This window comes from Trematomus bernacchii, unplaced genomic scaffold, assembly GCF_902827165.1.
Source record: "Trematomus bernacchii unplaced genomic scaffold, fTreBer1.1, whole genome shotgun sequence".
Taxonomy (NCBI): Eukaryota; Metazoa; Chordata; class Actinopteri; order Perciformes; family Nototheniidae; genus Trematomus; species Trematomus bernacchii.
The window spans coordinates 109,843-179,393 of NW_022987671.1; the positions used below are offsets into that span (position 1 = coordinate 109,843).

The 69,551-nt window shown below is 40.5% G+C and overlaps 1 protein-coding gene across 1 annotated transcript; it reads right to left on the reverse strand.

Moving 5' to 3' along the window:
• Positions 1–34,782: 34,782 nt before the first annotated feature.
• Positions 34,783–36,567, reverse strand: LOC117487472 (tripartite motif-containing protein 16-like). Its single transcript, XM_034136094.1, has one exon. It carries the CDS (start codon positions 36,512–36,514, stop codon positions 34,847–34,849), a length of 1,668 nt encoding a protein of 555 aa, XP_033991985.1. The 5' UTR covers positions 36,515–36,567; the 3' UTR covers positions 34,783–34,846.
• Between the last annotated feature and the right edge of the window lie 32,984 nt (positions 36,568–69,551).

Here is a 69,551-nt window from a genome sequence, read left to right on the forward strand (position 1 = left end):
ATTCTAGTTAATGTGTTCTTTCATAGTTTTAATGTCTTCAGTATAAATCTACAAAGTAGAACCAATTTAAAGTGGACCTATCATGCTATATTTGAATAATATAGTGTAGGACCATACCTATATAAGGCATATTTATACTTTTTTTTTTTCAAAATACCAAACAGATCATGCATTTTAGCCATGCCTCATTTTGCTCAATTTGACATGTTTTAGCTCTGTTTTTGCAAGGGCAGATTCTGTGAGAACAGCACCATCTACAGGCCTGGCATATGTACTACAGCGTCTCCAGCGCTTTCGAACGGCAATGCCGTGGCTGTCTCCTCCTGATTGGTGGAGTTGGCCCAATAGCCGTGGCGCCACTGTCCTGACGTCAGGACAGTGTTCAAATCTGGATCAGTTTTTATCAGATCTGTTGCAGCCCCTTTTTTAGAGATTTGGGTATGGAGGAAAATAGAGAGGGTTGTGTTTTCTGACACTTGGTGAGTTCCTTATATACTTATATTCATGTATAAAAGACGTACAAAAGTGCATTTTGCATGATAGGTCCCCTTTAAATAAATAAAAAACTTCGAATGAGAATATGTGTCCAAACTTTTGACTGCGTCTAATACTAGTGTATATCTCTCTCAAAATATATATTCTGTGTATATATATATAATATACAGAATATATTATAAATACATGTTGGCAATAATTGATTGATGAGATTTTACATTAATTTATATTAACGTTTTAATTACTTAATGACCTTTGTACTAGTTCCCCTATTCTTTATCAAGTAACATTTTAGATGCGTTTAATTTATTATTGAACATATTTATTCATTGATTTCTTTATGAAATATTCTCGCGCAATTTGAATTAATCCAAAGTGTTTGTTTTTATTTGCTTTTACACATTTAAAAAGAAAAGGTGAATAAAGAAGCACATTAAAACTAAAGTATCAAATTATGTCACATTTAACCAACTAGTGCCTACCAGTGGCGAACCCTTAGGGCCTTCAAGGTATTCAGAGAATACCCTGGAACACTCAGATAAAACAAACAAAAAATCGATTTAATTATATAAATAAAATGTAATAAAATGTATATAAAAATAATAAATGAGAATCGTATCTGTGTTGTTGATCTGTAATATTACAGCGTTACGTTGATTTGTTTATCCTTCTCGGACCATGCACTACGCATCAGTGGTGTTGTGTTAGAAAAGAAAGCAACCAATCAGATCTTGTTCTGGGTCTCTGGGTAGAATATCCTTCAACCAAGGTATTCTATATCCTTGATAGAATGCCCTGGCCGCTGCACTGAATGAGAGCGTACATTTGGACTGACAGTTTGATTAACCAATCATATATTGATTTGTAGCAAATGGGCGTATTCTTTCAGAGTTTCCCTCGGTTCCAGGGTACTCTAGAACAGGGGTAGGGATGCATATCGTTGACTTTTTTACGATACCGATACCGATACCGATACCACTGAACGATACCGATACTCAACCGATACATATCGTGATACTTTCATGTTGCATAAGGGAAACATTTTATCATCCCGCAATTACTCCCATGAAGCGCTTTATTATATAGTTAACATGTCAAATGAATATTAAATTCAATTGTGGGACTTGGATCTTTTAGTACTGAACAAACAATGAAAAACACATTATCTATGAAGAAAACTGATTCTGCAATATCATTTATAACAACCATCAGGCGGGAATAGTACATCTTGTCAATGGAAAAATAAAATAGCACCAGTGTAATTAATATTCAACCTGAGATTTGACTGACCAGAGAACACATAAAGGATCATGAGATCTCGGCATTGCACATAAAACAAATAGCATCCTTAAAATCAACATTTGCCTGATGAAAGAAAACAAATCCCATCACAGTTCAGTTTTGTGCATTCATCTTCAAGAAGATGAGCATATCTGCTCTCTCTGGATCCAAACGGGCCCTTTCGCAGCGTAGGATATCACCTGCTAAACTGAACACTCTCTCGCTTGGCACGCTGCTTCCCTGAACACAAAGGTACTTGGTTGCCATACGAGACAGCATTGGTTGGAGATTGGATGTGTTGCCACCTTTCCCAGAAATAAACTTCTTGCAGTGGTTACAGACCCCACCATTCAGACTGGCAGTGGTTACAGACCCCACCATTCAGACTGGCAGTCATATGCAGCCACACTTTAGATTTTCAAAAGTGACTTGGTTGCGGAGTTTCACTGCGAAATTGACATCGTAATTCCGACGGTTTGGGCACAAGTTTAAGGATATTATGCCTCACTTTTATAAAAATAAAAAATAAAAAAAAAATAAAAAATAAAAAAAAAAAAAAAAAAGTATCGAAAACCGGATCTGATTTCGGTACGGTATACCGTAGCCACCAGTAACCGGTATTTCGGTAATACCGGGAACCGGTATGCATCCCTAAACAGGGGTTCCCAAACTTTTCAGCCCGCGACCCCCAAAATAACTGTGCCAGAGACTGGCTACCCCCCGCCACGTGAATTATCAACGGGGGGGGGGGGGGGTTTGTTAGTGAATTGTCAACAGGGGGGAGACATTCTACAGATGGCCAGTCCGCCCCTGAAAAAGGTCTATGCACACGTTATTATTAATAATAGTAATACAAATAACAGTGTTTCCCATACATCGACATACAAACCCCACAGATCCTCAACTCCGGTGTGTCTCACTCATTAAGGCGAGACACGGCAGGCAAAAACATCGTTTTTCATGCACTGGTCAATTTTGATATGTTGTGCTATTTTGATTCCATAACATGTTTTCTTTCAGGTTTTTGGAAGGAAAATGTACAAAATACACATTTAGGTGTTTATTTTACTATAGTTTGTCTATTTGCGTCTGTAGATTTCTCCTAAATTCACCAAGAGTTAGCTTTCTAATGTAACAAAGTACCACGACCGCTGTTTGGACCATGTAATCAGAGGTATCGTTCGAAAGCTCCGTCTCTCCTGCACAATCTCATCGGATCCAAATATGGTCATTTCCTTTGTATCAGCAACCAATCGTGAAAGTACAAAGGGGTCTTAAACCAAAACACTAAATCTCATTGGCTGGTGTCAATTTATGACAACGTGATTCGTTCAGATGCGTCACGTGGTGTGCTAAAACACTTCTTGGTTTAGCTTTCCACTGGAAATTTAAATCTCAAAGTGGCAAAAGAACAGCGATAAAAACGTTCACAGAGAAGACGACAACAATTGTCACTTGCACGAAGCAATGTTAGACAAAAAACAAATGATCCCGAACACGAAATACCTTCACGGAGTGCGTCGAGGCGCAAGCTGTCATCCAAAGAACAGCAGGGTTTAGGTAGCGCCACACAGCAATCTTTAAATGTCGTTTTCTCAAAATGAGTTTTTTTTCCTCTTCTGAGTGAGAAACAGTGGCGTAACTATCGACGGTGCAGCCGGTGCCCAGAGCCGGACAGGGGCCCATGCAAAAACATAAAATAAAATATTTTTTTAATATTCTTTTTTAAATATTTTCTTTTGGGGCCCCAATGGCATTGACCGGTTCACGCAGTCTTCAAAGTAACCAAGCAACCTAAATTAATTTGTAATTTGTCTGTCCAATGACCTTGCTCCCTTTCATGTCATGTGATACCTTGCGTGACGAGCGAACCGTTTAATCAACCTGTACTGTACTGTAGCTAGCAGCAGCAAGTTCGGTAGCATTATAAAAAATGTAATAGCTTGCATTTATAATGTACAGCAAACCAAAGCACAAGAGCAGCGCTCAAAAGAGAAAGGACAAGAGAGAATAAGGAGATGTAACAGCTAAATTGACAAAATTAGACCGTTTTTTTTGTCATACATCGTCCTCGAAATCGAGCGCTAACGTTAGCAATGTTGATGTGCAGCAGCAGCCGGAGGCTATCGATAGCTCACCTGCCTCACCACCATCATTGCCATCTAGCTCCACAAGTGAAGCTGTATCCGTGGCCGTGGCTGTGCAACCTTCTTCTCCAGCCAGCCCCAAAACAATATTTGCACCGGGGCCAATCACAACCTTGTTACGCCACTGGTGAGAAATGTCCACTTCAGTAGCACTTACTTAGACCAAACCTTCCAGTTATATTCCTATCAATATTCTGAAGGTTTTTACAGAAGGGTTTGTTCATATATCATTCATAGCCTGAATTATATAACATTTTATACCTAAAAAAATGGCTGTTGACAGTATTTTCTGATTTATGGAGTGATAAAAAGAGATATCCAAAATCCCTTCTGTAAAAACTTTAGATTCGAATATACAAAATGAAACAAGAATTTCGAACGTGACTTTATCCAATGTTCAGAATTGTGTTCCTGTAAGTATTAAAATATGGAGGGTGTGTGTGTCTACAGAAGGTCCAGTTGTGATAGACACGGTTCACCACTGGTGCCTACATGTATGGGTAATATTTAAATCAGTAAATGAAATGGCATATTATTCAATGTAGCCTATGTATTTTTATAAATATATTTATTTTGGTAAGTTTGCTCTTCCGTAATACATTTTAATTATTATAATAAAGTACATGTGTCTAATAATACTTACATACTTTTACTTAAATAAGAATATGAATGCAGTACTTTAACTTGTAATGGAGTATTTTCAGTGTGGTGTTTGTACTTTTACTTCAGGATCTACTACCTGCAGCAAGTGCTGATAAAGGGTCTAAAGTGTTATTAATGTGATAATAAAGTGCTACTGAAGAGTGTAAAGTGTTAATTAAGGGTAAAGGGAACAGACCTGCTCTGTGTATCCGAAGCTGAGGCTGTAAAACAGCGTCCAGTAGTTTCTGGAGTCTCTTGTTCTCCTCTTTGGAAAGAGACAGCTCCTCCTCGTACTCTGCTATCGTTTTTTCAAACAGAGCAAATATCTCTTCAACAGTGAGTCGCTGCTTCTTCAACGACAGCAGCATTTGGACTTTACTCATGTTTACTAGATCACCTTTTCCTGCAAACTCCGTTAAACACACCGTTTCTCTCTCAATCAAACTCTCAATCTGACTAGTGTTGCTAACGTGTTTCCAGCTAGCATGCTAAGCTAGCTCCTATAGTCCGAGGTAAACGCTCCAGAAAAAAGAGCACACAGTCCATTCGGAGGTTTATCCAAACACACAGATGATGGATCAGTAGTGCTGGAGCTCACACACACTTTCTCAGGAACACAGAGAGAGAGAACCGTAGCGACGAGACGCCACCTCGATACAGGTTCTTCTTCTTCTTCTTCTTCTTCTCTCGGTTTTTGGCGGATTGCAAACAACTTTAAGGTGCATACCGCCACCTACTGTACAATAGTGTGTATCACCATATCATCCTATTACCACTTGTGGAATTATACCTCTGTATTTACGTTGTTTTTAATTCTTCCAATCAATCCTGTTTCACTCAAATACTTAAGAATGGCCTTCCTGGTATCTCCTCCCTTTCTGATCTTCCTCCCACCTTTTCTGTCATATTTCCATACCCTTCTTCTTAATTATTGCTTTTCCTTCTCCTTTTCCAAGTCAAACTGGTATTGCTATTTCCTTTTGTAACGCCTCTTTTGCTAACTTATCAGCATGCTCATTCCCTTGAACCCCCTCATGTGCAGGCACCCAGCATAACTGCACATCTATTACCCTCCTCTGAAGTCTCAGTAAGCAGTGGTTAAGTTCCAGTGGCGGCCGGTCCATAGGGGCGCTAGGGGCGCCGCCCCACCTCTTCCCATATTGAAAAAAAAAAATAATAATAATAATTAAAATTAAAATTAAAAAAAAAAAATATGTTTAAAAAAATATATATGTTTTTATTTTTATTTTTAATGAACAAGGTAAATATTATATAATTGGTATCAGTAAAATGTATAATCTACAATAAAATCTCGTTTAAAATTGTGTTACGATGTCTAAAGTTACTGATAAGTCACATGTTTCCTGCCTGGCCTTGCCCATGCACCTTCTCTCGTCTGGGCGCTAAGAGAGGAGCCTTCAACCAGTGCAGCAGCAGCCACCAGCAGCTGACTGTTGCTATCTGTAACGTGTAAACTATGCCGCGAAAATATAATTTCAGCCAATCAGCGTCGTCAAAGATGACGGTCACCGGGCGCCAATGTCAGCGCCCAGTGCAGTCTGTGAGTAGTTTGGACAGTGACTCGTATCCGGTTGACGCAGTAGTTGATGAGGATGGCTTCGTGTGCAGGTGGAATCTCCGGACCTCGGTCCCCGGCTAATTCTGTTCAAGAGCTAATCTCCAATCCTTTCGAAAGGAGAAGTTTGGCAGATAAATTGTTGCTTAAAGACCTTGCAGCGGACCAACCCGATTTGAATATATCGCAGCAATCTCGTGAAAAAGACAACATTTATACACGAGGCTTCACAAGTAGCTGGTACACAAGAAAGGCTTGGCTAGCTGGATGCAAACAGGTAAATGCTGTCTTTTGTTTCCCATGCTTGGATATCACTTTATATGTAGAGAGGAGGTTTCCCATGGTTGTTAGAAGTTTATTAATAAGTGGGCATTTATCACAGAAGTGATTGTTCTGTCTCCACGTTTGTTGCATTGTCTGTGATGTATTTTCCAACGGTTATAGCTCCTGTTCTGTCCCAGCAACACTACACGGTTTGCAGCTCCACCACATTTTTGGTTTATCTTCGGTGTCGCTTAAAATCTGCTTCCCATCGGACTAAAACCTCCACGTAATCTGAAGACAGATACTTGAAGTTATTTAAACCTTTTGCAAACTTTATGTTCTTTCTTGCTCTAGCCTTGCCAGTTACATTGTACATAACACATATATTATCATTATGCTAAGTGGTTGTTCGTGTTAGACGATGTAGCTTTTTCATTTCTGAGTTATTGCTATATGTAAATAAGCCTGTTTGTAAATAATCCTCAGAGAAACAAAGAAAAAACACAATTTATGACATTTTGTGCTGTGGTTATTTTTTTTTTAAATTGCATTTATTCACAGTTCAGTTTGAAATGCTGTAGTGACTTGTATTGAACCACTTAAATATTTATAATTAATGCTACTGAAAAGATGCTATTAATTTTATATCTCACATGCAGTTCACTGTAAAGCTACTTGGTGGAGGTGTTGGTTCATAAAACATGAACAGTTTTAAGAAAGAAAAAAACAGACCAGTTCTGAGAACACAAATTCCTGGTAAAGTAGTAGATGTTCAGGTTGATAAATAATATTTTCCACACTGAAGATTATGGAGGTATTGATCAGTCTTCTCATATTTTTAAGCCTCGATTTCTCCTTTCCCCCCCCCCTCTAACATCACCAGAAGTCATCATTTAAGGGGTCATTTCTCGAAAAAAGTTTCCGGGGGAAAACCCCCCGGACCCCCCGGGTAGGTCACTTACGGTACGTCAAGAGCCCCACCAAAAAAAAAGACCACCGGCCGCCACTGTTAAGTTCAATGATTAAATCTTCTCTAACTGTTATTGTCGACTGTATACTTTCCAAAGCAGATAGTGAGTCTGTGCATATCACCACCCTATCAGGTCCGACCTCTTCAAATCATTGTAGCCCAATAATTGCTGCGAGTATTTCTGCTGTATAAACGCATTCTTGCTTCTTAGATCCATCTGTGTAAATGTGTAGGTAATTGTAATACTTTTCGTTCAGATACATACTCGTTTTGATACATACTTCGCTTTTTTCCTGTCTATGATACTCACATCTATATTAGCTTCTGGGAAAAGCCATGGGGGAACACTGCTAAATGGGCTTGCTTTGGCAAACTTTATGGTCTCCACTCCATATGCCCTCGTTCTCTCCTGACTTGTCCAGCCAAACCCACGCCCCTGGAACTTTGTATATTCCCAGCAATCCTGTAGTATTCTGTTTGTGATATTTTCCTCTCCATTTCCTTGTCGCCTGACCCAGTATGACTGAGCAAGTTTCTCTCTTCTGATCTCCAGAGGTGTCTCTCCTGCTTCTATCAGAACCAGGGGCGCCGTAAGGGGGTGAAAAGTTAGGACGATTCTAAGGGCCCGTGACTGACAGGGGCCCAAACATTTTTAGAACATTAAGAAAAAAAATTGTAAGTAAACAATGTGATATCTTTTCATGGGGCCCAAAATCCCTGGCGGCGCCCCTGATCAGAACTGCATTAATAGGGGGTGATTTTATTGCTCCAATACACAACCGCAATGCTTTATATTGTAGTCTATCCATTTTTTTTAAAGTGATGTTTTTGCTGCTGCTCCATACACTATACAACCATAGGCTATTGTGGACCTCATAATTGATCTGTATATGTCTATTAATGCTTGTTTGTCTGCACCCCAGTTGCATCCAGCTGCAGCTCGTAGTAGATTTAATACTTTTTAGCATTTTGTTTCCACTTGATTAATATGCATTTTCCATGTATATTTGCTATCAAACCACAATCCTAGGTATTTGAACTCATTCACCTTTGTCATTGGACGATCATATAGTGTTAGCTGTTGGCCATCAATCTTGCGTTTATTTGTAAATATCATGTAGCAGGACTTGCTTTCTGACATTTTGAATCCCCAGTTATTTGACCACCTCTCCACTTTTTTAATCGCTCTACCTATATTCTCCATTACGTATGGGGCATGTCTTCCCCTCATCCAAATAGCCCCATCATCTGCGTATAGAGCCGATTGGATGCATGTGTCTAAGCATGTCAATATGTCATTAATCATGATGTTATAATATTGGACTGACTGCACTCCCTTGGGGAATACCATTTTCTATTTCAAAATAATTGGAAATATCTTCTCCAACCTTTACTCTAAATGTCCTGTCTGTTAAAAAGGCCCTTACCCAATTGTACATTCTCCCTCCAATACCCATTCTACTCAATTTGATCAGTAATCCATCCCTCCACATAGAGTCATACGCCTTTTCAATGTCAAAGTACACTATTGCCCTTATCTCTTTCATTTTCAGTGTTTTTTCCACATCATTACTCACTCTTACAAACGCATCTATTGTGGACCGCCCTTTACGAAATCCGCTCTGAAAACTACTCAGCAGGAGAGCGAAGGCTTCCTGGATTGCCTCATTTAATGACAGGCCCTGGCTGCTGATAGGCCGGCTGAGAGTGAGGGGATCCAATCACCATCAAGTGATCAGCTGATTACCTGCAGTGAGAAAAAGGGGGAGAAGAGAAAAGAGCAGGAGGAGGGAAACACAACACAACCAGCAAAGCCCGTCTGGCACGTACCAGAGTTCATCAGCTGTTAAAGGTGGAGCAACTTCTACTGGGTATCTCAACCTATAATTATACATCATTGTTTAGTCATATTTTCTTATAGCTAATAATCGGAATTTGTAACTAGTACCTACTTTTGTCAAATAATTGTAGTGAAGTAAAAAGTACAATGCTGGTTTCTAAATTGTAGTGGAGTTGAAGTATAAAGTAGCATATCATGGAAATACTCAAGTAAAGTACAAGTACCACAATATTGTACAATACTTGAGTAAATGTACTTCACTACATTACACCAATGCATGGTAGTAAAGAGCAGTAATGAAGTAATTCACGAGTAGAGTTAATGATTATACTGGGCCAGAATCAGACTAACAGCGGAGCCACAATGAGGAGTAAATGCTGCTTTGATTTACTAAACCTTTAGAGGACTTGGAGAATAAGAGGGTAACAAACAACTAAACTGAACTCAGATCCAAAGTGACGGACAGCCAGAGACGCTTCACTTTCACATTAAAGAACAAAGACTTCACTTTTGTCTTCCTGTTATCCTCAAGTTTACTTTACACCTTTGATCCTTGGGGGTCATTTTGACTACCGAACGAACTAGTGGCAGAGGAATAATTATATATTAAAAGACAGCAGCATCATAAGAGGGCAACCATGTGACAGAGTGTGTCACTTTGCTGAAGGATAGTTGGGACCAGCTATCCAGGCCAGACTCTAAAGACTTTTCAAGGTGTACAAATGCTGCTGCTGGAGTACTAACTGGAAGTAGTGCTGATATCATGTCTACCATCCTCTTAAAATACTCTGTCCAACAATATCAGTCTCAGGAAGAATGTTTTTTTAACGCTTATTAAAAGAAAAACATGCATTCTTGTACTCAGGAGGGGACATTGACAGAGGATTACTGGAAAAGTACACAGTAAGTACTTCATAGTACTTGTGGGGGTAGTTTCACTAGAGTCCAACAGGATCAATCTCACGAAGAACCAATGCCAACAAAAAATAATTCCCTCATCAAATTTAGCAAAAGTGGCTTGATTTTGTTCTCAGCAGGGGACTTTGACAGAGGATTTCTCAAAAAAGACACAGTAAAAGTACTTCAATGTATTGTTAGTAGTAGGCTAACTAATACAAAGTCAAACAGTATCAAGAACTAATGGTAAAATTGTATTTGTATCACTCATCAAAGACAGCAGAAAACATGCATTATGTACTATGGAGGGGACTCTGACAGAGGATTACTCACAAAGTAGCCGTTTTCGTTGTGATCGCTAAATTCACCTTGTTTCCCCTTGTTTATAATATCACCGTTCCAAGCAAACGAGGGCTTTTGTTTTGAAATCACTTCCGCGAGTTTCGCCCCGCCCCTCGCTCCAATGACCATTAGACCATTTAGTAAGGTAAAAAATAAAAAACAAAAAGGCCTCTCAGACGCACTTCCGCTTACTTGTGTAATAAAGAAAAACAAATGGACCGTAGATACACGGATTAGGGCGACACCATCTGGTCACAACTTTAAATATTTTACCATGTTTATGTGCAAATGAATAACTCTCACTGGTTCAGAACCTTTTTCCTTAAAGTGGACCTATCATGCTATATTTGAACAATATATTGTAGGGCCATACCTATATAAAACATGTCTGTTTAGTTTTTTTTTGAAAATACCAAACAGATCATGCATTTTAGCCATACCTCATTTCGCTCTATTTGCTCTTTCCAGCCCTGTTTTTGCAGGGGGCTGATTCTGTGACGTAGCTTTAATGCAAATGAGCTGCAGCTGACCACGCCCCCCTGCAGGAGAGGGGAGCGTGCTTTGAGATCAGCTGCTGGGCTCTCAGAAGAGGGGGAGAAAAAGAGATCTCCATCCTCCGTGTTTTATTCTTATATGATTATATAGAGTCATTATTCATTTGTTTTAAAGCTCAATAAATAACAAAGAAGACCTTTGACCGGCACTTTTCAAATTGTGTCCGTAAGATTGAAACTTTAACGGACATGTTGACCGGCGGAAAAAAATCTAACTGAAACTCTGCCGCACGATCCCCTCGTTCCTTGGAAGAGGCTGAGACGTGGGTGTTTGTCATCTGCTGGTGGACTACTGGAGAGAATTACAGTGCTTGCCTCGACGGGGAGGGATTGCATTGAATTAAAGCAGCGGGAGCAAACGCTTGCCTCGGGGAGGGAGAAAAAGAGCCACAGCGGAGAATAAACAGAAGGGCAACCATGGCAAACATGCGCGGGAAGTCTTCTTCGCTGCTTTTGTGGCAGACTACAGCGCCACTTACAGGCCTGGCATATGTACTACAGCTTCTCCAGCGCTTTTGAGTGGCAATGGCCGGCCGTGGCCCAACCCCACATTCCCCTGATAGGTGGAGAGTTGGCCATATAGGCGGAGCTCCTCCGTCCTGACGTCAGAGGAATTTCAAATCTGTATCAGTCTGTATTTTTATCAAATCCGCTGCAGCCCCATTTTTAGAGATTTGGGTATGGAGGAAAAGAGAGGGTTGTGTTTTCTGACACTTGGTGAGTTCCCTGACACACCGGGGACACATATTCATGTATAAAAGACGTACAAAAGTGCATTTTGCATGATAGGTCCCCTTTAAGTGAGTCTCTTTTATTTTCTGACTTTATGGGTATTTCACTTTATATTAAATACATAACAATAAGAGTGCAGAACATCTAATACACTTCACTATGAATCCAGAACAATACAACTGCAGCAGTATGGACAAAGCGAGATGTTTGCATGCATTTTGAGCAGATTTTGGCAGAATCCATCAGAGTGGATCGTGCTGTTCATCCTATGTAATCTAAATGTAAAGAAACAATTCTAAATATTTAAGATAAAGCTGTGAAACAATCTCAATAATTGGTAGCAAAAATGTAAGGTTTTTTTAATTTACATAAAAGGATACATGTTGAGATAGGAAATTCTAATATCTTAAGAGAAGAGTTTGAATATTAAAAGATACAAACTCTTTTGGCTCCTTCCTGTCTTTCTACTGGGTCTTTCTTGGCTTTGTACTGGCTATCTTCTAGCTCTATTCAGGTTTTTTTCTAGCTCTATCCCTGATAATTTTCAGAACCTGAAGGCTCTATACGGACTATGTTCTGGTTCTTTTCGGGATCCATCCACTATCTCTTGTCTCTGTCCAGTGAATTACACTTGTGTTACTGGAGCAGGTAAAGCATACAACAGATACTTTCAGCATTATCGGAGCACGAAGTGGAAGCTTGGATGAAACACAGCGGACTTCTAAACAATGAACACCCGCAACTTGGAAGAAATAAAGTTGGGTTTTATGCGTTCTGATATTGCAATGCAAACCCATGATGTAATGACAGTAATTAAGAATAATTTAGTCATTGAATGCTCATTTCAGTAGATTTAATCAAACAAAACATAAACATATTGGACATGGCCTCAAGACTGTAACCTCTTCACATTCTGTTGAAATAGACAATTACTAGCCATATTTGTATTTAACCTTTATTTAACCAGATAAAAGCATTGAGATAAAATCTAATGTTCAATGCTGACCTGGCCAAGAAGGCAGCAACGTTACACATAACACATAATACAAACATATAAAATACAGAGAACATAACTAAGAAAACAAAAGACGAAAAAGCAGTCACTACATTGTGCACATTAGGACAGTAAGAAAGGTACAATACTTATTACTGCAAGAGCAGCTGGTGATAAGGACTTCAGACAACTTCAACTTAAAACATGCTATTGAGACAAGTGCCCTTATATCTTACACATTGCCGTTTTGAATCATTAATATGTCGATGACAGTTGAACTGGATGATGTAACATTTATGCCATCTGCTGGAAAGAAGACGTATCGCTCTGTTGGCGTTGTTTAGGCAACAAAAACAGAGTGAAGCTCTCATTTAATAAACAAACTTTGAGTACAGACACCGTCCTGCAGAGAGCACAAAACCCAACAGCACGTTTTTGGTCTAGCATCACTTTACAACACGTTTGCATTAAGACACTAAGACTAGCTGGTCCCTTGTAAAGGTGAGTCCACCTTAAATGAGCAGTGGGTGATCAGCAGGTGAAAGGCAGGACACGGGAACTTGGTCCTGAGGAGATGTAACGATTATTAAACAAGAAATAGTCGAGTCAAGGGGTCAAAGAAATGAACATTTGTGATTATTCGCGAATCGGTAGCAGGTGGGTGAAATCAGGCTTAGGGAGTAACGTATTACATGTAACGGCATTAGGTCATCAGGATACAAAATAGACAAATGTATTCTCTTACAATTACAGAAGCAGCTGACGACCAACACACTTGTGTCTTTTGAAACGATTATGCCATTTAAATATTTTGTCACAAACATTGCAGCTCTATCTTTCCTCTCCTGTGTGGACTCTCATGTGTGTCTTTAAATGATCACTCCGTGAAAACATTTTTTTACAGACTGAGCAGCTGTGTGGTTTCTCTACTGTGTGGACTCTCATGTGTCTCTTTAAACTTCCACTCTGTGCAAAATATTTGGTACAAACTGAGCAGCGAAAGGGTTTCTCTCCTGTGTGGACTCTCATGTGTTCCTTTAAACTTCCACTCTGCACAAAATATTTGGTACAAACTGAGCAGCTAAAGGGTTTCTCTCCTGTGTGGATTTTCATGTGTTCCTTTAAACTTCCACTATGTGAAAAAGCTTTCTTACAGACTGTACAGCAGAATGGTTTCTCTCCTGTGTGGACTCTCATGTGTTCCTTTAAACTTCCACTCTGCACAAAAGATTTGGTACAAACTGAGCAGCTAAATGGTTTCTCTCCTGTGTGGATTCTCATGTGTGTCTTTAAATTTCCACTCTGTGAAAAAGCTTTTTTACAGACTGAGCAGCTGAATGGTTTATTTTCAGCACTACGTTGTGGATCACTAACAGATTCATGTCTATTTTTCAGTGAGTTTGAGCCTGATGCAGGTTCTCTGGTCTCTTTCCAATCAGCACTGTCTTCAGTGTCAGGTTCAGAAGAGTCTCCAGTGTCAGGTTCAGAAGAGTCTCCAGTGTCGTCCTCAGTCTTTGGTTGTAAACTGCTCTCTGGATCTGAGTTCTTGGCTGGTTCTGGTCCTCGACAGTCATCTCCATCGGCTTCTGTTTCCATGTGTTCAGTTTGTCTTTGATGAGGCTGTGAGGACTGAGGTTTCTCTTTATCATCTTCACTATTCACAGGGTCAGTAGTGAAAGTGGACTTGGAGATATCAGCCTCCTCCAGCTCCTGAAGCTGCTCTCCCTCCTGACTGATCCTGAGTTCCTCCTGTTCCTGCTTAATGTGTGGGGGGGGCACTGGGTCCTCCTGGTCCAGACTGGTGCTCCACTCCTGCTGGTCAGGGAGAAGCTCTTCTTTAACCACCACCAGCAGCTGGACATCTGCAGGAAACAGGAAACATACAGTCAGAACAAACTGTTAAGTGTTAGCATTTACAAATCTAATCACCATTACAATGGGAGACATTTTGCAGCCCTAATTAATGCCTTTGTTTTTATATTTTCACATTATCTTTCTTAGTCCCACCTATTGTGTATTTGTGTTGGTTCAATTCACCTTATGTAGCCCAGCCCCTTTCCACTTCCAGTTAAAAATTAAAAAGGGTTTTTTCTTCTGGCGTAGCACTAGCTGCAATGTAAACAAGGAATTGTATTTGGGATCGTTCACAGATACACTACAGTATAGAATTAAAATACTCTGTTACAAATTAAAATCCTGCATTCAAACCTTATTTAAGTAAAAGTATGCAAGTATTAACAGAACATTTGATGGCACCTTCTTATGTAAAAGTAATGATGGTGCAGTAAAATGTTCCCTGTCAGTGTTTAATTTATGATGTTTCTTGATTATTTCGTATGTTGCATTTTACTGCTGTACATGTTCCAAGTTGCGCTTGTATAAATGATTATAGATGAGGGAACCTGCTAAATATTAAAATGTGTGTGTTTTTTATATACAGTACCAGTCAAAAGTTTGGACACCTTCTCATTCAATGGTTTTTGTTTATTTTAATTTGTTTCTACTTTGTAGATTAATACTGAAGACATCAAAACTATGAAAGAACACATATGGAATTATCTAGTTAACAAAAAAGTGTTAGAAAATCAAGAATATGATTTTTATTTTAGATTCTTCAGAGTAGCCCCCTTTTGCCTTGATGACAGCTTTGCACACTCTTGGCTTCTCTTATACCCCTTTCACACCGGCGCTTTTCCAGCTCCTGCTGGGAGCTAGAGCCTGAAAAGCGCCGGTTTTTCCTGTTCACACCGCAGCGGCGGCGCGTCATAGCTCCGGAATGCGATTCACTTCCAGCTCCAAAAAATTGTCGGTCCAGAGGCAAGAGCTTCGGAGCTATGACGCGGCGTCGCTTACGTCTCTTACGTCGAGGCGTGCAGGAAACCTTACTTTGACCATCCGTTCGCTGTTATTGATCATTGTGGAGATACATGGGCTATACAGGTTGTCATGTCCGACTATCAGAAGTAGAATCATAATGAAAAATACGCCGGTAAAATGTGCCTATAGAAAACGGCTTAGCAAGTAGTCAGTTTAGCTTCGGTTGCTATGCTAACATCACCCATGTTATACCAGAGAAACTTTCATAACAGCGTTGTGATACCAAACAGCGTCAATTCAGACTGACACACATTCACTTAAGGGGAACTGGGGATATGTATCAGCTGCTTGTGTGACAGTCAGACAGTGAATACTTTAGAGCCGTGTGAGCTAACCCGGAGCTAACGGGACAATAAACTCCCGTGGAAGTGCAGCCACTGCAGCGGTCGGTAAATGCCGCTGAAACACATTAATAAACAATGAACCACGGCACTCTGGAGAAAAGTATAAGGTTGGAGAAGTCGTTATTTAATTTAATCTGGCTTCGTATGATTAAAAGCAACACGACCCGATGCAGTCCCCGGCCCGTTGTTGTTGTGGGAGAAAATCAGCGACGTAAACTGTGACGTCATGACGCAGCAGCGGCAGCTCTGGGCAGTGTGAACAGAGCGGGAGCTGAAAAGGGAAACGGGAGCTGAACCAGAAAAGCTCTCGCGAGGAGCTAGAAAGTGAAAAGCGCCGGTGTGAAAGCCGCATCAGTCAGCTTCATGAGGTAGACACCTGGAATGGTTTTCAATTAACCTCTTAAGCCCCGAGCCTGTTTTTCAGGTCTCAGGCTCGAAAATGACATTCCCAAAACAAATGACCATATCTTCCCTTCTAAAAGGGTTAAATTAATAATCTTTGTTCTCAAAGTAATGATAAACCTGTAAGTTGGATGTAGAAAAGTCAGAATCAATATAGATGTTTTTTATTTTAAAGAAAATTCAGATTGAACATAGTAAAAAACTGTAAATTATAGTGTCCGTCCAAAGATTCTTTTTTACTTCTAGTGAAAACTACCCTTGGATGATGGGTTAGTAGACTAAAAGCTTTAGGAATCCAAAGTACAACATATAATAAGTACCCTGTATCAAAATTGATGCAAAAGTGCAATTTGACCTTTTTAGAGAGATTTAGCAAAAAAAACCCACTTCTGGGGTCATTTGGGTGGATTTGACCTATCTCTGGACACCCCTTGGTCGATTTTGATGAATTAAATCTCTTTATAACCGCTAGAGCCAATGGAATCGAGGGAAAGTTCTATACACACCAACACGTTAACAAATAAGGAGTGAGAGTGACGCGTGGCCAAAACCGGAAGCTGCATACACTCTGGTGGCTAACTTTTTCTCTCCGATTTTTACATAAAAATGGAATTATGGATTATAAATAATTTTTTCAAAGCGATAGATACATTATTAACCTATGGATCAACCGATTCAGCCACATTTGTTCTCGTTTTAATGCCATTGAACACGTCTTTTGATCAGATTGACAGCTACGGTGAGACGATCTCCCGTAAAAGCTCCGTAAAGGTACGTGTTGTGATGTCTGTGTTTGCTTCCCCTGTCGCGAGTTCGGATCGCTCAGTGATGATACTATACCTATATAATCTGTGGAGTCTCAGCTTTAATCGGATATATTGTATGTGCAGCTACGATAAGTAATAAGGGTATCTTTATCTTGAGTTCTGTGCTAAAGTGCGTTAGCATTTTTTCGCTTAGTGCTAATTCAGAGGCTTGGTATTACCCTTGTGTTTTGTTTTGGTAAAAATGGTTCATATCTTCAGTTAGCTGAGATTCTTCCCGTTAATCTGGTGCTACACATTAATAGTTTCATAAATGTTAAGAAGCCCTTAGACACAGTCTCAACAAAAAAGCGGTGGGGGGGGGGGGGGGGGGGGGGGGGGTCCACTGGGGGGACCGTCGTCCTTAACCTGTTACGCACCGCCCCCCCGGTATCGGGCGGATAAACGCGTCATTTGCAGGAAACAACCTCTAAGGAATCTTAATATTTAATAAACTATGAATGTTTTATATCCATGTAACGGGGAGAAACTCAGCTAACTGATCTTTTTAATTTTTCTTTTAAAAAAAACCCCACAATGCTAACACTCAGTCTCTGAATTAGCCACGAGCGAAAAAATGTAACCTATCACTGCACCTAAACTCACTCATAACTCCCTTATTACTTATCCTAGATGCACAGCCAACCCATCGATTAGCACTCAGTGATAATTATTTGCGACGCTATAAACGAAAACGTACATCAAAACATGTGGCGCTAGGTAGCTACAAACGCTAACATGGCTTACCTTGGTCAAAACTGGTCTTCAATGGCATTAAAACGATAAAAAAACGATGCTGCAGTTAATCCATAGGTTAATCCAATGTGTCTGTGTCCTCTTTGAAATGATTTCTGATAATCCATAACCAATAAAACTGCTTTTTCGTTTCCAGATGTCAGAGCGAGAGATCGCTTCACTCTGGTGCAAACCTGCATGCACGAAGCCCCCACCGTTTGTTTTCACAACGAGTGTGTGTGGGGGCATCCCCCTTCGATTCTATTGGCTCTAACGGTCAGAAAGAGGTGTCAACCATCAAAATCGACCAAGGGGGGCCAGAGATATGAAAAAAAAAACATTTTCACCCAAATCACCTCAGAGGTGTAGTGGTTTTGGCTAAACCTCTCTAAAAAGGTCAAATGTCACTTGTTTTGCATCAATCTTGATACAGGGTACTTATTATATGTTGTACTTTGGATTCCTAAAGCTTTTAGTCTACTAACCCATCATCCAAGGGTAGTTTTCACTATAAGTAAAAAAGAATGTTTGGACGGACACTATAATTTAGTTTTTTACTATGTAAAATCAGAATTTTCTTTAAAATAAAAAACATCTATATTGATTATGACTGCTCTACATCCAACTCACAGGTTTATCATTACTTTGAGAAAAAAGATTATTAATTTAACCCTTTTAGAAGGGAAGATATGGTCATTTGTTCTGGGAATGGCATTTTCGAGCCTGAGACCTGAAAAACAGGCTCAGAGCTTAACAGGTTAAGAGGTTAACACGTGTGCCTTGTCAAGAGTCAATGTGTGGAATTACTTGCCTTCTTAATGTGTTTGAGACCATCAGTTGTGTTGTGCAGAGGTGGAGTTAGTTCCCAGTGGAAAGCCCTATTTGACTGCTGTTGTAATCCATATTATAGCAAGAATGACTCAACCCAGTAAAGAGAAACGACCGACCGTCCATCATCACGTTAAGAAATGAAGGCCAGTTGATCCTCTGCACAGAATAGAGTTACCAGCCTCAGAAACCGCAAATGAAAGCACCTCAGATTAGAGCCCACATAAATGATCACAGAGCTCAAGGAGCAGACAATCTTAAAGGTCCCATGACATGGCCATTTCTACTGATCATAATTCCATTGTTGAGGTCTACTAGAATAGATTTACATTGTTCAATGTTCCAAAATCACATTGGTGTTCTCATACAGCATCTCTGTATAGTATGTGTATTCACTCTCTGTCCTACACGCCTTGTTGGAGCTTCACATTGAACATGTGCTATTTTATTAAATAAACTAAACACCTATGTTATTTATCCAATGTATGTGCATGTTTCAGTGTCCACTGCTTTGCGTATTCACATTCTCCCTAGCTCTGTTTCTGAAGGGCGGGGCTCTGCTCCGCTCCCACCCCCCCACACACACACGAATGCACACACTCACAATCAGAGACAAGAGCGGAGGAAAGGAGGAGAACAACAAAGTGTAAAAAAACTCAAACAAATCTGCATTATTGTCCCGAGCTCTGCTGTCTGCCCGTTTGTGTCCCCCCCAGTTTCAAATTCGTTTATTATTATTTTTTAACCTCAAGCCGTTATCGTCACGGAGAAGGACACACACAGCCTGCCCAGGTGGACGCGCGCGAACGCGACAACGAACGTAGCGTGCGCATTCTAAAAATAGCTCACAGATGGTGAGCAAGTACCGCGGTTTTGAACTACAGTATTGAATTTGACAGAAAACAACAATGAAACGCCAGCAGAAGAATAGTCTAATGAGTTGGGTGAAAAAAAAGAAAGGAGATGTGAGTTGGTTTATTCAGTAAATTAGCTCAGGATAATTGGATGTTCTGTCTACACCTGTTGATGTGAGGCTAATGCAGGATTTGCTAGCTTGATGCTACCGGCATTTAGCGGCAGTGACTCAACAAATTGCCTCTTAAAATGTATCGTCAGCAATGTATGACAAGCAGACTGCTTGTTTAATGTTAGACTCACACCAATAGCTCAATATGATCATAACATGATTGCTTTCATATCAGAGATCAGATGAGGTGGAGCTGCCTCCAGCAATAGAGGATGAGGCAGAGAGAAGCAGCACAGGGTTGCAGCAGGTATGTTATATGCTGTAGTCAGGTGATTTAAATGTATCAATGAAAGGAAGAAGTGTAGGCTACATGATAAGAAGGGAATACAGTTTGAATAAAAGTAATACAGTACAGTGTAACACTGTACTTTATTACTTTTTAATGTACAAATACTTTGTTTCTGTACGATAACAATAACAATAATCCACAGCTCCTCTCTGCTCCAGAGGATAAAAAAAAAATTCAAAATTGTTTTTCCGGGCACACCCCCGTTGGGGGGGGTACCCGAGCAGCACCCTGCCAAGGCAGTAAACCTAGGGGAAACACTGGACGGGTAATAACAGAAAAAGCATGACATGGGACCTTTAACATGCACTGTTCAGAGGAGACAGCGTGAATTAGGTCTTCATGGTCCAATTGCTGCAAAGATCCACTACTGAGGATGAACAACAAGAAGAAGTGAATTGTTTGGGCCAAGAAACACAAGGATTGGATATTAGACCAGTGGAAATCTGTACTTTGGTCTGATCGGTCCAAATTAGAGATTTTTGGTTCCAACCTCCGTGTCTTTGTGAGACGCAGAGAAGGTGAGCGGATGGTTTCCCACTGTGAAGCATGGTGGAGGAGGTGAGATTGTGGTGTGGGGGGGGGGGCTTTGCTGGTGTCACTGTTGGTGATTTATTCAGAATTCAAGGCATTCTGCAGTAGCCAGCAAAATATAAATCATATTCTGGATTTTTTAACACTTTTTTGTTTACTAGATAATTCCATATGTGTTCTTTTATAGTTTTGATGTCTTCAGTATAAATCTACAAAGTAGAACCAATTTAAATAAATAAAAAACTTCAAATGAGAAGATGTGTCCAAACTTTTGACTGTGTCTAATACTAGTGTATATCGCTCTCAAAATATATATTCTGTATGTATATGTATATGTATATATATATATATATATATATATATATATATATATATATATATATATATATATACAGAATATATTATAAATACATGTTGGCAATAATTGATTGATGAGATTTTACATTAATTTATATTAATGTTTTAATTACTTAATGACCTTTGAACTAGTTCCCCTATTCTTTATCAAGTAACATTTTAGATGTGTTTAATTTATTATTGAACATATTTATTCATTGATTTCTTTATGAATTATTCTCACGCAATTTGAATTAATCCAAAGTGTTTGTTTTTATTTGCTTTTACACATTTAAAAAGAAAAGGTGAATAAAGAAGCACATCAGTATCAATGTATGTCACATTTAACCAACTAGTGCCTACATGTATGGGTAATATTTAAATCAGTAAATTAAATGGCATAGTATTCAATGTATGTATTTTTATAAATATATGTATTTTGGTAGGTTTGCGCTTCCGTAATACATTTGAATTATTATAATAAAGTACATGTGTCTAATAATACTTACATACTTTTACTTAAAGGTAGGGTAGGTAAGTTTGAGAAACCGGCACGAGATACACTTTTTGTTATATTCCATGGAATGCTCTTAACATCCCGATAGCAATGAATATCTTAAGTGCTTTGACAAAAAATCCATAACAATTTTTTATCTGTGGAAGCCGTAGTACTGTAAAAAGCATGACCAATCATTTTAGCCGGCCCGGCTAAAATAACTGGATGGCCTACCTGCCTGTCAGCCTTCCATCTGTGCACAAACTTATCTTGTGCCCTCATTGGTCATGTGCACGTTCGTGTGTGTTGGAGCCCATCTTCAGCACCAACCACATCGTGAAGTTTGCAGACGACACTACTGTGGTGGGTCTCATCAGCAACAACGATGAGACTAACTACAGGAAGGAAGTGAACCAGCTGGCCCTGTGGTGCCAAAACAACAACCTCTTCCTCAACCTGGAGAAAACAAAGGAGATAGTTGTTGACTTCAGGAGAACCCACCGTCGACCCCCTCTCCCCCTGACCATCAACGGCGCTGCTGTGACGCAGGTGACCAGCACCAAATTCCTTGGTGTGACCATCACTGATGACCTCTCCTGGAAAAACAACACCACCGCACTAGCGAGGAAAGCCCAGCAGCGCCTGTACTTCATCCGGAAGCTCAAGCGAGCCGGAGCATCACCCCCCATCATGCTGTCCTTCTACCGAGGCGCCACCGAGAGCATCCTCAGCAGCTGTATCACGCTGTGGTTCGGAAGCTGCACCGCCTCCAACCGCAAGAGCCTGCAGCGCATAGTGAACTCTGCCCAGAGGATCATCGGTGCCTCACTCCCATTACTAGAGGACATATACAACACCCGCCTCACCCGCAAAGCACTCAGCATTGTGGGTGACTCCACCCACCCCTCCAACAGCATCTTCAGCCTCCTGCCTTCAGGAAGAAGGTTCCTCAGCCTCAGCTCGCGCACCTCCAGGCTGGGCAACAGCTTCCTCCACCAGGCGGTCAGGATGCTGAACTCTCTCCCCTCCCTCCCTCCCTCCCTCCCTCCCTCTCTCTCTCTCTCTCCCCCTCTCTGACATCTCTCCCCTGAACTCTCCACCCTGCCTCCGACCTTTCTCCCCTGCCCCAAATGGTCCTGGACTCTAACCCCCAAACTCACTTTTCTGCCCATCTCCGCTGCTACTGCACTGAAACTGTACTTTGAACACTTAAATTATATTATTAACATTTTAAACTGTATACCCCGGTTATCTAGGCCCTTTGTTTTGTTTAATGTATACCATGTTTATCTAGGCCCTTTTTGTTTTTTGTTTGATGTATATATGTCACACTGTAGGACTGCGGGAAACGATATTTCGATATTTCTGGATGTACAACATGTAGAATTCTTGACAATAAAGCTGACTTTGACTTTGACTTTGAGGAGGGGCTCTGTAAGGAAGTGGCAGATTTTTTCCGGCTGTGTATTTTCAAATTCCAGCGCACTCGAGCTGGTTTCTCCAAAATGACCTACCCCACCTTTAAATAAGATATGAATGCAGTACTTTAACTTGTAATGGAGTATTTTCAAAGTGTGGTGTTTGTACTTTTACTTCAGGATCTACTACCTGCAGCAAGTGACTGATTCTATAATTTAGGGTGCATTTCACATCAACAAAACAGTACAAAAAAAGTGTTCTTTCTCAACAGAACAATCAGTGGTTCAAGTTAGTATATTCCTCAGTGTAACATATCCACTAGTTGCAAAGCTTAAACATTTTTATTTATTTATTTATTTTAAGGGAAAGGATGTTTTCACTACTCAGTTTGTCAACTATGTTACGGACAAACTTGATGTTATTACAATCATTTGATTAAGTCCTGCACTTCAAGTAAAATCACATTTGAAAGGCTCTTGAGTCTATAAAGGATATCAGAAGCACTATTTTAGACATTTTAAATTTGAAAAAATGAGGTGCAACATAGTTGACAATGAAAGTCAAACATTTGACGCAAATAACATAGTTGACTGGACACATTATTAACCATCAGCACTATGTTCATTTCAAGGCAGAAGTGCAAAATTCAATTGATAATGATGTGCAATGATGTCTACATGTCATACAAATTGTCAACTAGGTTACCTGTCAACTAAGTTACTACAGTTATTACAGTACTGGGTAACTTAGTTGACAGGTAACCTGTCCCTATTTTGACCCATCATTTCAATGGTAGGCCTTGCCTGGATGACCACATGTCATTTTCTTGAACAGGTTAACATCACTTTGAACATATAATTGAATTAAAATCATTAAACAATTGTAAACCATAACAATGTACGTAACACTGTTGATGGTCAATTAATATACTGATTGACAATGTGCTATTATACATAAAATATTGTAAAAAATTAGAGGACAATCACCACAGTGTGTTCAAAATGTCTGCCAAAGAGGAACATGGCATCATGTGATGCTGGTGACATGGTATTGGGACAAACCATTTTTGAGTTAAAGGGGGGAGTTATGAAGGTAGATATGGTGCAAAATGCGAGAGCGTGTGAAACCTGATCTGAGCTTGTGTGCATACATTTACACTTGTATAAAATATCCACGTATCTGTGAATCAAATTTGAAGTCACAGAAGAAAAAAAAAGTTTTGTAGCTTGTAGAAAAAAAATGAATTTAGTGATGAAATGTTCACTTGCAGAAAAATATATTTTTTTTAAATATATTTTCCATTACAACTGCAACTTGGTTATTACAACCTCTCAAATCAGTCATTACAACTTCACGAATCTGCTCTGTGGCAGTATAAATCGACTAATCTGCGGCCTTGACTTTTGCTACACTTCTTGCGATGAATGTGTCGCAAAAGTAATTTTCACCCGTATATGTGGGGGGAGGGAGGGGGGTTGGAGCGAAGGGGCGGAGCTATCAGAACGACGAGGCGCAAGATCGGTCAGTCACACACAAGTGACTTATGCCCGCGTCATAGCTCCGGAATGCGGTTCACTTCCAGCTCCAAAAATGTGTCGGTCTAGAGGCAAGAGCTTCGGAGCTAGAGGCGGCGTCGCTTACGTCTCTCTTACATCGAGGCATGCAGGAAACTAAACCCACCTCCCCTGAACATGGGTCGACTGAAGAGTCTCGTCATGCCTGCCTACAAGCAGTAGCGCTGAGCAAAGTGACTAGAAGGCAACCACACACTTATAAAAAAAAACACACTTTATAAAGTCAGGCAACACTAACCAGGCTTCGTGTGATTCTGTTTATTTGTACCTTACTTTGACCATCCGTTCGCTGTTATTGATCATTGTGGAGAGCAGGCAGACGTTTTGTTTTGTATTATAGCAGCTATCGGATGGAATCAATACATGGGCTGCACAGGTTGTCATGTCCGACTATCACAAGTAGAATCATAATGAAAAATACGCCGGTAAAATGTGCCTGTAGAAAACGGCTTAGCAAGTAGTCAGTTTAGCTTCGGTTGCTATGCTAACATCACCCATGTTATACCAGAGAAACTTTCATAACAGCGTTGTGATGCCAAACAGCGTCAATTCAGACTGACAAACATTCACTTAAGGGGAACTGGGGATATGTATCAGCTGCTTGTGTGACAGTCAGACAGTGAATACTTTAGAGCCGTGTGAGCTAACCCGGAGCTAACGGGAGAATAAACTCCCGTGGAAGAGCAGCCAGCACTGCAGCGGTCGGTAAATGCCGCTGAAACACATTAATAAACAATGAACCACGGCACTCTGGAGAAAAGTATAAGGTTGGAGAAGTCGTTATTTAATTTAATCTGGCTTCATATGATTAAAAGCAACACGATCATCGACCCGACGCAGTCCCCCGTTGTTGTTGTTGTTGTGAGCTCCGTTGGGGAGAAAATCAGTTATGTAAACGGTGACGTCATGACGCAGCAGCGGCAGCTCTGGGCGGTGTGAACAGAGCGGGAGCAGAAAAGGGAAACCGGAGCTGAACCAGAAAAGCTCTAGCTAGGAGCTAGAAAGGGAAAAGCGCTGGTGTGAAAGCCGCATTAGTAACATAGTTGACAGAACTTTTGCGGACATTCATATATTAAGATATTTAAATTATTTAAAGGAGGAAATAAATTAAAAAAATATTATTATTCTTTCGTATTTAGACTTTTGAAATAAATGAATATTTTTTTTAATTTACTTTAATGGTTTTTATTCATTATTTTGAAACCAAGACACCCTCAACTGAAACACGGACATAGCAAAAACTGACAATTTAAGAACATCATGACACATTTCAAGCTAAATAAAGCATAGGATGCACATAATGTTTGTGTGACATTATAACATGCTTTCCAATGATAGGCAAAATATTATGTTTTTGAAGAAGAGTTAGAATAATTATAATTATCATCAATGGACATGGAATGTACCCTAAATTGTAGAATCATTCAAGTGCTGATAACGGGTCTAAAGTGTTATTAATGTGATAATAAAGTGCTACTGAAGAGTGTAAAGTGTTATTTAAGGGTAAAGGGAACAGACCTGCTCTGTGTATCCGAAGCTGAGGCTGTAAAACAGCGTCCAGTAGTTTCTGGAGTCTCTTGTTCTCCTCTTTGGAAAGAGACAGCTCCTCCTCGTACTCTGCTATCGTTTTTTCAAACAGAGCAAATATCTCTTCAGCAGTGAGTCGCTGCTTCTTCAACGACAGCAGCATTTGGACTTTACTCATGTTTACGAGATCACCTTTTCCTGCAAACTCCGTTAAACACACCGTTTCTCTCTCCATCAAACTCTCAATCTGACTAGTGTTGCCAACGTGTTTCCAGCTAGCATGCTAAGCTATCTCCTATAGTCCGAGGTAAACGCTCCAGAAAAAAGAGCACACAGTCCATTCAGAGGTTTATCCAAACACACAGATGATGGATCAGTAGTGCTGGAGCTCACACACACTTTCTCAGGAACACAGAGAGAGAGAACCGTAGCGACGAGACGCCACCTCGATACAGGTTATTCTTCTTCTTCTTCTTCTCTCAGTTTTTGGCGGATTGCAAACAACTTTAAGGTGCATACCGCCACCTACTGTACAAGAGTGTGTATCACCAAATCATCCTATCACCACTTGTGGAATTATACCACTGTATTTACGTTGTTTTAAATTCTTCCAATCAATCCTGTTTCACTCAAATACTTAAGAATGGCCTTCTTGGTAGCTCTTACCCCCCCCCACCTTCTGTTCCCAGTGTCCCCATCAGGCTCCACTCCCTTCCTGCCTCTCTGACCCTGTCTCTTAGTTTGTCCCTCTCTGTTTTGTACATGTTGCAGTGTAATATGATGTGTTCCACATTTTCTTTCACTCCACACCCCCTGCATTCTTCAACTTTGCTTTTACCCATTAAAAACATTGTGACGTTTAATCCTGTATGATCCAATCTGAGTCTAGTGGTCTAGTAGTCTTTCTGATCTTCCTCCCACCTTTTCTGTCATATTTCCATACCCTTCTTCTTAATTATTGCTTTTCCTTCTCCTTTTCCAAGTCAAACTGGTATTGCTATTTCCTTTTGTAACGCCTCTTTTGCTAATTTATCAGCATGCTCATTCCCTTTAACCCCCTCATGTGCAGGCACCCAGCATAACTGCACATCTATTCCCCTCCTCTGAAGTCTCAGTAAGCAGTGGTTAAGTTCAATGATTACATCTTCTCTAACTGTTATTGTCGACTGTATACTTTCCAAAGCAGATAGTGAGTATGTGCATATCACCACCCTATCAGGTCTGACCTCTTCAAATCATTGTAGCCCAATAATTGCTGCGAGTATTTCTGCTGTATAAACTGATAGGTTATTTGACACTCGTTTTGCGATTGATATTTTGAATTCTGGGATATACATGCCTATCCCCACGCATTCTTGCTTCTTAGATCCATCTGTGTAAATGTGTAGGTAATTGTAATACTTTTCGTTCAGATACATACTCGTTTTAATTCCCACTTCATTTATTTGCCACTCTTTTTTCCTTTCTATGATACTCACATCTATATTAGCTTCTGGGTAAAGCCATGGGGGAACACTGCTAAATGGGCTTGCTTTGGTAAACTTTATGGTCTCCACTCCATATGCCCTCGTTCTCTCCTTACTTGTCCAGCCAAACCCACGCCCCTGGAACTTTGTATATTCCCAGCAATCCTGTAGTATTCTGTTTGTGATATTTTCCTCTCCACTTCCTTGTAGCCTGACCCAGTATGACAAGTTTCTCTCTTCAGGGGCCTCATTTATAACGCCTTGCGTAGGATTGACAATAATGAATACATTTGAAACCTTCTTCATGTATATAACATGTCAATACGTTTCAGTTTTTGTAGTGTATTGGTCTTTTGTAGAGATTTTTCATTTATTCTTTATATATTCTATTGTGTATTGCTTGGAGGGGTGGGGGAGGGGCACCAAATCATAATCTCGCCTAGGGCACCAAAATGTCTAGGGCCGGCCCTGAGTCCAGTAGAGGGCTGAGCCTGTGTAAGATATAACAAAGACTTCACTTTTGTCTTTTCTTGCTCTTCATTTATAAGGAAAACCCCATAGATGTTATATTTTTCAGACCACTGGGAGTTAAAGAATGCAGCTATCATCAGCTTATACTTTAAACCAGTTACTTTTGGAGTAGAACTTTCTTTGAATAAATGCTCATTATTAGAAAATAATGGGGAATAATAAGTGTTCAGTAGGTTCAAGGTTCTTTATTTAGTCATGCGAACTAGCTACAGTGTAGTTATGCCAATAAAAATCTTGTGTCACAGGCTTCTCCAACAGTGCAACACAAAACACAGATAAACAGAAAAATATAGTGCAAGTAAATAGTAATAAGAAAAGAAAAATGGTTTAAAAAAGTGAAATAGTGCAATAAGAGTCTATATGCAAGTTATGAAATATGATATATTAGGTAAATAGATAAATTATTTTTAAGGATGTTGTTTCAACAGATTTTGCTTCAACAGTTCAGGTGTTTAACAGTCTTATTACCTGTGGGATGAAACTGTCCCTGAATCTGGTGGTTTTAGGCCGGATGCTGCAGTAACGCCTGCCAGACGGCAGCAGACTGAACAGTTTGTGGCTGGGGTGATGGGGGTCTTTTATAATCCGGAGGGATTTCTTCCTGAGCCGCTGGGAGTAAATATCCTCCATGGATGGCAGCTCTGTCCTGGTGATGTTCTGTGCAGTTTTCACCACCCTCTGTAAAGCCTTACGATTGAGGGCGTGGCAGCTGCCGTACCAGGCCGTGATGCAGCCAGTCAGGATACTCTCTATGGTGCACCTGTAGAAGTTGCAGAGTATCCTGGAGTCCATATTGAACCTCCTCAGCCTGCGGAGGAAGAAGAGCCGCTGTCAAGCTTTTTTGGTGATGGTGGTAGTGTGAAGAGTCCATGTCAGGTCCTCAGTGATGTGGACACCGAGGAACCTGAAGCTGCTGACTCTCTCCACCGTAGTCCCATTGATGGCGATGGGGGCGTGTCCCTCTCTCTGCTGCTTCCTGTAATCCACAATCAGCTCCTTTGTTTTGCTGACGTTGAGATGGAGGTTGTTATCCTGGTAGTATAATGCTCTAATACTTGGTATAATACAGTATAATAATATAGTGTAATGTTAAAGGTAGGGTAGGTAAGTTTGAGAAACCGGCTCGAGATCGCTAGAATTTGAAAATACACAACCGGAGAAAATCTGCCACTTCCTTACAGAGCCCCTCCTCCAACACACACGAACGCGCACATGACCAATGAGGGCACAAGATAAGTTTGTGCACAGATGGAAGGCTGACAGGCAGGTAGGCCATCCAGTTAATTTAGCCGGGCCGGCTAAAATGATTGGTCGTACTTTTTACAGTATTACGGCTTCCACAGATGACATTTTTTTATGGATTTTTTGTCAAAGCACTTAAAGCTCCCATGTCATGCTTTTCCGGTTATTACCCGTCCCCTTGTGTGTTATGAAGGTTTTTATGCATGTAAACGGTGTGCAGAGTCAAAACCCTCAAAGTACACCCTGTAGCGAGTAAAACTCTAACACAGAAAATACCTCCCCAAAACGCCTCGTTGGAGATACGTCACTGCCCATTTGATTCTTCCGGGTACCGCCTGATGTCATGCGGTACCCGGAACGAAATGGACCAATCCCGAAGAGCTATGGCCACACCAGCAGCGGCGTGTTCCTCCTCCAGAGGTTCGAAGAACCGGCATTTCACAGACGAAAGCTTCCAAAACATTGCCCAGTTTGAGGCCGGATATGCACAGCTTGTTTGGACCGTTTGGAGCAGGGGAAGATCTGGGTATACAACCTGTAAGTTTGCATTGTTATTTGTGTATTTATCAAACAAGACTGTTTAAATGTGTAAACTGTGTTGGACTGCTAAGCCATTGACACAGTGCTAACTGTGCTAACTAAGTTGCTAGAGTTTCCATATATCAACTCTAATATCAGCAGATGGCCTTGCATACATGTATCTCATAGCAGGAGAATGTCTGCATTCACACACACGGAATACTCATACAGTATACTGTACTGTGATTTACCGTACATTGTGACCGTACATATACTGCATGTAGCTAACGAGGCTAGCTGTATGCTAGCGCAAAACAATGTATTCATGCAAGTTACATTGTATGGTAGCAGAATACCCGTATACGATTGCAATTATAAACACGTTATTGCTAGCCTAATATGAACCACTAGCTTTTGTTCATAGTAGTTTTATTACACTGCATTATAGTTGCCTTTCCTCCAAGCTAACGTTCATATCGTGTTAGCTACCAAGGTAAACAAAGCTAGGTTAGCATATTAGCAGGCAAGCTGTTCATTACACAACTACTACTAACGAATCTAAAACAACTAAGTTTCTCTAATATTTTGTGATTTGCATTTGATTTCGTCCAGCCAGATCCTGGCGGACAATCCATGACATGCTAAAAGGCACTTCTACTACTACTGAGGCGTCGTGCTAAAAGGCACCGCACTGACTGTGCGCAGGCAAGATGCAAGGAGGAGGAATGGATGATATACCGTGTATATATGTATATTTATGTTCATTTTGTACATTTCTAAAAATAAAGTTTAATGGAAATACTTAGTAGGCCTATCCTTTCTTCCCTGAATTCATATATAGCAAACCATGATTTGATTTCTCATCAAACAGTAGTAGTTTATAACGGGTAAAAATAACTTACTCTTTGTTATGAGCGGCTCGTAGGCCACAAAGACAAGGAGACATACACGAGTTTACAAAACCACGGCACATTTATTGTGGTAAATGCAGAGATAGGTGGTTGAGAGGATCGCAGAGTTAGTCTTCCTGCAGCCGCTTTGGAGAGAGACTGGGTCCGGAGGTGTCCGTGATCGTGCTGATTAGCCTCTTCAGCTCCACCCCATCGTAAGACAAAGGCCCTGGGGCCGTCACACTCTTCTATAACAACAGTTAAAAATATATATGTATATAAAATATACCGCTGTACCGACGCCATGATAAGACTGATGTTACGCTGAGAGCAGCCGGGAAAAGCACTGACATGGGCGCAGCCTCTCTGGTGGTTGACTAATCAGAACGAGTGGCCGAGCTGACCAATCGGAGCACACTAGGCTCACAGGGAGGGGGGGGCAAGAGCTCCAACGAGTCGTTTAGTGGAGAAAGTGAATACTGCTGAATACACATGCTTGACAGAGATGCTGTATGCGAAACCAATGTGAGTTTGGAAAATTGCACAGTATAAATCTATTTTAGTATACCTCAACAATGTAATTATGATCAGTGGAAATGGCCATGACATGGGCCCTTTAAGATATTCATTCCACAGGAACGCATACGGCAAAACGCATTGGATTAACGCAAACGCAATCGCCAAAAAGCTTCCGTCCACACGCAATATACACCGGATAGTGTCTGCCCACACGAGACAGCTCCGTTTAGATCCAACCGCTAGAAAAGCTGCAGTACATATGCCGAGCCTGTACGTGGCGCTGTAACTTCCTCCACAAAAGCAGCAACTTCCTCCACAAAAGCAGCGAAGAAGAATGGTTGTCATGGCTGCACTTCTGTTTATTCTCCGCGGTGGGGGCCGAGGGAACCAGGCAGAGTTTTTCGCCGGTCAACGTGTGTTAAAGTTGAAATCTTCCGGACAAAATTATAAAAGTGCCAGTCAAAGGTCTTCTTTGTTATTTATTGAGCTTTAAAACAAATGAATAACGACTCTATATAATGATATATAATAATAAAATACACGGAGCCTGTCTCTTTTTCCTCTCTTCTGACAGCCAGTGTCTGTCTCATGCAGCAGCTGATCCTGTAATGAGTGACCCGACAGTAAAAATAAACATATTTATAACTAGTTTAGGTAGTTTGAGAGGTAATTAAAATAGCTAAGGGTGATGATCTGACTTGAAGTGTGTGTTTTGCTCCCGCTGCATCACAGCGGGAGGAGCTGCGTGTCTCCGTCCTGTCAGATTAGACTTCACTCGAGTTTATGTCCATATCGAGATAAAGATAAATAATATGAATTCAGTGTGCAGTGAACGTTTGCGGGGGTGAGCAGCAGAGGTGGGGAGAGGCGGGGCTATTGCGTCGTCATTATCAGAAAATGACCGTATAGAGGCTACCACACGGAGCCGTTGGACCCCCCAGAGCGCTCCGTTCCCAGATCTATCCACCTTTGGACCCGTTGTCGTTTACAGGGTCCGTTTCTATCGTTTCGTTACGGCGTCGTGTGGCAAAAAGGGCTATACGCAAGAGAAATATGCGGATACAACCTGTTTTCGTTCCCGTGGGGCCGGGGCCTTAGAGGACTAGGGCCATATCCAAGCAGACCCAATAGAGGTTCTACTGACACCTGTTGACCGATTGCTGTAGTGATGTTTGCACATGTTGCCCTCCAACATACTTGAGTGTTGCTGCATTCCTTCATTGCAATGCAGCCTAGTCCCTACATGAGTCTCACATGTTGGACAATTCTGTGAGGTCCCTGTCTTATACTTACTATAGATAAAAGGAGAATATTATAACTCTTTATATCGGTTCCAAATTGAAATGTTGGAAGGTAGCTTCAAGATATGAACCCAGATACCATCATGCATCACACAGTTAAGCAGAGTACACTTGTTCTCAACCCTCCAAGTTTGTCTGCATTTAGATTTAACATTTCCAAGTTGAATTTGGATATAAAGTGTTATAGTTCTTTGTGATCCAGGAAACACATCTTTAGTAGGTGAGCGTCTCTTGAGATTTCCAATGAATTGACTTTTTTATACACATAATGTCTGACCTGTAAATATTTGTGGAAGTCTGTATTTTGTAAATGCTAATGAGCTTTTGGTGATTCAAATGTTGTAAGTCTTCCACTGTCAAAGAGATCATACATTCTGATAATCCTGCTCTTTGCCAGAGTCTAAAATCTGGTTTTAAACTTCTTCCATGACCACTAAGCGTTAGTTATCAAAAGATGTTGCTTAGCAACGGGGGGTAATTCGTTCATTGTCTTGTAGAGCAGATTGACAGGAGAAACTCCTTACATTTTTAACACAAAATCCTGTACTTTCTACTTCTTACATTTTCAAAACCAACCCGTTACTTTAGTTTTAATCTGCATTTGGTCGAGGGATCATTATTATTTCTAAACATTGAGAAATGGCGATGTCCCAACATTGAGACTAATCACTCAAACATGATAATCTGTACATGTTCCTTTTTTTAACAAAGCCTTTTGGGCTCCTTTGAGGCTCTTAAAAAATAAATCAAATGCATCACAATTCATGCCATCTTTACTTTTGTCTGACAGTTTTCACTTCACTATCTAAGAAGAAAACCCTTAAAATGATATATGTATGATATATAAGTCATTACACACTGAACTATCTTTACTACACTTCTGTCTAAAACCTTGGATTAAAGGACCCTACACACCTTGAGATAATCAGACGTAGTTGTTGACTGCGGTGCTACGACGTGTAGAAAACTCTTCTTTGATTCAGTAAAACTTTAGAGAGCGTGGGAAAAAAGAGGGTCAGAAAGAGGATTAAGGCCACATGGGGACATTTATTTAAATTGGACCAAAAGTGATTTTTATATTTTATTCAGAGGAAACTTTTCTGAATTCTGACTTTACTCTCACATCTAGGAATATATATATATTTTAATTTATTGTAAATAAAATCTCAGAACTCTGAAACACAGAAGAGGATTAGGACCACATGTGGACTTATCTTTTGGATCTGACCAAAACTGATTTTTTCTTTTGAGTAATAAATCAGAGTTCTTACTTAAATCTCAGATCTATGAAAACAAATTCTGAAGGTTTTCATGAAAATAAATAAAACATATTTTAAGAAAGTCAGATTTATGAGATTTTCAACACAAGAAAAATAGAGAATCTGAAAAAAGTTTTATTTTTTTATCAGAATTCTGAATTTCACTAGTAAAGAACATGTTGAGATCTGACCAGTGACAAGTGATTTTTTTTCAGACTTTAATATTGGATTTCTGTAATTTCATTAAAACATTTATGAATAAAACATCAAAATGTTCATATTTATTTAGCATTCGGAGATTTTTTTTTTTCTTAATACGTTTATTAAAATATTCTGAATTCTGACTTGTTTCTCAATAGTCTGTCTTAAATATTCAAACATAAAAGAAAAATATCACTTTAGTTCAGATTTCACATTTCTCCACATGTTCCTAACCCTCTTCCATACACGTTTCTTCCTCTCCATTCTTTGGTGTAAATAAATGCACTTGTGTTCACTTTCACCCCGACTCTCAATGTTATTTGTTGTTGTGTGTCTCTGTCTCAATTTTTGTCCTAGAGCTTATTGGGGACGTAGCAGTAAAAAAAGAACTACATGTATTTAAAATTCAACTCAACTTAGTGCAGCTTCACTGGAGAGGAGATCATTCATTTTAAGATTAAAAATAAAAGACTGAGATTTTCACTTTTGTCCTCTTCGCTCTTTTATTAACAAGAAAAACTCCAACATTTTATTTTTTACAGACAAGTAAATGTGGCATTCACATCTTGAACATAGAAACACAATTTATTACAAACTCAACCCGTTTTTGACTTTTCTTTTAATGTGTTTTCTTTCCTTCTTCAAACTTTCATTTATGCATTCAACAAATTGACAGTTAGTCAAAAATAAAAGACTTATTCAACAAATATTTAGAGCAAGGTTTACATTTCCATGCAGAGAAATATGAGTTGAGGTTAACAGAAATCCTCCTGAGCAGTGACAGCCTCCATGGCTAAACAGACACAGGAAGGAGCGCCGCCTAAAGAAACTCCAACATCTACAGAACAACTCAGGAGAAGATGTTAAAGCACATCCCATAATGTTTGATTGACAGCTGATCACTGTGCAGTGAAGACATGAACAATCAGCTCTCAGCAACAATGATGGACACACAATGAGTTTAAGAAGTAGAAGAGTTCCTCAAATGACTTCAGGCTATTTCAGTTTAAACAACTCAGCTGTGTCTCCATAATCAAAAAGCCAAACTCCAGCATGTAGTGGCTGAGTGAATGTGGTCTGGACTCTGTGGAGGAGAGTCATGGTTTCAGAGACGCTGTAGAAGGACAGAATACCTGCTCTGTGATCCAGGTACACTCCTACTCTGGAGGACCGAGGACCTGAGACGGGAGTGAGGATACTGTTGTGACGAAATGTATAACTGTTTTGATCACAATATAACGCCCAGGATTTGCCATTGTATCCAAATCCAAATTGAGTCCCACCCCCTGCTCTGCTGATATTCTTGTATGCGACTGCTACAGAAACTCTTGTCCCTCTCCGCTCCACCTCCCAGTAACAACGTCCAGTCAGACTCTCTCTACTCAGGACCTGAGACCATTCAGTGAATCTGTCTAGGTGACTACAATAAGACTGTTGTTGTCCAATGTATGTTGCTTTTCTGCTCCCATCAGATAATACCAGCCGTGTGTTTGCTGTGTTTGGATCCAGTGTGATCTCCTGTGAATATTTTAAGAACCCAGCTCTGGTGGTGGGCTCTGGTGCTGACAGTAAAACATCCACTTCCGTCGATGAGACGTTTGTCCATTCCTCTCTCAGGACGTCCTGTAGTTTGTCTCTGACTGCTGACAGGGCCGCCGTCACGTCCTCAAAGTAGCTCAGAGGACGGATGTTGATGCTGGATGAGTGTGTAGGTTCACTGAGGGCTGACAGTGAGGGGTAGCTGTGCAGAAACTGGTTGTAATCCTCTGTGTGAGAGAGCAGCTTCAGCTCAGCGTCTCTCCTCTTCAGCTCAGCCATCTCCTTCTCCAGCTTCTCCTGAAGCTCTTTGACTCGACTCACTTCACTCTTCTGCTGGGATCTGACCTGCTGCTTCACATCAGAGCTTCTTTTCTCCATGAGACGGATCAGCTCAGTGAACATCTTCTCACTGTCCTCCACTGCTTTATCAGCAGAGCCATTGACGGCCTCCACCTCCTGCTGAAGCAGCTTCACCTCCTTCTCTCTGACCTGGATTCTCTGCTGGATGTTTTGTCGACTCCCCTCCAGCTCTCTCTGCCTCTCAGTCCTCTCTGCAGCAGCTGACACTGTGTCGTGGCCTTTATGTCCGCCCACAGAGCAGAGATAACAGATACACTGCTGATCAGTGCGGCAGAACATCTTCATCACCTCGTCGTGACGAGAGCAGATGTTCTCCTGGAGCTTCTTGGAGGGCTCCACCAGAGTGTGTTTTTTTAATTGAGCTACGTCATAATGACGCTGGAGGTGTTTGTCACAATAAGAGGCCAGACACACAAGGCAGGACTTACAGGCTCTCAGTTTTCTCCCAGTGCAGACATCACAGGCCACATCTTCAGCTCCAGCATAGCAGTGATCAGCAGGAGCAGCTTGGAGTCCAGTCTTCTTCAGCTCCTCCACTAAAGCTGCTAACATGGTGTTTTTCAGCAGGACAGGCCTTGGTGTGAAGCTCTGCCTACACTGAGGGCAGCTGTGGATCTTCTTCTCATCCTCTCCATCCCAGAAGCCTTTAATACACTTCATGCAGTAGCTGTGTCCACAGGGAGTCGCCACCGGATCCTTCAGTAGATCCAGACAGATCGAACAAGAGAAGGTTTCCCGGTCCAGCTGAACTCCTTTCTGCGTCATTTCACCTCTCAGTGGCAGCGAGTGTCTGAGTTTCGCTTCCTGAGCAGTGATGATACCTGTATTAAGCAGGTGAAACAGAGCAATGAGGACACGGTGTGTTATGTTTCCTTCCAGATCGCTTCTCTGGTTGTTTTATTACACAACAAAATCATTTACACATATTAATTCTCTCTAATATGCATTTCAGTTTTCATTTACATTCCTTAATAAACCGTTCACTTTCCTGACACAGTTCCACTAACATACATTCACTGTCAGTTACTCTTTTCTGTGATAAACAAACATTTCAAATTCAGTAAACATCTCTTGTACCTTCAATACATTTTTCAACAGTATTAAACCTGTATTAAATACTACTCTTTACTGCAAGTCAAAAGTAGCATATCATGACCCATTTAAACTGTCATGTGAACATTAAACTTCTGCCATTAATTGCATGTTACTAAAATGCATAAACATGAGAATAATAATGTTAACACTCAGTATTAGTCTTAAGTGTAAGAAACATCCCAGTATTAACCTTACTGTTTTTACTGACAGTAACTAACTTGTAATTTTCATAAATTGCATATTTATTCCAAACTCACAATAACTATATCCGTACTGGAAATATTCTGTGTGTGGGAGCCTTCAGAAATAATGTCACACTTGTATTATTACCGCGGCAGCCCACGTTGTCCCCAAAATGGCGCCTCACCGGGGGAGCTATGCTAACACACACACACATTATTTCACTCCTTTAAACACGTAAACAGTACTACAAACATTTTACACTGTTAGCGGACCGTCACATTATATAGGCGAACCTTATGGGGCATTCATTATGATTTGTGCACAGTGTACTAACCTGTTTTAAGCCGGTGAAACGGGACCAATGAGGCCACGGTGTGTTATGTTTCCTTTCAGATCGCTTCAGAGGAAACACCGGAAACGTCCGTCCCTATAACCGGTCCGGTACCCCAGAACCATTGTAGCGAACACAAACGTTCCGCCTCACTACTAACTGTATTTCTCAACCCCGTTAGTGAAATGAAAATAAACAAATGTACAAAAGTAAATGCATATAACACTCAATAATAATACATATCACCTTAAAGGTGGGGAAGGTAATTTTGGAGAAACCAGCACTAGAATTTGAAAATACACAGCTGGAACAAATCTGCCACTTCCTTACCGAGCCCCTCCTCCAACCAATAGGCTAGTTGCACGGGATGACGTATTTCCATTTCCGGTTCATTGAGTGGGCGCTTGTAAACATCCGGTCTACGGTAGAGCGGGTAGATAGCGAAGTGATATAGATAGCGATAGAGAGATAGATAGAGAGATAGATAGAGAGATAGATAGATAGAGAGAGAGAGATAGAGAGAGAGAGAGAGAGAGAGAGCGAGAGAGAGATAGAGAGATAGAGAGATAGAGAGATAGCAAGATAGATAGCATACAGATAGCATACAGATAGCATACAGATAGCATACAGATAGCATACAGATAGCATACAGATAGCGATAGAGCAAAGTGAGAAGGCTAACGTTAACGTGATGGCACTATTTTACACTCTATGTCTCCAAGATGTCTTCTAAATGTAAAATGACTGACATTTTATTTTAATGTGTAGATTGTCTTTGAGAACTGCTCACCCGTGGAGATTGCAGTGGCAAAGTGTTCCTGTGTAGCTGGAACAGCACTCTGCAACCACAATGTTGCACTGCTGTTCCAGACCGCACACTACTCCACACTCAACCTGGCTGCTGTACCCCCTGTCCTCAGCTGCACTGAAACAGAGCAGCGATGGCACAAGCCAAGAACCATGGTAAGTACAGTATGTATTCACAACCAATCCACGGTTTAATGAGTATTTCCTTTGTGCCAAGAGCTGATCTAGTATGTTGCATCAATGACCATTTCAATTAATTTGACAATTCTTTTGTGTAATTAATAGGGTGTGAAACCAGGCAGAGTGAGTGACATGGTGTTCATTTCCACTAAGCCAAAGCAGTTTACAGTTGCTGACGGTGTAATGGCGCATTTCCACTACACGGTCGGCCTCGGCCACACTCGGTACGGCTCGGTACGGCTTGGCCGCGTTGGGCCTTAACAGGGCCGACTCACTTCATGCTGCGCTTCCATTACAGTTTAGGAACTGGGGTAGTTACTATAGTAACGCAGTGTAGGCGGAGCCGTGACGTCATCTTCAATGAGAAATCCAGAAACACAACACAGCCGTTAGCTGTGAGCACTCAGAGCTCACAGCTCCTTATATATGTTCAGAAACTCGACAAAAGTTAAACAAGTACACACCACAGACTGCCTGTGTCATGGTGAATACAGTCGCTGCTTTATTTATGTCTGTATAGGCCGTTGTTGTGAGTGTGGACGGTCGGGGCATATACTGCGTTAGCTTAGCCAATCTCCATCTAGAAAAACACGAATTTTAAAAGGTTTTTCGCCTGCCGTCTGTCTGCAGACTTGACAAAGCATTAATTCATGGTTTTTACTAACCGGTATCAGTATGTTGTTACTTCGGCATCATTTTGAAACGTGTATTACAATTAAATCACGGTCAAATATGTCCATCTTGTTGTAGTTCTAGCCCTCTTGCCAGCGCTCCTCTCTCTAGTTTAGCATACTCAGCCCGACTCAGCCCTGTTTGTTGGCCCCGATAGAACCACAATTTTCTAGGGCCAGAAAAGAGGTGAAAAAGTGGCCCCGCGCCGTGCCGCGCCGGAACGAGGCCTAGTGGAAGCACAACCAAAAAAGGGGACGGCACGACACGGCACGCTTAAAGCGAGCTACGCGCTGCAATGGAAATGCGCCATTAGGTAATATCTATTGTCCTAAGTAATTGTATGTAGCCTGCAACAACTTTGTGATTGTTGTCTGAGTGTAAAATTGTTCTTAAAGTCCTAATTATTATATAAACATGTTTCAAAGGAGTACACGTTACAAGGCCGTGCGGGGGGAGCATAGCTACTATTGGCAGGTGCAAGGCCAGCTCCTACTCACAGGGATGGAGTGGTGCGATTTCGTCATTTTTGCAGAGGAGGATATCCTTATACAGCGTATCTGCAGAGACTGCGAGGTGGCTACAACCATTAGGGAGAAGGGAGATTATTTTTATTTTTATTTTTACATGGACTGATATGCACTACACTACATTAGTGTACCACACTACATCACACTACATTACTGATCTAACATGAATATTTTCCTGTATATAGTTCTTTCAATTGCTAAAACCAGAACCAAGTGTGTTCTATAAGTCAAAAAGATCCTTTAGTCAAAGGACCTATGTGAGGAAGAAAGGGGTGTTTATTGGCAGACATTTAATGTCATATGACGTTATTCATTAACAAAAGTTGTGGATGCTAACTAACTTATCTTGCATTGATCTGTTCATCTGTTACATAAACTAGCATTACTTAAATATGCAGAGACTAATTGAAATGTTTAAATATGTATTTTTTTCCCCCGATATAACATCAACCTATGTTTTGTAAAAGTGTATTAAATGAATCTGTAAAATGTTATCATATTGTGGATTTATTATATTATGTATTGTCCTATGTTATTTTTGTGTGCATTTGTTTTGAGGTTATAATTCATTAGTACCTAAACATAGTATGGTATGACTGCTTTTTGTAACGACCACAATGAAATACACAATTGGTTTGGGAGCAAGAAATCTTTTAATCATTGCTGCCCAGGCTTGCCCATGCTTTCACCAGTGGTCCGTTCTGGTAGTTGACCAGGAAGCAAGCCACATTGAAAAGCTCCTCAATGCTTCCACACACAGACAGTGGTATGGCTTTGTCAAAGAGTTTGTTCTCTTTGACCCTTCTGATGCACCTCTCCACATGGACCCTCAGACGTGCAATGGATTGAGTCTGCCTGACATCCTCCCTGCTCATTTGGGTTTTTTTTTAACAGAAAGGCAGGCCGGTAAACTTTGCACTCAACCAGATTGTCCACAAGGAACCCTTTGTCGACCATTATTGCCATGTCTGGTGTGAGCAGGCTCACGATGCCAGACAGCTTGAAAATCTCCCGGTCACTCATAGATCCTGCATACAGGCCAGACACAAATGTAATGGCACCATGTGGTGCAATGCCGATCATGGCCTTGAATGTAGCATGAGACTTGTATGTTGAAAACACCTCACTCTGCAGCAGGAGAGATGATGGAGTCTGGCAGAATACTTCAGTGCAGTCAAGCACCACTTGTGTGCCAGGGAAAGCTGAAAACTCTGGTGGAAGGTGAGCTCTGACAACTTCGCGTGGGATCCATAGACGTTGGCTTCCAAGCAGTTGGTATAGGAAGTGTGTCCAGGTGGAAATAATTCTGCTGACTGTGGTGCGGTGAATGCCAAACCGTTCTGCTAGATCCCTCAGATGTAGGCCCACTGACAGGTGCATGAGGAACAGCAGCAGCTCATCTATGGGTGGAAGTTTCTGTGTAAACAAATAAGTGTTAGGCATACTGTAGATACTGTTATAGGGAGACCGGGTACAGTTGTAACACATTTTCCGTTTGTATGTGTGTGTGTGTGTGTGTGTGTGGCATATGTGTGAGTGATGTGATGCACTTGTTAAACGGTGGTATAGTGTGCAGCGTGCATAATTATTAATATACATCCATGCTTGTATGCTGCATACCGTTGTTGTTGGTTGAGAGGAATCCGAGCTGCTGGCAGAGGATGCCTTGGCGTTGGTGATCCGCACCATCTTGGTGTTGGCTGCTGGCTCCACCAATTTCCAAAAGGCAAGGAAATGCTTGTATGTGACAAATCTAAGAATGTAATATTGTTCATGTTAGACATTGTTTTGTTTCTTAAATTAGCTTCCCCAAATGAAAGGTGTTTTTCAAACTAGTGGCCATAACAACATCCTGATAGCCTTATAAACAAACCTGGTGTAGAAACGAATGTCCTCGTCCGACCCTGCCAGGCGTTGTATCCCGAAACGAGATTGCAGCTGTAACACTTCCAGCTGGTGTTGGAGCTCCCTAACCTGCATTTTCAAGGCTTCGTTCTCGTCGGCCACCTGATTTGCCATCACTGCCGTCGCTGGATTTAAACAGTACTCATGATCAGGCAGCGCAACTGTTTCCACCTCGTACTCAGCTGTCAAGTCTGGGGTGGGGCTCTCTGCCCTCGGCCGACGCTCCCAAACATTACGTCTTGGTGTAGGTAGCTCGTAGTTATTCCATGCAAAGAGAACAGGTGTAGCTCCTTTCTGTACTCTGTGCAGTCCTCCCGCTGTGACCAATAAGTCTCCTGGTCGAAAATGCCTACTGCACACACGGGTATTTTTTGTGGGGCTGAAATTTTCCCTACGGACCTTGATCAGCCACTGAGCCTTTACCTCAGCATCAATGGGAAATGCATGAAAACTTATCTCCCGATTATAACAGGCCGAATTCGTACACAGTGGCACACAGCAATGTAGTGCCGACTTTCTTACCCGCTGGAAGGCCAATCGCTTTTCTTTACCCCGAAATCCGCTCATTCTTGCTCTTGGTGTGTCATAACAAACTGTCAAACTGTCAAACTGTCAAGCTGTAAAAACTCTGTACTCAAACCGGAAGTACTCACCCCCACACCCACCCGCCGGAAGTTGATAGACGCCATCTTGTGCACAGAGCCTATAGTATGAAGCTGCAGCCTCGGAGGCCAATATGGTCTAGCTGCGGCCGCGGCCAGTACACGACACTACACGACACGCCCCCTACACGACACGCCCACCTGACACGACACTACGGTGGCTGAGAGACATTACCGTACATGGCAGATTAAAAGCGAATTGACGACACTTATTATTATTGAGATCGTACATGGCAGATTAAAAACGAATTGCAAATGTTATTGTAGCATTTTAAGCAACTATTAGGCAAATAAATTAATAACCTAGTCTATCCGTTTGAGACACAACAGTATAACTTTCAACCCAAATCATTTTGTCAACAAAAGTTGGTTTAGTAAACTTTTTTTTAATATATAAAATAGGTATTAATGAGATAATCTATTGATTATGTTTGTCTAACTGCTACACATGTATTTTATATATAAATGTAGATATTTGTGAACATCTAAATATAGTTGTTAAAGGTTTTAAGATATACATAATCACATCATGGGGTCATTAAGGAACAAATTAGGAGGGCCAGTCAGGCCACTAATGAGCTCAATCATTCACATGTATTATTATTACTTTATAAATTAAAAGTACTAGGGGTCTATTACAAAACCTTTGAAGGAATTGCATCAATTAAAATAAATGTATGGCAAGTATGATCAAATTAACATAATGTCAAGATATAGCCAATAGACAATCAACATGCTTTGAATATAAAGGAAGAAGAACAATAAACAGATGAACATTTAGGTTTTATGTGTAAATTGTGAACAAACCATCTTAATACATCTGGCAGTCTAAGACAGCAAACTAAGCTTCTTTAACTGCTGCTAGAACACAGTTTTACCATGGGGTATTTCTAACAAGACCAAAAAGATATACAAGGCTTCCAAAACAGAAGAAACCAACTCAATACAGTATTTTAATTTCCTTCAAAACGACAAAAGCACTAATAAAAACCAAATAACAATACCATAAAGGAAAAGTAATTGAAGTGGTTGCCTGTTGTAAATACCTTGGTATCTGGCTTGATGATTGTCTCTTCTCTTGCGTTCGGTCATACCCCCCATCCCATACTATTATCGGTCAAAATTGGCCGGTGTGTTTTGCACAGTGATATTTCTGGAACCCCTTATCCCATTTTGATGGTTGACATCTCATTTGAACAGTCAAAGCCAGAATGACAGCAGGGGTGAATTTCATTTTATAATTTTGCAATAAGTCAAAGATATGTTTACTGTATATTATAAAAATGCTTGTCATGTAGGCATACTAGAGATGGGAAGGCTTTAGTCAGTGTTGTAGCTGAGATTCTTACCGTTCCAATGATGTATTAATAACTTGGATTTATATAGCGCCTTTCATGAGACCCAAGGTCGCTTTAAAAAGAACAGGAGTAGAAACAAACATAACAAAAGGCAGTCAGACGAACAGTTAGATAGACAAAACAAATAGATTTGGGGCCAAAGACCTTGGCAGACTTGAGGGCCCTTTTGAAGGCGTCAAGCGTGGGGATGTTGCAGATCTCCGCAGGGAGAGCGTTCCAGAGAGTGGGGGCTGCCATACTGAAGGCTCTGTCCCCGAAGGATCGCAGGTTGGTGCGGGGGGCCAGAGTCTGAAGACCGCAGGTTCCGGGGTAGGGCATGTGGGAATTGTATTGATTTGATACAAGCAAGCCAGTGTTTCATTGTGTACTTTCAACTATAGTATATGGTCCGGCAAGTTCAGCATTCACTGCATTCACTGTGATGAATATACAATAAGACACTGATACCGTTTTCCTCAATGAACATTTATTGAACAGAACATCATGTGGAAAATCAGAGGGGCACTATTCAAGCTGGTCTGCTTAAAAAAAAAAAAATAACCTTTTAAATTGATCCCAACAGTAAAATCAACATGATTTTAAATAAAAATGTAAGCAGCCAGGATTGACCTGCAGGAGGTTAAAGCCTATTTAAAAACTCCTCGGAATCCAAAGCTCTTCGGAATCTTTCACTGGAGTCCTTCAGCCTTTGGTGCGCTTCCTCACTCATGTTCCAGAGGGCTGTACGTCAAGGACTGGACATGGACGCAGTCAAACCCGACTAGCCCACTTCTCCGTGCATAGTCATATGCCCTGTTGCACATTTCCAACTGACAGGTGATACCTAAGTTAAATCTTTGGACATGAATACAGTGCACAGCACCCTTATAGGTCCTGGAAACTGCAAAAAGTCCCCTTTTTTGATCTATGCACTGTGATTTTAGGTGGCGATTTGCTGTGATGTCCGATGTTTTGGATGAGTGGTGCCTTTGTATGTGCATTTGTAGGTTTTTCCTTTTTAGTTGTAGGCTACAAAAACAACATGTTGTGGTTTTGCGCTTTGACATCAAAATGTTGGGGGCTGTGGAAATATTGTGCCATGTTGCTGCAGCAGCCGGAGCCATCACTGGAGCGGCCGTCGGAGCCATCACTGGAGCGGCCGTCGGAGCCATCACTGGAGCGGCCGTCGGGGCCATCACTGGAGCGGCCGTCTGGGCCATCACTGGAGCGGTCGTCGGGGCCATCACTGGAGGAGTCGTTGTGGTTGCTGGGGCCGCCGCCAACGTAGTTGGATGTTCAGTGCAGCAGTTTTTAAAGTGACTAATAAACATCTCCTTTCTCCCAATGATTCTTGGGCAAAAGCCACAGTGATAATGGCTGCTGGCCACACATTTGAGATGGCATTTATAAACATTATAACCTAAAAAAAGAGACAGAAAGTGGTTTAGAGGATTCTAGAAACAAACCAACATGAATTTCTTGTAAATATGCAATTTGAAACAAGGTGTTTGTGCGAGAGCAATAAATAATCATGTCACCAACAATAATATTTTTGCCTATAAACTGAATTTTTGCAGATTGAATGTGTGATTATGCTCATATTGTGCCTACCCCAAATAAGGATACTTTTCCAGCATTATTAACACTTCATAACCTGAATATAAATCTCATTTTTAATGTTCAATTTATAATTCAAAATTAATTTACACCAAGGATGTCCTGGGGCACAGAAATAATGTGTGAGGCATTAAACACATCTAACAAGTAACATGTAATGTAATGTGATGAAGTATACAATGATTATATAGAATTATAGATGTACTTACCTCCATATTTCACAAGTGCCCTCTGGTGGCTCTGCAAATGAGCCATCAGACCAGGGTATGACCCGGTCCTTTCACAAAATGGACACTGGAAGGTGTCCGAGTCCAATTTGTTGAGCTCTGGGCGTGCTCCATCACGGAGTGTTGTGTTGTTTGTCTATAGGTGAATAAAATAGAATACAATTTCAGTGACTTTAATATTGGAAATAGTTAACTCCTTAAACAAGCAGCAATGGACTGGCCTGTATAATCCTATGGGACAAAGCTGGTCATACTTCCTCACTTTCAGAAGGTAACCCTTTAACTGCCAGCGCCACCATTTGGTAGAGCACATTTTGTGTCTTGATATCTTGTTGAAAAAAAAAAAAGTTTAACTCCATCTGATTCAGCCAGCTCTACCCTTTTGGTTGACATGTTATGCACAAAACAACCTCTAGATGTCACTGTGGTTCGAACAGAAAGCCCTTCAGCTAGTTTAAATCTTTATATATACAGTCTATGGTTTAAATGTCAGGCCTACAGCATGGCCACAAACCCCATCTAAAAACAGAGGCCTGATTGCATCCACCTGGGTTACTTGGCTCTACCCAATAACTATATATCATTTAACTTTAAACCACACTTAAAATAATAATATAATTATACATATGTGCATGTCAGTATAGCAGCTAATACATGTTTTGTTTTTTTAAAACATTCAAATGTGAAAGACACCTTCAATGAATATTTAAAACTTACACAAAATCAGATTCTTGTAAAAATGTGAGTACATGCATTGTTCCATCTGTCAAGCTAAAATATATACATATATCTTAGCTCTTAGCTTGACATGCTAACTGAACGAGCATGTTCAGTTAGCATATATGCTAACTGAACGTCGAGCATGTCAAGCTAAGAGCTAAAATATATATATATGTATTCCATTCCTTTACATTTAATATTTAAAATACAAATTAGCAAAATAAACACAATTACACTGCGCTAAACAGCCACATCGACAAACAAACGAGAACCTAAATAGTATGTAATTATATCTAAAACCACAATACGTTAATTACCTGTACTCGGTGCGCCATATTGTTTGTCTGTTCTCTGTAAACCTCATGTCTCCTTAAATATCCTTGCGTCAGCGTCAGTATCGTCAATTCGCTTTTAATCTGCCATGTACGGTAATGTCTCTCAGCCACCGTAGTGTCGTGTCAGGTGGGCGTGTCGTGTAGGGGGCGTGTCGTGTAGTGTCGTGTACTGGCCGCGGCCGCAGCTAGACCCTTCTCTCGGAGGCTGCACTCTCAGGACCGCACTCTCAGGACCCTAGTTGTTTTGCAACATCGCCACCTAGCGGATTGGATGACCGCAAAAGTACAACCAGCGAGTATTGAGTCTCATACACTGCGAGTCTCTTTAGACATTGTAATGCTTGTTATTAACCATCTAAAAATGCATGAAAATATGTTTTTCTTACTGAAATTACATATTAACAAGTTGTTGTTAATATGTTTTTGATTTTTAATAACAAATGTATTTTGTATGTCAGATGTAAAAAGATAGTCTTTTATATTTGTCTTATCAAATTTGACATACAACATAAATATATATATATATATATATATTGTAGTAATAATGATATAATCTATTTATAATTGTAAATGTATATTGTATGTAGACATACATTTAGATGTATATTTTGTTAAAACAAAACAAAACTGTTAATTTAGTTTTTGGGAGAAGGGGTGGGGTTAAATAAGTGTAAACTCCTTTGAATCAATTTGATACTGCTTATGTTTCTACAGTATCATAATTCTCTTGTTTCATTTCATTATTATATATATATTTTTTATTGTATTACATGTTCGAAATAAATCAAATCAAATGTGTCTTTGAAGAGGTGCTAGATTACTCAAAAACAACTGTTAGTGTGTTTATGCACCAGGCTGCAAAAGATAAACATGCAATTTGACGAGAGGAATTTCAGTGCAGAATACATTTTTATTTATTGGGCACTGTGGATTCTTCACTGGGGTGAGGCGGGGTCTGCTGTTCCCTCAACCACCAGACAACAGCTCCAGCTGCAGTACCCCGGGAAGCCCTCTTCTGAGTAAAAACCCTGTAATGTTCCTCGCCGTCCACTTCCCCGGTAGCCTGTGCCAACGTCCTTATACAGGTTGTCGCACTGAAAGCACCTGGAAATTTGGTAGGCCTTCCTGAATTCCTGTTTGTGTCCCTCTGAGAAGACATTCCAGTTGACGACACCTGAAGGATAATGTCATAAGGAAATTACAATTCAGACAGAAAAACAACAAAACCTTCCTTAATTTAGCTGACCTTACTCTTAGTCAATCAACTTCATAATACTAGGATAGGAGAAGGCAGAAGTAAAGACACTTTATAAACTTACTGTCAAGCCAGTTGAAGTGGGCTTCCTTTTGGAATGACCCCTGGCTCACGATGTATTTAAAGCTCTTGCAGATAAGGGCTAGCGTGCAGATTGCAGGATCACCATCCTCAAGAACGACAAATGTAAGGATCCTGCGGATTATGCCTTCAGGCAGCTGTAGATATAAAACACGATTTAATACGAATTCCTTTCAAGCTACATTGTCTCTACTGTCAAAACTAAAGTAATTGTAAATACATGCCTGCAATATGCCAATGGCCACCTTAATTTTAATCATCTGATTCGTCTGTACATTGCTGTTTTAGTCTGTGTTCTTCTAATTAGTGTCTACAGTGTGTCCCTATTGAGCTGTTTAGAGCATCAGACAAAAAAAGCTTTTGAAAATAATATTATATTTTGGTTTAGGTCAAAATATAATATTTGTAAACCTGAAGAGTCAGTGCCAGTGCCTCACCAGCCATGAACCTCACTGCACATCACTGCAGAAGCTTATATATAGACATCTAAGTTTTTTGTGCCCCACCACTTTTGTACATAGAAAAACGCCACTGGTCACCACAAACAAATCATAGAAGGACTTGTTTTGATTTATTGCTCAAATGGAACTGATCATAACATTCAGGCTGCTTTTAATGCAGACACATTGCAACTCCATTTGCATTTCACAAGAGAATGTTTGCAAACTTTACCTTCATGGAGAACTGCACGGTTGAAGTGGCTCTCTAAATGGGTTTGGACCTTGCTCAGTTTGGCTGGGTGGAACTCATTTGAGGCACAGAACGGGCAGTGAAAGACTTTGCAACATGTAGTGCATCGTTGTAAATCGGGCAAGGATCTCCCCTCTTGGATTGAAATATGCATCTTGAAAAAGAGAGAGCCTAATTGGTCAAACTGAACATTTTGAAATACTTTCACAGACAGACATAAATTAGGCCTAATTGTTAGATTCTGACACGACAGATTCTAACCTACAGAATAGGCCGACATAATAACTGACTAAAACACCTCATGCAATATTACAAAACATGTCAAAATGATGAGACTGTACTGATAAACAGTAAACAGGCAGTCAGCACAGTTAAGATTATTTACAATGAATTCAAATAGTAATACAATGAATATTAAAGAAGCATTTACACTGAAGACAGAACTTATATTAGGCTACTGCTGATTTAATGTAGCGGACAGACAGATCATATTGACATGCTTTTGTCATCCTTTGAAGTTTAATTAATTAGCTGACTATAATTAATGATCAGGGTTGGGAAGTTTACTTTTTTTAAATGTAGGTTACAGATGACTAATTACCCTGTTAAAAATGTAATACGTAATGTAACTGACTATGTAACTATTTGTATTGATAATCTAATGTTAATTATGGTTCTTTTATGTTTTTTGTGAGTCCCTTTGGATAAAAGCCTCTGCTAAATAACATAACCATAACATACGGTTTCATTAAACAAATAAACAAAAAGGCTAACAGTTGGTTTTGCAGCGAGTCATCATCATAGGCTAACAGATGACATTTAGCACGTGTTGCTTGTATTGCTGTCCAATTGAATACACCAGAATAGTTGTTAACTTTAAACAAACAACATGATTCACATTACTCACACTCTTACTGTAATTAGTGATTAAATCAACAATTAATGTAGGACACCTAGTTGGGCTTGCCAAAATCACGCTCCAGTTTCATTAAACAAATAATCAAATATGCTAATGAAGCTAATGCTATTAGCATTAGCTTTTGCCGAAAGCTATAGCTAACAAATAATTGTTTTTAGTGCCTTTAATACTGTTAGAAGCTATCATAAGCTAACAGATGTTTGTTTGTATTGCCTTAAGACTATCATAGTTAATGTTAGCTAATCACACTTCATTTCAAGACACCGGAATTGTTATTAATGTTAAACAAATAAAACTTTAAAAGCACTTCACACTACTCACACTCTCTGCGTTGTCGTTCATATTCATGTCTCCTGCTCACTAGGTGGCGATGTTGCAAAACAACTAGGGTCCTGAGAGTGCGGTCCTGAGAGTGCGGTCCTGAGAGTGCAGCCTCCGAGGCTGCAGCTTCATACTAGAGATGGCAAATCCGGATCATTTTACGGACTCAGGGTCTTCTGAGTCAGTCATTGAAGAGATCCGGATCATACGAGTCATTTGAGTCATATGAGTCAGCATGACCAAGACCGTAGAAATCCTATTGGTGAAACCGAAAAGTTGTTGCATTTCACGAGCATATTATTATTCCATATATTTTGAATATATATATATATTTGTATATATATATATATAATATCTGCATGTATATTTTCTATTTCGACATGTATATTTTATATTTTATTTTTATTTCTATTCTTGTATATTTTGTAGTTTTGTTTTATTGTAAAATGCCTTTTATGCTGCTGTAACAACAACAATTTCCCAATTTGGGATCAATAAAGTACTATCTATCTATCTATCTATCTATCTATCTATCTATCTATCTATCTATTAAACTGACGTTATAATTAACCTCCGCTACACAGTGTATTTTGCTTTAATAAAAAATGTTGATCACAAAAAAAAGGGTTATTTTGCGATTTGGCAAATCTGAGTGCTGTTGACTCGTGCATGAGGACGAGTCTGCTGGATCTCTGGATCTGCTGCTATATACGGCTCCGAGTCCGCACAAGTCTGATCTGCTGTGTGTTGCACACACAGTGAGTCAGGATTTGCGAATCCGAGTCTGCTGTGGACTCGTGCATGACGACGAGTCTGCTGGATCTCTGGATCTGCTGCTATATGGTTACGGCTCCGAGTCCGCACGAGTCTGATCCGCTGTGTGTTGCAGCGAGTCAGGATTTGCGAATCTGCGAATCTGCGAATCCGAGTCTGCTGTGTGGACTCGTGCATGACGACGAGTCTGCTGGATCTCTGGATCTGCTGCTATATGGTTACGGCTCCGAGTCCGCACGAGTCTGATCCGCTGTGTGTTGCAGCGAGTCAGGATTTGCGAATCTGCGAATCTGCGAATCCGAGTCTGCTGTGTGGACTCGTGCATGACGACGAGTCTGCTGGAACTCTGGATCTGCTGCTATACGGTTACGGCTCCGAGTCCGCACGAGTCTGATCCGCTGTGTGTTGCAGCGAGTCAGGATTTGCGAATCTGCGAATCTGCGAATCTGCGAGTCTGCTGTTGGAGCCGTCGGCTCCTCTGAGTCCCCACGAGTCTGCAGGAAGTTTCACTGATCCGCGTCCCCTCCCCTGAGCCAAACGATCACTTCTGGCAGCTATCCTGTATACTTGCTAAAGGGTAGGTAGATGGACTGGGGTACGTTGTAATGTGATTTTACATGTTATAAAGAGAGTAGCGAGTGACGCAATTTATAGTTTTAATTTGTACGTCACACCAAGTGTGGGACTCAAGGACTCGGGTTAATGGAGAGGGGAGACTCGTCATGACCAGCTCATTTCTAGGATCCGGGTTAATGATCCGGATGAATCAGGACTCGCCCATCTCTACTTCATACTACTCCCTCCAACACACACGAACGCGCACATGACCAATGAGGGCACGAGATAAGTTTGTGCACAGATGGAAAGCTGACAGGCAGGTAGGGCCATAGATATATATAAACACTAGATGGCTCATGGGAGATTTTCCAGCGTAGCTCACTGGCCGCCATCTTGCTACAGTCAACTAGAGATGGCAAATCCGGATCCTTTTACGGACTCAGGGTCTTCTGAGTCAGTCATTGAAGAGATCCGGATCATACGAGTCATTTGAGTCATATGAGTCAGCATGACCAAGACCGTAGAAATCCTATTGGTGAAACCGAAAAGTTGTTGCATTTCACGAGCATATTATTATTCCATATATTTTGAATATATATATATATTTGTATATATATATATAATATCTGCATGTATATTTTCTATTTCGACATGTATATTTTATATTTTATTTTTATTTCTATTCTTGTATATTTTGTAGTTTTGTTTTATTGTAAAATGCCTTTTATGCTGCTGTAACAACAACAATTTCCCAATTTGGGATCAATAAAGTACTATCTATCTATCTATCTATCTATCTATCTATCTATCTATCTATCTATCTATCTATCTATCTATCTATCTATCTATCTATCTATCTATTAAACTGACGTTATAATTAACCTCCGCTACACAGTGTATTTTGCTTTAATAAAAAATGTTGATCACAAAAAAAAGTGTTATTTTGCGATTTGGCAAATCTGAGTGCTGTTGACTCGTGCATGAGGACGAGTCTGCTGGATCTCTGGATCTGCTGCTATATACGGCTCCGAGTCCGCACAAGTCTGATCTGCTGTGTGTTGCACACACAGTGAGTCAGGATTTGCGAATCCGAGTCTGCTGTGGACTCGTGCATGACGACGAGTCTGCTGGATCTCTGGATCTGCTGCTATATGGTTACGGCTCCGAGTCCGCACGATTCTGATCCGCTGTGTGTTGCAGCGAGTCAGGATTTGCGAATCTGCGAATCTGCGAATCCGAGTCTGCTGTGTGGACTCGTGCATGACGACGAGTCTGCTGGATCTCTGGATCTGCTGCTATATGGTTACGGCTCCGAGTCCGCACGAGTCTGATCCGCTGTGTGTTGCAGCGAGTCAGGATTTGCGAATCTGCGAATCTGCGAATCCGAGTCTGCTGTGTGGACTCGTGCATGACGACGAGTCTGCTGGAACTCTGGATCTGCTGCTATACGGTTACGGCTCCGAGTCCGCACGAGTCTGATCCGCTGTGTGTTGCAGCGAGTCAGGATTTGCGAATCTGCGAATCTGCGAATCTGCGAGTCTGCTGTTGGAGCCGTCGGCTCCTCTGAGTCCCCACGAGTCTGCAGGAAGTTTCACTGATCCGCGTCCCCTCCCCTGAGCCAAACGATCACTTCTGGCAGCTATCCTGTATACTTGCTAAAGGGTAGGTAGATGGACTGGGGTACGTTGTAATGTGATTTTACATGTTATAAAGAGAGTAGCGAGTGACGCAATTTATAGTTTTAATTTGTACGTCACACCAAGTGTGGGACTCAAGGACTCGGGTTAATGGAGAGGGGAGACTCGTCATGACCAGCTCATTTCTAGGATCCGGGTTAATGATCCGGATGAATCAGGACTCGCCCATCTCTACTTCATACTACTCCCTCCAACACACACGAACGCGCACATGACCAATGAGGGCACGAGATAAGTTTGTGCACAGATGGAAAGCTGACAGGCAGGTAGGGCCATAGATATATATAAACACTAGATGGCTCATGGGAGATTTTCCAGCGTAGCTCACTGGCCGCCATCTTGCTACAGTCAACTAGAGATGGCAAATCCGGATCCTTTTACGGACTCAGGGTCTTCTGAGTCAGTCATTGAAGAGATCCGGATCATACGAGTCATTTGAGTCATCTGAGTCAGCATCACCAAGACCGTAGAAATCCTATCGGTGAAACCGAAAAGTTGTTGCATTTCACGAGCATATTAAACTGACGTTATATTAAACTGACGTTATATTAACCTCCGCTACACAGTGTATTTTGCTTTAATAAAAAATGTTGATCACAAAAAAAAGGGTTATTTTGCGATTTGGCAAATCTGAGTCTGCTGTTGACTCGTGCATGACGACGAGTCTGCTGGATCTCTGGATCTGCTGCTATATGGTTACGGCTCTGAGTCCGCACGAGTCTGCTGTGTTTTGCACAGTGAGTCAGGATTTGCGAATCTGAGTCTGTGAAGTTCCGCTGACTAACTCGTAGGCTACTGGTCTCTCTCGATCATTGACCTGGATTCACGGATCCCGCAATTTTGATTAAGTCCATTATGTTTCCGGCTCTAAATGAAGTTTCAGTGTAGACTTCTAACAAAATTGTCATGTTGTGCAACAGTCTCCTGTGTGTAATAGCTGCATTTCCAATAAGGATCTTACTTGGCAAAACGTTTATTTTGAACATAGCACACAAAAAGAAACAAACAATGACAAATGATAGAAAATTGCAAAACAGTTAGAATATATAAAATGTCTTAATTATACAATTATTATTATTAAACATATAATTATATCTAATCATATGCCCCCCATATTTTCTCATGGACTGCGTAATCATTGCAATACTGGTGTTTGTATGTGTTAAATGTGTGTAAAGTGGTGTCTTTTGCTTTAATAAAACATATTGATCACAAAAAAAAGGTCATTTTGCGATTTAGCGAATCTGAGTCTGCTGTTGAATCGTGCATGACGACGAGTCTGCTGGATCTCTGGATCTGCTGCTATACGGTTACGGCTCTGAGTCCGCACGAGTCTGCTATGTTTTGCACAGTGAGTCAGGATTTGCGAATCTGCGAGTCTGCTGTTGACTCGTGCATAATATAGCCGCGGGAGCCGGGTGCTGGAGGAGGGGCTATGCTCGTGCACATGACGAGTATGGATCTCTGGATCTGCTATGCTATTATGGTTAGGAGCCGTCGGCTCCTCTGAGTCCCCACGAGTCTGCAGGAAGTTTCACTGATCCGCGTCCCCTCCCCTGAGCCTAACGATAACTTCTGGCAGCTATCCTACTTGCTAAAGGGTAGGCAGATGGACTGGGGTACGTTGTAATGTGATTTTACATGTTATAAAGAGAGTAGCGAGTGACGCAATTTATAGTTTTAATTTGTACGTCACACCAAGTGTGGGACTCAAAGGACTCGGGTTAATGGAGAGGGGAGACTCGTCACGACCAGCTCATTTCTAGGATCCGGGTTAATGATCAGGATGAATCAGGACTCGCCCATCTCGACAGTCAACAGCTACTCTGGTACGCGCTATGGTAGCTGTTGTAAGGTGAGTGATCTGCACAAAAATACTCTTAACTCGCTGAAATCTTGACTGATTTACAAACGGTTTGGTTTATTATAAACATTATTAGCATGGCTATGATACAGGATGCTTGGACATGTTGAAATTGCAGCTTTTCTTTGTGTATGTGTGGTTGTATTTATTAGCTGGCTAATAACAAGAGGCTGTGAGTGAGACCTAGTATTACAAAGTTGACCCAGCAACTTTACACCAGTGGGAGAGGCAGAACTGCTCTTTCTTTTCAACATAACTTAAGTTATACATGATTTCTTCCAAGTGGTTTGGCTTGTTAAAAACATCTTACATTTAGATACATTATGATACAGGAAATTGCTGGCTTTGTGTTTACAGAAGTACCTGACTATGCCGGACTTTTGTGCAGCCTACGGATGCTCTAATCGCTGCAGTCTGGAAACAAGAACCCGTGGAATCACCTTTCACGTGTAAGATATGACAATATTATGACTATAATTAGGATAATCGTTAATTACTTAGTGGATGTATGTACATTACAAGTTCTGCTACACAGGATCAGTGGGGCTATGTGAGATAATAGTATTGCAAGATTGTTGTTGACCCAGCCTCTTTAGAATATGTTGCTACCATTTCTTTACACAATTATTTAATGTTTCTTTTGGACACCTTTTTTATAACTCTTAGTGTGGTTGTCTTATTCTTAAAGTATACATACATACATACATACATACAATTACCCCAAAAATATGATAATTTCGGTGTGTATTTTTGTCCTTACCCTTAATGTTAAAGGAAAGAAGGGAGGAAAATGTTGACAATAATTTATATATCTGGCTACCTTTCTCATGTTTTTAAGGTTTCCCAAAACCGGAGAGAGGAGGAGGCAGTGGGAAGTTGCCCTAAGAAGGCAGGACACTGCTCTGCAGTGATCACTTCAGTTGTGAGGACTTTGACAGGACGGGGCAGACTGTCCGGCTTAAAGATGGTGTTGTGCCAACAGTATTCAGCTTCCCAGCTCATCTTCAAAGGGTATGTGTATCATTGGCCAACAAGAATTCAAGGTGTATAAGATTGATATATAAATATGTGATTAAATGTCACACTTTAGTTTTTCTTTCAGCAAGTTTAGGAATAAATAATGTGTTGTGGATTACAGCACATTTTAAACACTCAAAATGTCTTTAATTATGTTTATTTTAGCCGGAAGCAACAAGAAGCACAACCACTTCTAGAAGAGCGGAAGATGAACCTCAGCCTAATGTTGTGAGTATTCTGAATGTGGCCAAGACCAGAGAGATGGTCATTGATTGCAGGAGGGTGAGGACGTCTCCTCTACCCCTGTGCATTCTGGGAGAGGATGTGGCTGTTGTGGAGGACTACAAATACCTGGGAGTGCACTTAGACAATGGGCTGAACTGGAGGATCAACACTGACGCTGTGCACAAGAAGGGGATGAGCAGACTCTATTTTCTGAAGAAGCTGAGATCCTTCAACGTGTGCAGCAAGATGCTGGAGATCTTCTATCAGTCTGTTGTGGCTAGTGCACTCTTCTTTGCTGCGGTCTGCTGGGGGGGCAGCATCAGAGCCGGTGACACAAGCAGGATCAATAAACTGATCAGGAAAGCTGGGTCAGTCATCGGCATCAAGTTGGACCCCTTTGAAGCTGTGGTGGAGAGGAGGACACTGAACAGGCTGTTGTCCATCATGGATAACCCCACCCATCCTCTCCACCTGCAGCTGGACAGTCAACGGAGCTCCTTCTCCAACAGACTGCTGCAGCTCCGCAGTGCCATAACTCTGTACAACAAATCACCTCTGGCTGGAAGATAACTCTCTGCTCCATAGTTTATCTTGAATATAACCACGTTGTACATTTTACACCTATATAATCTGTTCAATATTTAAAGGTGGGGTAGGTAAGTTTGAGAAACCGGCTCGAGATACACTTTTTGTTATATCCCATAGAATGCTCTTAACATCCCGATAGCAATGAATATCTGAAGTGCTTTGACAACAAATCCATAAAACAATTTCATCTGTGGAAGCAGTAATACTGTAAAAAGCACGACCAATCATTTTAGCCGGCCCGGCTAAAATAACTGGATGGCCTACCTGCCTGTCAGCCTTCCATCTGTCCACAAACTTATCTCGTGCCCTCATTGGTCATGTGCGCGTTCGTGTGTGTTGGAGGAGGGGCTCTGTAAGGAAGTAGCAGATTTTTTCCGGCTGTGTATTTTCAAATTCTAGCGCACTCGAGCTGGTTTCTCCAAAATGACCTACCCCACCTTTAACATTAATATTCCATATGCCTTATATTTATGTATATGTATATTAGATATATATAATATCCTGCCAAACTCAACATGTATATTATTTTCCTCTTTCTTTATTTTCTTTATTTTTGTTGCTTATTTCTAATTTATTGTAAAATGCCTTGTCCCTTATGCTGCTGTAACTAAAAATGTTTTCCCAAATTGGGATCAATAAAGTACCATCTTATCTTATCTTATCTTATTTGCATGTGGAATGTCACTAACAAATGAGAGCATCATATGGCTTGTCATATTAAATCCTTTATCTCGGTGGTACCCAGGAAGGTCTATGATGGTGTTACTAGGAGAGCCCAATATCATTTGAGGTGGTACTCTGTGTAAAAAGTTTGAGAACCACTGGCCATCTCACTTGCTCTATGTCACTCATACACTTGAATACACATGTGCAAACATTGAAACTACACCCAGGGGTTGGCAACCTTTACAATCAAAATAGCCATTTTGTCCAGAGCCTCAAAACATATTTCTGCCTTATAAGGGGACAAGCCTATTAAGATCAATTTCTTAAAAGTACGCTGAGTTGTGTTTTCTGTTGGAGAACGTAATTTTTTTTTAGGAGAATAGAAACCACACCAAGTTGTACTTCTTAATAATAATAATACATTTATTTTGGGGGGCCGCCTTTCATAACACCCAAGGACACCTTACAGGGCATAGGGGCAATATAGGGAACAATTAAAACTGGATTTAGTGAGATATCAGCCGGGGTAAGACAAGACAAACAACAGTAAATGGACTACAGAAGGACACAAAAGGACACAGGGTACAGTTTATATTATTCTTGGGCTTTTTTCGACTACAAGAACTCAGCGCACCGTGCTGTGAAGTGGTAACGTATTTCAAAAGTTCTGGATTTGTTTACAAATCTAGAAACTAAATACAAAACTAGGACGATATGAAGATCTCATGACAAAAATAATTGTGATAAATGAGACAGAACTGGCCTGTCTGTGGGCTCATTTTATGTTGGTTTGGTTCTTCTGATAAAGGTGTGAATATCTAAATAATATACCACCATATGCTATTGTCATTAGTTGTGTCCCTGTTCTTCAAGCTAAGGCATTGCTAAATTAACAACTCTTGGCTTACAGAGTGGTAGCATGAGACCGATTTTTATATATAAAATATAAATATATTTTAATTTTATAATTTATTTTAAATATTAACAATATAATAAAATAAATGGAAATATATACACCGGCAAATATTTAATATAAATACCTTGTGTGTGTGTGTATAGCTATTGCTTTATCTGCTTAATGTTATTTTCATATGAAAGTCCATGATTATAAGTATGCAGTATCATAACTACATCTTTGATGTTTATAAAAAACCAAACCGTTTGAAAATTGGTTGAAAATTGAGCAAGCTATGGTTATTTAAATAGTAAACCATAATGTTATGAATGAGAGTACTGCCTGTAGCAAGATGGCGGCCATGTGGCAACGTCGGTCTCCATTGGCCAGCAGCGCGGGTGAGTCATCTAGTATTTATATATATATCTATGGGTAGGGCATCCAGTTATTTTAGCCGGGCCGGCTAAAATGAATGGTCGTGCTTTTTACAGTACTACGGCTTCCACAGATGAATTTTTTTTATGGATTTTTTGTCAAAGCACTTAAGATATTCATTGCTATCGGGATGTTAAGAGCATTCCATGGAATATAACAAAAAGTGTATCTCGAGCCGGTTTCTCAAACTTACGTACCCCACCTTTAATGTGGAAACACATCCCAGGGGTGCCACACATATACAAATGTGTCTGTTGATTGTGTATATATATGTATTGTTAGAAATTAAAATCAATGTTTTATGGCATAATTTAGTCTAAAACATACCGTCAGTTTAAAAGCAGTCTTATGAAGAACTCATTGATTTCAGTATTGTGGTCACACCTTAAAAGGTGTGAAAGGAGGGATTGTTAGAAATTAAAATCAATGTTTTATGGCATAATTTAGTTTAAACCTTCCGTCAGCTTAAAAGCAGTTTTATTCTGAAAATCCTTCATTTCCGGTTAGCATTAGCATGTGGCTAACGTTTTGAAACCGTGAATTGAAGGTGAAATGACATGTGATGTTGTACACTAAACACGCTGGGATTAGCACTCATTTATTGACTCTGAATAACGTTTATCAGGGAATGTTTAAATAACCACAGACAACAGAAGGATGTAATTTAGCAACAAAAAAAGGCAGGAATTGCATTCTTCACCACACACAGATAAAGATTACATGTGGTTTCTCTGACTTGAAGTATTGTAGTTAACACATTTTATTACATTTGCATAATTTCATAAACTTCATAATACACTGTACACAGTTTATTTGGATTTTCACCATATTCCTTTTTTCATATTTCAGAGTCAAAACTATACACTGTTCATTTTTAAAAATGTCTGATTTTAAAATGTGCATATTTTCAAAATTTTGAATTCGTTTTCCAATTTCTGTTTTTTAACTTAAAAAAAAAAAAAAAAAAATACCAGATTTTAAAGTTAAGTTCAGATGACATAGGATATCTTTATAAATAATACAATTGTACTATTCAGAGGATTAGTAATTCATTTTTGATAACTTAATAATATTATCCAAGTACTTAAGAAACATGTCACCAAAAGACACTAAGTTATGAGCATTCACAATGCCAGGCTCAACTGCAGATATTAAGGAGAGGGTAAACATCTGGTCAGATGCTATGACAGCGCCAAAAGATAGACAGAAGACATGGAACCAAATAGAGGAACTGTTCAAGCAGTGGCAAACGAGACGATTGATTCCAGCAGATGATCAACCTGGACCAACGGAAGCCCATAGAAAAGCTGTAGTTGAATATGAGAATGCTGAATACCTACAACAGCAAGAAGCATGGATCAAAGCCGGACGGCCCTCTTGGTATGGACCTGAAAAAATCGCTATGAACAGAGCTGAAAAAAGAAAACAGAGAGTTACAAGACTGGTACTCTATCTGGAAGATGTCCGCCAAGGATTGACAAACAGCTTACATATGGTAGAAGCAGAAGATCTGCCAATAACAGAAGAGGCTCCAGTTATCCAAACTCCAAAGCCGTATCCAAGCCTGACCGAAGTGTCTCCTCCCGACATATCAGAGAACAACCCTTCTCACCAAGCTTCAATTCAAGCCCCAAATGTGAAAGAATTGGCGTATGAGGTAAGAATCCTATCCAGTGTCAACCAGCTTATGGAAGCAGAACTCGGCAGAAGAATGGAAGAACTCAGCAGAAGAATGGAAGCAGAACTCAACAGAAGAATGGAAGAACTCGGCAGAGGAATGGAAGAACTCAAAAGAAGAGAGGAAGAAAGACAAAGACAAGAACATGAAGAAAGAAAAAGATGGGAAAAAGAACAAGAAGAGAAACAATTCCGAACTGGTTACTCTCCTGAAACAACACATTCCGCAGAAGAAAGACGACGGGCAGATGAAGCCCATAATGACATTATGGCAGAAAGAAAAAGGACAGAAGACGAAAGATTCCAAGACATGATGGCAGACAGACACCAGAGAGAAAGGAGAGAACAAGAACAACAAAGAACTCAAAGATGGGAAGACTCTCAAAGAACACGCCGAACAAACTACTCTCCAGACGAACAAAATTACAAAGGACACGATGACAGCGACAGTGTACATTCTGTAACCAGCAGACACTCAGTATGTCCGGAAAACACACAGCAACAACAGACCAGGGGCACTGTACATAGCGTCATGCCATTGATAGCGGCTGGAAGAGGAGGATTTGACTACCAACCATGGACTCACAGGGACATGGAATCATTAGTGGCAAAGCTACCTCCACTCACCCAAGGAGGTCAGAAGTGGGTGAAAGATCTGGAGAAGTACACTGGCCAAGACCACCTGTGCTTGGGAGACATGAGGGCACTGCTTAGACGGATAGAAGGAAGACTAGAGGCAAGAGCAGTAGATTCCAAGGCCCAATGCACTAACTCTCCAGATGACACTTCATTCAACAATATCAGGTCGAGCTATTGGGCTGCTATCCGTCACATCTACCCGACAACACGCAGTTTACATGCCCTCACCAGCCTGAGAAAAGAGCAGGGGGAAGATATGCATACCTTCTTGAAGAGATGTGAAGGAGTGTGGGAGGACAGCACGGGAGAACGACATGATCTTTCTCCATCTGTTGAAATGTTGTGGAAGAACGCTGTCATTAAAGCCCTTCCCCCATCAGTGCAGGCATGCCTGGGAGACGTGGTGGGATTAGACACTAAACCCATTGAAGAATGGAGACAACATCTCATTCACCACGATATGAAATACCAGGCAACACAGAGGGAAAATGATGAAGACGACAAAATACTAGCGAGAAGACTCTTGAAGATACAAATAGCTGAGAAAGATACCGAAGCTAATAAAAACCAGAAATCGACAAAGCAGATGGCCATACTAGCAGAGAAGGCAGGGCGGACACCTCCAACAGTTCAAACTCAGGAAGAACCAGAGAATCAAATGCAAAACCAACAAAGCGGAGGAGGAAGTTTCAGAGGAAGAGGTTTCCAAAATGGTGGCTGCTACACATGTGGTCAGACGTCACATTGGTCCAAAGAATGTCCACAAAACCAAGTTCAGCAGACACCTGTGTATCTTCCTACCCAAGTACAGCCACAAGCACCGCAGTATCTTCCCACACAATTCCAGCAACAGCAAATACCTGTGTATCTTCCTACCCAAGTACAGCCACAAGCACCGCAGTATCTTCCCACACAATTCCAGCAACAGCAAATACCTGTGTATCTTCCTACCCAAGTACAGCCACAAGCACCACAGTATCTTCAACAGCAAACACCTGTGTATCTGCTTCATATGTGGAGATTGTAGACATTTGGCCAGAGATTGCCCCACTCTGCAATATCCACCACAATCGAGCACCTCACAATACAGAGGAGAACCAGTGTCGGATATTAGAAAAATTGAGGCGGAAGCATATGCCAGGTCCATGATGAATATTTATGTTGGATCAGGTGATTGGGTAAATGTAAAAAATCCACAAGATGAAGTCGTTGCAACCTGTATGGAGTGGACCATGGGAAGTTGTAGAACGCACTGCAGATGCACTCCGGATCAGAGTTAACAAAGGAACATGTTGGCATCTTCTTACAAATTGTGTAGCCGTACCGCCACATTACCTGAAACGGCACGGCAGTTAGAACTGATTTTGAAAAAACTGGTACAAAACAATAAGGAATTGAACATTTTTAGGAACGACAGCACCAGGAGATGAATAAACTCAAGAATCCGTAGAGTGTAAATACATAGAGAAAAAACACATTTTTACACTCAAACTATTTGCATGTCATAGACAAGGAATTTAGATAATATAAACAAATGTTCACCAAAAGTAATAAGTATAATAGAAAGTAGACATAGGCCTACACTTGAGTCAATTTACATTACTGTGGTCTGATTAGTGTGCTCTGCAGGTTTTATACTATTGTTCTAAGTAACAGTGGGATTTTAAATATTGGAGAAAGTATGGAGATGTTCTTTCGTAGTGTGTGAAATATGTGATGCTTGAAACATGTAAGTATTTCAATTTATAGGAAGAGTTATGTTGGGTAAATATGTAACAATGGTTAAAATAATTTTTTGGAATAACATTCCATATATAGTATTCCAATCTAAAGTATTGGTTTCACCATTGTGGCATAGTTATTACCATAGGAGGGCTTTAAGAGGGAAATATGAAATTACTTCTGTTTTTAAATCCTTGATAAAGGAGGGAGTAATTGTTGCATGTTCGGACACCCAAGGTTCCACACACTGCTAAAGAGGTTAACGTTGTTTTTTAAGTAGGCCAGAATTGAAGATACATGAGTATAATGAGCTATGAAATACATAGCAGAGCTACACGGATCCTAGTAATGGTTTGACTCAAGATAATAGTTATGTACACAGGTTTCTGAAATAGATCTATTAGACATTTTAATACTAATTAGGTGTAAATGAATTGCAGTAGTAGTAGTACTATAAGGAAGTGAGTTTTGTACCAAGTGTCAGGAAATATGGGAAGCAGAAGTCCCAATGAAAAGTTAATACCATCTTGAAAATCATAGTTGAAATTGTGAATGAATAAGGAATGGCGCTCCGCATATGACATATTTTTGTAGATAGAGGGTACCCGCCTATGCTGATTTACCTCTGAAAAGACTCTGCAGAGCACGACATGGCCAAAAGACCGAGACCAAATTACCTTTGACCCTGACTGACAGTGTGACAAAAGCACTGTCAATGACTGACTCTGGGGTGTACCTGACCGAACCTGACTTGACAACCAGACGGTATGAGTGTGAATGAATGCCGGCATGTGATCAGTGTAACTGCATGATTCTAAAACAATAACTAACCAAGCATGTTTTTGGACTAACATATTATTTTGGAGCTCCAAGGGAAACGAGAGGTTTCCTAAAAATTCCATAAAAAAGGGAAACCGCACATGTGACCCATTTCTAATCTACTTGATGATATTTTACTCCCACAGGAGTTGGCAGTTTGCAAATGTAAAACTCTAAAATCTGAAGATTCTGTTTCTTTTAGGACTGAAGGACGGAGAGAAACACTTATTTTCACTGAAGTGTTTACTGTGGAAATAATAATAATGGATGTAAAATTGTAAATAATGTTCGCTATGTCCCTAACCAATATTTACCTGAACGTTTTCTTTCCCCTCCCCATTACAGGATTTTGTTACACATGAGTTCATGTGTAAAAAGGGGGGAGTGTGTATAAATGTATAATGTATAACGTCAACATGGCTGTAAAATTCACAATTTAAATTTTTCTTTTAGGGATTGAAAGAAACCTTCCGCCCCCACCCAGATGTTCAAACTGAGCATTGAATGATAGTTTTAGAATTAACCTGCTCCATATCTGGGGATAAGATACTGTTTTATGAATGTTGACATGTTTCTAAATATTGATTGCATTTTGAACAGGTAAAACAGATGCAGAAGCAGTGGCCAAGGGGCTACTGTGAGAGATGTAATTCCAGAATAGAATACCAAAGAAGTTGACCTGTGATAATGAAACTATTTTGTAATATTTTAACAGACATTAGAGTAACTGAGGTTTGAAATATAGAAAGAACATATTACAGTTAAGTTAAGCTAAAACATAGTAATGTAATGACACATAATTTAATTTAGACAACATCTTGTAACTAGCCTGGTAAATAGATGTAAAAGCCATGGACTTTATTGTTTAGGTTATTATGGGGATATACATTTAATTTAAATTCATAATAGAAAGACATTTGATGACAGTATGTTGGAATTCTGCATTCATTTTTCAGCTTGATGATAGACAGGGAGAAGCAGTATTGCCAGGTGAAATTGATGGGATTTCTGCACACGATCCAAGCAGAGAATGACGTACCTTACAGGACAGATACACTCAGGAAACCACATCATGACTTCAGTTGTTTTTGAATCCATAATGAAATTGTATTACATAATGTTAGTGTGTGTCTTTACCACAAACAGGAATAGTTCATTGTTATATATATTTAAATTTGAGAAAGATTACAAGGATTTTATTTAGGAATAACACAGATGCTCATCAGACATTTCCGAGCTATTGAAATATGTTATTTAGTTCACCATGAAGATATTTTATTTTGTTTGTAACATATGCCAAGTAGTAAGATTCAGATATCAGCAGGTTCTGAATTATTATTCCTCTGTCCCATAACCAACAAGAATGTGGATGGGGAGAACTATATCTGCTGTAACCAGCAGAGATTCATAAATTACACCAGAGACACAGTAACAAGATGACACAGTTAGATAAAAACAGACCGATAGAATGGCGCTAGAATTTAGTTGAAAAAGGGGGGTGTAAAAAAATAAATAAATAAAAAAACTGAAGAGGATAAGATTGTTTAAAATAAAAAAAATAAAAAGTAATATTTAGCCATTTTCAGATAGTTTAATCCCTATATTTTGTAAAAGAACAAGTGCCTTAACACTGAATGTGGTATGAGAACGGTTTCTGTGAAAGGAGGGAGAAAGAAATGTTCAAATACCAAGCTAATTGCTGCTATTTTGAAAAGTGATATTGAATGTTAAAACTAGAAGTTTAAGCACAAGGGAAAACTGTTATGTTGAAGACCAACCGAAGTATTTTTTGTATTTTTGATGACGGTTATTTGAACCATTCCATTTTGATAGTATGTTTTTGATATGAGTTATGTACTATGCAAAGTTCAGATGAAGAACTCATTGATTTCAGTATTGTGTTCACACCTTAAAAGGTGTGAAAGGAGGGATTGTTAGAAATTAAAATCAATGTTTTATGGCATAATTTAGTCTAAAACATACCGTCAGTTTAAAAGCAGTCTTATGAAGAACTCATTGATTTCAGTATTGTGGTCACACCTTAAAAGGTGTGAAAGGAGGGATTGTTAGAAATTAAAATCAATGTTTTATGGCATAATTTAGTTTAAACATTCCGTCAGCTTAAAAGCAGTTTTATTCTGAAAATCCTTCATTTCCGGTTAGCATTAGCATGTGGCTAACGTTTTGAAACCGTGAATTGAAGGTGAAATGACATGTGATGTTGTACACTAAACACACTGGGATTAGCACTCATTTATTGACTCTGAATAACGTTTATCAGGGAATGTTTAAATAACCACAGACAACAGAAGGATGTAATTTAGCAACAAAAAAAGGCAGCAATTGCATTGGACCCGCCCCCCCGACGACGCTGGCCAATAGGAGAAGACCTCAGATGACAACAGGAAGACCAAGCCAAGAATCAGGACTTTTAATCAACTTTTATAAGCTTGCCTTGACTCTTTTCAGTCTCTCCTGCTCTCGGGGTTCAAGAATATCTAACAGTATATAGGTTTCAAGGCTTTTATTGTCATTTGTACATAGCTATAGTGTAGATATGTCAATGAAAATCTTAGGTCACAGGCTCCTCCAACAGTGCAACACAATATAACAGATAAAATAGTTAAAATAATGCAAGTAAATACAAATAAAATAGAATAGAATAGTGCAAGGAGGTGCTTTTGTTTCTCTCTTTTATTTTCCAGTCAAGACAGGCAACATTACAATAGTGTAGTGTGGCAATATAATAACAATAAACTGTGCCAGGTGTGTTGTATGCACAGTAAATAGGCTCAGCAGCAAACCCACCTTAATTATATATATATATCTTCCTGAGACCCACTGCATCCGTCTGCCATAAACACTATGCAAACCTACATGTTAGTTTCGGCCCATAGTGGACTCCATTTTGTGTTGTGTAAAATGGGGGGGGAATTAAACGTTTGCAAATCCCCATGTCCTCCTCAGAGGACAATCATAAAAACATTTAGTTTTAGGTCAAATAATATTTAAAATGATATACATTATCATATTTGTGTATGTGCCCCTGCCATTCCCCCACAAGGTTGCAACATTGATGATAAATAAATGACAAATAAAGCTTCGCCAGTTTATAACCGATGAAACATGATGGTATCAGAATAATCACTTACATGTGATGTATAGGATGCTACACAGGTCACTAAAGATAAAGTGTCAGGAGAAATAAGCAAGATACAGGATCTGTTTAATCGCCATGTAGGTTTTCTTTATTGCACTCTCAAGACATAACAGTAAATAGAACAATTTTAAATGTAAATAAAATAGAGGTTGTACATGTCAGCTAACATTGTCTATATCAAATAAAGTGTCAGTTGTACTATATAATAACAGTAATAACAAAATAAAATAAACTGTCCCAGGTGTAGGGATAGGCTCAGCAGCAAACACACCTTAGTGCAAAGTTGTGTGTCGTGTGTCAGTATTAATAAAAACTATACAAAATTAACTGTCCCAGGTGTAGGGATAAGCTCAGCAGCAGACATTAACAGTGGCAACTATAGGGAGGAAGACCTGTTGGCTTTCACTAGCTGGGAAAGCACTTCCAGAAACCCATTCTGAAAAGCAGTTTGTCGCTCATCCTGGCACTCCTGGCGCCGCTCGCGCTGCGCCGACACTTCCTCCTGGCGCTCCTGGCACTGCGCCCATACTTCATCCTGGCGCTCCTGGCGCTGCACCAACACTTCATCCTGGCGCTCCATCTGCTGCTTCAACACTTCAGCCTGGCGCTCCATCATCGTCAGCATCTTGTCCTCCGTTTCCTGGGCCTTGGTTAACAGCACCATCTGATCCCCATGCATCGACTCTTTCACCACGGCACGCCGGTCCTCTAACGCCTCGACGGTGTCAAAGAAATTCACATCCCGTGTCCGCTTTCCTAAGAGGGAAAACAAGCAAGATACAAGATCTGTTTAGTCGCCATGTAGTTTTACAACATACTAGGAATGTGTTTACTAGTCAACATTGGACAGGGTGCAGGCCGGGACAAGACAGTGTACACAATGGAGAAGTATAGTATATATATAGTATAGTAGAAGATAATATAGGATCAAATAGCATAAAATATATATATATATATATATATATACACACACACTGAGTGTGTGTGTGTGTGTGTGTGTGTGTGTGTGTGTGTGTGTGTGTGTGTGTGTGTGTGTGTGTGTGTGTGTAGCTGCCGCTCAAAGTGCCCTTCTTTATTGTTTTGTATTTTTGAAGAGTGCTTCATGTATGCTTGAACTTTGTTTAATGTTGTTGAGGCAAGTTTTCTTACCGGAAGTCATGTGACCTCTAGCCCGGATGTTTACAATGTTTGTGAGAGAGTAAAAAGGCACAAACATTTGTAAATGCCGGTCTAGGCGAATACGTTTTCACGCTGTTTCATAATTGTACCAAGAAGGAAATAAACATGATTGTGAACATCAGTTCGATGCGTAACGTTCTTTCAAGACAAAGTTACAGTGTGTGTACCTTTGCGTTTGGTTGCTGGTAAGGGGGACGAGCAAGCGCTGTGATCTGGAAGGCAAAGCTCGCTTGTTTCCAATCCCGAGAGTTGTCCAGCCTCGCCTGAAACACACGATTAGTGCCATGAGTTAGTGAAGCAAATTACAGAAACACTGCACAGTTATTCACAAGTCAAAACGTTTTCATAGTGGCCGAGAATATCTAGCTAGCTAGATGTTCTTAGCCAGCTCGTGGCCGGTTCAGCCTAGCATGCTAGCTCGATCTACTGAGCAAATAAAAGTACATCTGAGACCATTATTGTGCAGATTAAAACCCCAGTGCATGTAGTTGATTTTACCTTCGTCGTGGTCGTCGGCCACTGAATCCGCCGTTTGAGCGGCCTCCCACACCATCGTGCCCGAATCAAAGGTCGATGCTGTCCCGGAGAATGAAGGTCTGTGGCCTAGCAGAGCATCCAAGCGCTCGTACCATTTACTGGTCTTCCGGTCGTTACCACTCTTGTTATTATAGTCTTTAATTGTTTTGTAGTCCTGCCGGAGTTTCTTTATTTTTAGCCGGCATGCCGTGGCGCTGTGCACGATTCCCAGCTCAAGTAACTTTTTCGAACAACGCTCGAACATCTTGGAGTTGGGTACTGCCTTCAGTAGTATTCCCTGGGTCGCGTCCTCGGCGTAGATCTCCAGAAGCGCCGACACCTCCTCATCACTCCACCGCTCCACCGCTCCGATGATTTCTTGATGCTTGCCATAACTGCTTTCAAAACAAACTACTCTCTGTCGGTGCGCTGGGTTTTTGTAGCGAGCAAAAAAAATGGCGGCTCTACAAAACATTTCAGAGTTGTACGGGGCGTGGTTTGCAATTCGCCCAGCCAATCAGAACTGGGGCACTTTTTTCCCACAGGAAAGTACGATCTCTCAGCAGGCACTAAAAATGGGGGTAAAAGTTCCCGAGATTAAGTGCTCTTTTTGGTGTGAACGCGACATAAGGGGTACTAACGGAACTAAACGCGAAAAGTACGGGGAAAAGTACTCCGGTGTGAACGCGGCTATTAAGAAAAAGGCATTTTAAACAGTCATTAAAAAGCAACACAATCTACCTGCATTGCAATTACTCTAAATGTGTAATAACGTGCTTTAACCAGTAGGTGGTTTGGGTTAAAAAGCTGTCAAGTTTACAGTGTTAACAAAATGAAATATACTGCTGTTTCCGGTTTAGTTTACGACGGATACACTCTAAGAAATGAAATATGGATGTTGTTTAGATTAATTGCTTTTTTTATATTGAAACTACTAAGTAAATTATTGATGAACTGTGATCTTCTCGCTCCCAGGAAAGAAACTTAAAATAATGAGACTAATGCAGTCTCTGAAAAGGTTTAGATGAGTAATTTAATTAAGTCACGAAGTTATAGAACAAGCATAAGGTAAGGAAGAGACAAAAGCCGGTGTTGTCCCTCGGGAGGCTGCAGCGAAGAAAAGAGACTGTGGGTGTTTCTCAATCGCGAGTACGCTTGCTTGGTAGCACATGTCTGCCGAGCATCTTGCTTCAGAAGCGAGTCAAGAATACTTCCTGGCATTCGGAAAACGAAGAGTGGAACACGCTAGCAAGTGTGCAGGTGTGCGTCATATGAGAGGCCCCGCCTTACATCTTCCGCCACAGATTTGGGGAAATTGGTCCGTGCGCAAAGCATTGTGGGGATTTTAAGACCGCGGAGTCTACTCATGTGCAGCCTCGATATTTCTCCAAACGGAGTACGCCGGGCTCGGTAGATTTCCAAGTATGCTGGAGATTGGAACAGTACTTCGGCGGCACTCGATGACGTAGTATGCTTGAAATAGTGGCTCTGAAGCAGCTTTACTCGC

Bases quoted from the DNA above. Each gene is read 5' to 3' on its own strand.
- LOC117487472 (XM_034136094.1), bottom strand. From the start codon at position 36,514: ATGACGCAGAAAGGAGTTCAGCTGGACCGGGAAACCTTCTCTTGTTCG.